A 72,089-nucleotide genomic window follows, 5' to 3' on the forward strand; every position below is an offset into this window, starting at 1 on the left:
TCATTGGGGACCCGAGTCACCCCAACCACAATCTAGTCCAACTGCTACCATCTGGGAAATGGTACCACAGCATTAAAGCGAGGACCAACAGGCTCTGGGACAGCTTCTTCCACCAGGCTTTCAGACTAATTAATTCACACTGACACAATTGTATTTCTAAGCTACATTGATTGTTCTGTTGTATATCTTACTGTACATATTATTTATTACAAATTACTATAATTTGCACATTTCACATTCAGACGGAGATGTGACGTAAAGATTTTTACTCCTCGCTTATGTGAAGGATGTAAGAAATAAAATCAATTCGATATCTTTTGATGGTGAGCGCTCGGTAAGCAAACACCATACACACGCACATGTACACAGACACAAAATTGCCTTGTCATTCACAAAATGCTGGAGGAACTCAGCAGGATAGGCAGCACCTATGGAAAAGGGTAAGCAGTAGATGTTTCTGGCCCAGACCCTTCATCGAGACTGGAAGGAAAGAAGAGAGGTCAGAGTAAGAATGTTGGGCGGGGCAGGGGGAGTGAGGAAGAAGTACAAGATGGTAGGTGGTAGGTGAAACCAAGAGAGGGGGAAGAGATGAAGTAAAGAGCTGGGAAGCTGAGAGATAAAAGACATAAGGGGAGGGGAGGGAACATCGACTCAGACCATGAGAGGCCTGCGTCGGGCATTTTCATGCCTTGCAAGGTGCAGATTGGAAGTCTGTGTGGGGCGCCACTCCTCGCACAGACACTAGAGCAATGTGTGGTGAAGTGCCTTGCTCAAGGGCACAAACACGCTGCCACAGCTGAGGCTCAAACTAGCGACCTTCAGATCACTAGATGAACACCTTAACCACTTGGCCACATGCCCAACACAAAGGACTGGAGAAGGGGGGGACCTATCAGATTTCCCCTCCTCCATCTCTTTATCTCTTTCACTAATCAACTTCTCAGCTTTTTTTTGTGCCACAGACCAATACCATTAACCGAGGGGTCTGTGGACTCCGGGTTGGAAACTCCTGCTTTAGAGGAATTTGGACCAAACATGGGTAAATGGGACTAACTTAAATGGGCGCCTTTGTAGGTATGGACAAGGTGAGCTGAGAGCCCTGCTCAGAATCAGAACCAGGTTTAATATCATTGGCCTACGTCATGAAATTTGTTGTTATGCAGCAGCAGTACAGTGTAATGTATAATAATAATGTATTGCAATATATATTTTAAAAGTTAAATTAAATAAGTGGTGCAAAATAAAGAGGGATAAAAAGTGGTGGTGGTCTTCATGGGTTCAATGTCCGTTCAGGGATTGGATATCAGGGGGGGGATGAAGTTGCTCCTGAATCATTGAGTGTCTGCCTTCAGGCTCCTGTACCTCCTCCCTGATGGTAGCAGTGAGGAGAGGACATGTCCTGGGTGATGGGAACCCTTATTGATGGAGGGCCTCTTTTTGAGTCATCGCTCCTTGAAGATGTCCTGGGTGCTGGTGGGGCCAGTGCCCATGGTGGAGCCGACAGGTTTACAACTTTCTGCTGCTCATTTTGACCCCATCCCCCATAATACCTAATGACTCTACCTGTGTGGTTTCAAAGATTCGATTACCTCTCAAAGGAACTTGGGCCTCAACAGTGAATTTAATTGCATATTTTAAGTAAATATGATGGATGGCATTGATGTAAACATCTAAAAGGACACAAACATTGAAAAAAAAGATTTTACTCGCATTACTTACACGTGGCCAAGTGGTTAAGGCATTCGACTAGTGACCTAAAGGTCGTGAGTTCAAGCCCCAGGTGAGGGAACGTGTTGTGTCCTTGAGCAAGGCACTTAACCACACATTGCTCTGCGACAACACTGGTGCCAAGCTGTATTGGCCCTTGGACAACATCGGTGTCGTGGAGAGGGGACACTTGCAGTATGGGCAACTGCCGGTCTTCCATACAACCTTGCCCAGGCCTGCGCCGTGGAGGGTGAAGACTTTCCAGGCGCAGATCCATGGTCTCGCAAGACTATCGGATGCCTTTTTACTTACACTTAACCTTTACTCACTTGCACAGAAACAATTTATAAACTACTTGAGTGAAACATCTTGCAGGACATCTCATAAGAGGAAACTTTTAGCTAGATTAACTAATTATTAATTTTTGAGAATAATAAACATACAAGAAATACTCAGCAAGTTAGGTGCCATCTGTGGAAAGTTTGATTACCCAGAGCACAGCTAAACATTGTGGAAGCCAGGTATTAGGTGAGTATGGGACTTAGTGCAGGAATAATCTCACTACAAAATATAGTATTTGGAATTTAACCAGTAGATTCTTTTACAGTGTTACTCCAAAGTAAATAAACTGCCTGCTTTTCAGTAACTGTAGCATGGGATTTTGATGGTGAGGTGCAAGTGAATAATACTTCAATATGTGTGGCATTTGAACATCATCCGGTGCTTAATGTAAGTGAGGCTGCTTCAGTTAAAGCTTATGAAATACTAATATTTAGATAAAAGTAGAAGAGACTATCTAACAGATTTTTGCAATCGGCCATAAACCGTTGACATAATATAAGTAGAAACTTAAGCAAATTTTTTAAAGATCAAGATTTGATAGGAATAGCAAGGTGGGAAATTTGTAATCTGTTCTCCTCAGCCGAAGGAAATCATTGTGGTGGTTCCTTACTGAGACATCACTAACTGTACTCCCTTCATCAATTCAAAGTGGGAATGAATGCACATTGCTCAATGTCTTTTCCAGTCAAGACAAGTTCATTGTCATTTAACTATATACCGTCAAACGAGACAATTTCCCCGGACCAGGGTGTAAAGCACAGTAGTACACATAACACACAATAACTAAGGAAAGTAAGAATTAAATCTACAGATGAATTACACATAGGTAAACAAAGTGCATAAATTAAATATTAAAAATAAAAGAAAATCTGCTGATGCTGGGAATCCAAGCAACATATTCAAAATGCTGGAGGAACTCAGCAGGCCAGGCAGCATCTATGGAAAAAAGTACAATCGAAGCCTCGGCCCGGCAGGGAGTTCAGAAGCCGAATGGCCTGAGGGAAGAAACTGTTTCCCATCCTGACCGGTCTTATCTCTACGCATCGGAGTCTTCTGCCTGATGGTAGAAGGTCAAAGAGGATGCTGGATGGATGGGTGGGGTCCTTGATAATACTAAGGGCCCTGTGTGCAGAGTGCTCTTGACAAATGTCCCCAATGGATGGTAGCAGACCCCTATGATCCTCTCAGCTGTTCTCACAGTTCATTGTAGACCCTTCCATAGCTTTAGTGAATGAAGTTCTCCGATGACTGACTGCAGCGAACCAAGACAACGTTCTGACATGGGCTGCTGACCAGGGCAGTTGCTCCACAGACGGTAACAGTGTGTTTGAGGAGCAGTGAGAGAGAGAGCAACTTTCTCTTGACATGCCAGAGTTTCATCCTTGCTGCGATCTCCACTGCCAGCATCCTGCAGATCACCCTTGACCAGAGGCGTAACTGAGCTAGCCGCATAAATATTGCCGGTGAGAGAGAGCCTGTCTGAGATACCGATGATCTGGTGCTGGACTGTAGTTTCCGATGGACACCAGATCAAGGTCCCTTAGGGGGCTTTTGTTATTGCTTGCATGGTGGGGAGAGGGGTCAGTGCTCCTGCTGGCACAAGAGGTGGGGGGCAGAGGGGGAGAGTTGATGTTTCTGCTGCTGCTTGTGCATGGGGGGGGAAGAGGTTTCTGATGTTTCTATTATTCGGTCTATGGGGTTTCTTGTTTTGTCGATGTCTATGAAGAGTAAGAATTTCAGGTTGTATACTATATACATTCTCTGATCTTAAATTGAACCATTTAATAGAAGAGCAAGTTAGATCTGAAGAAAATGTGATTCTTGTCACCCCAAAGTCTTTTCAGCGTGAACAGGAAACTAATCAGGAATACGATTAAGCACTGTCCACTTCTCGAATGCGCGCTGCTCCAGCAACGGTGAAGGGTGCTGCATTGGCACAGCATGCAGAGTTGCTGCTGCACGGCTCCAGAGACTCTGGTTCAAGCCTGACCACAAGCCTTGTTTGTGTGGAGTTTGTACCATCTCCCTGGAGCTTTTCACCAGACATCCTGTTTCCTTCGACAAGCCGATGTGCTGTTACGTTCTCCAATTATGAAGCGAGTGGTAGGAAAGGAAGCGGGTTACGGCTGGGAGTGTGAGACAGGGACTGTTCTGGTGGGTTATGACTGGGAGTGTGAGACAGGGACTGCTCTGGTGGGTTATGACTGGGAGTGTGAGGCAGCGACTGCTCTGGTGGGTTATAGCTGGGAGTGTGAGACAGGGACTGCTCTGGTGGGTTATGACCGGGACTGTGAGGCAGCGACTGTTCTGGTGGGTTATGACTGGGAGTGTGAGACAGGGACTGTTCTGGTGGGTTATGACCGGGAGTGTGAGACAGGGACTGCTCTGGTGGGTTATGACCGGGAGTGTGAGACAGGGACTGCTCTGGTGGGTTATGACTGGGAGTGTGAGACAGGGACTGCTCTGGTGGGTTATGACCGGGAGTGTGAGACAGGGACTGCTCTGGTGGGTTATGACTGGGAGTGTGAGGCAGCGACTGCTCTGGTGGGTTATAGCTGGGAGTGTGAGACAGGGACTGCTCTGGTGGGTTATGACCGGGACTGTGAGGCAGCGACTGTTCTGGTGGGTTATGACTGGGAGTGTGAGACAGGGACTGTTCTGGTGGGTTATGACCGGGAGTGTGAGACAGGGACTGCTCTGGTGGGTTATGACCGGGAGTGTGAGACCGGGACTGCTCTGGTGGGTTATGACCGGGAGTGTGAGACAGGGACTGCTCTGGTGGGTTATAGCTGGGAGTGTGAGACAGGGACTGCTCTGGTGGGTTATGACCGGGAGTGTGAGACAGGGACTGCTCTGGTGGGTTAGGACTGGGAGTGTGAGACAGGGACTGCTCTGGTGGGTCATGTCTGGGACTGTGAGACAGGGACTGTTCTGGTGGGTTATGACTGGGAGTGTGAGACAGGGACTGTTCTGGTGGGTTATGACTGGGAGTGTGAGACAGGGACTGTTCTGGTGGGTTATGTCTGGGACTGTGAGGCAGGGACTGCTCTGGTGGGTTATAGCTGGGAGTGTGAGACAGGGACTGCTCTGGTGGTTTATGACCGGGAGTGTGAGACAGGGACTGCTCTGGTGGGTTATAGCTGGGAGTGTGAGACAGGGACTGCTCTGGTGGGTTATGACCGGGAGTGTGAGACAGGGACTGCTCTGGTGGGTTATGACCGGGAGTGTGAGACAGGGACTGCTCTGGTGGGTCATCGCTGGGAGTGTGAGACAGGGACTGCTCTGGTGGGTTATAGCTGGGAGTGTGAGACAGGGACTGCTCTGGTGGGTTATTGCTGGGAGTGTGAGTCAGGGACTGCTCTGGTGGGTTATGACTGGGAGTGTGAGACAGGGACTGTTCTGGTGGGTTATGACTGGGAGTGTGAGACAGGGACTGCTCTGGTGGGTCATCGCTGGGAGTGTGAGACAGGGACTGCTCTGGTGGGTCATCGCTGGGAGTGTGAGACAGGGACTGCTCTGGTGGGTTATGACTGGGAGTGTGAGACAGGGACTGCTCTGGTGGGTCATCGCTGGGAGTGTGAGACAGGGACTGCTCTGGTGGGTTATGACTGGGAGTGTGAGACAGGGACTGCTCTGGTGGGTTATGACTGGGAGTGTGAGACAGGGACTGTTATGCTGGGTTAGGACTGGGAGTGTGAGACTGAGGGACTGTTCTGGTGGGTTATGACTGGGAGTGTGAGACAGGGACCGTTCTGGTGGGTTATGACTGGGAGTGTGAGACAGCGACTGCTCTGGTGGGTTATAGCTGGGAGTGTGAGACAGGGACTGCTCTGGTGGGTTATTGCTGGGAGTGTGAGTCAGGGACTGCTCTGGTGGGTTATAGCTGGGAGTGTGAGACAGGGACTGCTCTGGTGGGTTATTGCTGGGAGTGTGAGTCAGGGACTGCTCTGGTGGGTTATTGCTGGGAGTGTGAGTCAGGGACTGCTCTGGTGGGTTATGACTGGGAGTGTGAGACAGGGACTGTTATGCTGGGTTAGGACTGGGAGTGTGAGACTGAGGGACTGGGAGTGTGAGACTGAGGGACTGTTCTGGTGGGTTATGAGTGGGCGTGTGAGACAGGGACTGTTCTGGTGGGTTATAACTGGGAGTGTGAGACAGGGACTGTTATGCTGGGTTTAGGACTGGGAGTGTGAGACAGGGACTGCTCTGGTGGGTTATGACCGGGAGTGTGAGACGGGGAATGCTCCGGTGGGTTATGGCTGAGAACGTGAGATTGAGGGACTGCTCTGAGAGTTGGCGTTAACATGAAAGGACACATGTCCACTTCGGTGTCTGTAACATGGAAGGCCAGTTTATTTGCTAGTGAAAAGCCACTTTTACCGTGCCAGTCATCAATTGGCCCTTTTGAAGGATGCCCCTGCTCTTTCCCTTTGGGTGTCTTGTGGGCCACGGCACCAGTGTCAGGTTTCAGGCACCGCAGGTACTCCGGGATCTTCACAGGAGTTCACGGTCAGTGCTGAAGAACCACTGGGAAAGTATGCTGCAGGTATAGAAGGCCACACATGCACACTTAGCTAAAAGTATCTTGCTTTGTTGAACGTTTAGTGCTATATTTGTGTCGCTTGGGGAAACTTACTGAGTTATCAATTGAGTTTGAAGTGTTACTGCATGTTTAGTATCATAATTTGAGCAACTTAGGGTAGCTTAGGTGTTTGGTCAAATGTTTCTCTGCCTGTAAATAGATGGTTAATGTATTATGTAATCAGTGTCTTCTGTCAGACCTACCCAACTTGTGAACCTGCTTCCTCGTAAATAGTAGAGCGTGATATGGCCTGATAAAAATTGTGCTAGATTGGCATCACATCGACTCTCCCGAACGTTCACATTCTGCCCGTGGGTACTCTGTCACCCATAAGCAACACACACAGCGTGCCGAAGGAACTCAGCAGGTCAGGCAGCACCTATGGAAATAAACAAGCAGCCGACGTTTCAGGCCGAGACCCTTCTGCAGGACAGAGAGGGAAGGGGGGAGACACCAAAATAAAAAGGTTGCGGGAAGGGAGGGAGACCAGCTGGAAGGTGATGGGTGAAGCCTGGTGGGTGGGGAAGGTCAAGAACTGGAGAAGTAGGAATCTGATTGGAGTGGAGAGTGGACCGTAGGAGAAAGAGGGGGAGAAAGGGACCCAGTGGGGGAGGTGGTAGGCAGGTGGGAAGAGGTCACAGCTCAGAGTAGGGAATACAGGAAGCGGGAAGGGGAAGGATTTTTTTTTACCAGAAGGGGAAATCGATATTCATGCCATCAGATTGGAGGCTCCCCAGATGGAATGTAAAGTGTTGCTCCTCCACCCTGAGGGTGGCCTCAACTTGGCACAAGAGGAGGCCGTGGAGCGGCATGTTGGAAAGGGAATGGGAATCAGAATTAAAATGTTTGGTCACCGGGAAGTTCCACATGTGGTGGATGGAGCGGAGGTGCTCGATGAAGCATCGCTCAGTTACGACGGGTCTCACCAGTGGAGAGGTGGCTGCATCGGGAGCACTGGAGTAGGCGACCCCAGCTGAAGTGACAGATCCGTAAGTAAGATGTCTTGGCGGGGGGAGAGGGGGCTCTGCCAGCAACTCCCAAATCTGCAAACTCTACGACTAAGCTAAGGACAAGGATGTCAAAAATTTGTCATCAGCAGTTTGTTTCATGCCCTGGCACTCCCTCCTCAACGGCTTTCTACAAGAACCTTTACCAAAGGGAGATGGCTCACATCGAATCTGGAGATCACCACTTCAGAGATCTCAGCTGGAAGCATCCTTATTTTCCAGGGGCAAGTCTGATCTGAGTCTTTTTCCCCACTGACATCAGGTTCTTGAACCAGACTGTAAAACCATAACGGCCAAACAGTATCTAAAGAAAGAGTACAATCGAAGTTTCAGGTCGAAACCCTTCGGAGGACCGGAGGAAAGAAGCTGGAAGTAGATTTAAAAGGTGGGAGAGGGAAGAGAGAAGCACCAGGTGATGGGTGAAACCTGGAGGGGGAGGGATGAAAGTAAAGGGTTGCAGACATCCCACCCTGCAAAAACTCATTTCAGGGAGGTAGCACCGCCACCCCTGCCTCCCGCAACCCCATATTCCACCCCACCATCGACCTCCAAGGGTGTATGTAGACAGGACATTTGATTATGAAAGAACACAACAATTTATTTGATCACATTTTGAAACTATTTACACACACACACACACACACATACACACACACATATATATATATATTCATTCCTTGTTGAGTATTTTGTTGGCAGTCTCAATGCTAATAGCTAAATGCTAATGCAAATAGCTTTTCCCTGTGCTTAGCCTCCCTGATATGTTGTGGTCCCTAAAAGAAATAAAAGCATAAAGTGTATCCTTATTATATTGTCTTATGCAGAAAATGTGACATTAAAATATGTACTTATATTATATTATCATGGAGTCCTTTTTTAATTCTATTACAACTTTAAGCAAGTCTACAGGGAGTTCGGCCTCATCACGTGGGACATCAATAGAGTAGCTCCTTAGCAGCTAGACAGCTAGTTTAAATAACGTTGGCTATGCTAATGAACGAATGACACCTGTTAAACTCACCTCAACATGTCTTTTACAGTCTTAACCCACCATGGACAATAGAAAAGTCAATGTTGCAAACAGCGCAGCGAGCAACACTGTCATTACCTTTGACCCCTATTAGGCAGGGGTACACTTTAGTGTAGTCTGGGGTGAAGTACATTTTATATTTTCTTTTTTTGGAACACTCTGCCATGCCACTGATGGACAATGAAAGAGAGAGAGAGAGAGGTCGACTGTAAAGCCCACCCACAGAGAAAACTGATAGGTCTACTTAGCACAAAGACAGACCAATCAGGATGCTCTCTCTGTCACCCTCTCGCTACATCTGTCACTCACTCTCTCTGTCTCTGTCTCTCTCTCTCCTCCTCTCGCTCACTCATTCTCAAAAAAATCAATTTCCGGGATATTGTATATAATTTGCAGGCGTCAGGGAGCCGCTATCAATATGCCGGAGACTCCTGGAACTTCTGGGAGAGGTGGGATGTCTGGAGTTGGGAACTTGATTAGTGAAAGAGGCAGAGGCCATGGAAGAAAGAAAAGGGGGGAGGAGCACCAGAGGGAGGCAATAGGCAGACAAGGAGAGAGGGAAAAGGGGATGGGAAATTGTGAAGGAGAGAGGTGTGGGGACATTACTGGAAGTTTGAAAAATTGATGTTCATGCCATCAGGTTGGAGGCTACCCAAATGGAACATAGGGTGTTGTTCCTCCAACCTAAATGTGGCCTCATCACGACTGTGGAGGAGGCTATGGATGGACATATCAGAATGGGAATAGGAAGTGGAACTCAAATGGGTGGCCACTGGGAGATCCCACTTTTTCTGGCATTTTGTGTGTGTTGCACGGATTTCCTGCATCTGCATATCTTTTCATTTGTAAAACCATAATACTGCGTTGGTCCATATATCATTAGGTTCCCCAACATGCATTTTTAAAATAATGTTTCTGCAGAGAATGGAAGGATATCTGAAGGAAGAAGGGGGATTGGAATTAATTTATTATTGTCACATGTACAGTGGAAAGATTGTCTTCCATACTGTTCATACAGATCAAATCATTACACAGTGCATTGAGCTAGAATAAGGTAAAGCAATAACTATGCAGAATAAAGTGTAAAAGGTACCGAGAAAGTGCAGGGCTGGTGACTGATAAAGTGCATAATCATAATGAGGTGGATTGTGAGATCAAGTGTCCATCTTATTGTACAGGAGGTCGGTACAAGAGTCTGGTAACAGTGGATAGAAGCTGTCCTTGAGCCTGTTAGTATGTGCTTTTAAGCTTTTGTATCTCCTTCCTGATGGAGATGGGGGAAGAGAGAATGTCCAGGGTGGATAGGGTCATTGATTATGCTGGCGAGAAGTGTGGACAGAATCCTTGAAATAGGCTGGTTCCCGTGATGTGCTGAGCTGTGTCCGCAACTTTCTGCAGTTTTCCGTGGTCACGTGCAGAGCAGTTGCCGTGCCGAGCTGTGATGCATGCAGACAGAATGCTTTCTGTGGTGCCTCGATAAAAATTGGTTGCCGGGGACGTGCTGAATTTCTTTAGCCTGCTGAGAAAGTTGGAGTGGGTTGGGGCTAAGCTCAATTAGTTTGGCACAAGGGTCTGTTCTAGGTGTACTCTGTCCCAAGTTATGTGCAATTTGTGTTGATTTGCATTTACTAACTTAAGTTTATATCAATTTTGATTTAGCCATTTTTTGCAGTGCATTGTGCTGTTGAGGTAAAAACAGACATCCCACCTCTCTCGGAAGTTCCGGGAGTCTCCCGCATATTAATAGTGGCTCCCTGATGCCCGCAAATTATATGCAATATCACGGAAATCAATTTTTTGAGAGCGAGAGAGAAAGCAAGCGAGAGCGACGAGAGAGAGAGCACGCGAGAGCGAGAGCAAGTAAGCAAGAGTGACCACGAGAGAGAGAGAGAGAGAGAGCGAGGAAGTGAGAGAACACGCCATGGGAGAGTATTCCAAAAAAAAGAAAATATAAAACGTATGTAACCCCAGACTACCCTAAAGTGTAACCCTGCCTAATAGGGGTCAAAATAATGACAATGTTGCTCGCTGCACTGTTTGCAACAGTGACTTTTCTATTGCCCATGGTGGGTAAAAATGTAAAAGACATGTTGAGGTGAGTTTAACAGGTGTCATTCATTCATTAGCATAGCTAACGTTATTTAAACTAGCTGGCTAGCTGCTAAGGAGCTGCTCTATTGCAGACATCCCATGTCTCCTGGAAGTTCCAGGAGTCTCCCACAAATTGATGGTGCTATCTCCCTGAAATGAGTTTTTGCAGGTTGGGATGTCTGTAAAAAGCAAATTTTCATTAAGTTCCCACAACTAGAATGTACACCCATTACAATAAACTTGATCTATTTCTCAAGCACAGTTGCACACACAAATGCTAGAGAAACTCCTCAAATCAGGCTGCATGTATGGAGGGAAATCAAGAAGCGATGTTTCAGGCCGAGAGCTTTCATTAGCTGTATTTCTCTCCATGGGTGTTGCCTGACCTGCTGAGTTCTTTCGCCATTTTGTGTGTGTTATTCTGGAGTTCAAAGTTCAAAGTAAATGTATCATTAAAGTACATACATGTCACCATTTACAACCCTGAGATCCCTCTTCTTGTGGACCTACTCAATAAATCCAATAAGGTAATAGAATCAGTGAAAGTTCACACCCAACAGGGCGGACAAAAAGTGTTCAAAAGACAACAAACTGTGCAAATAAAAAATAATAATACATAAATACGCAATAAATATCGAGAACATAAGATGAAGAGTACTTTAAAGTGAGTCCATAGGTTGTGGGAACAATTCAGAGAAGTTGAGTGAAGTTATCTTCACTGGTTCAAGAGCCTGATAGTTGGTCAACTCTTGGATGTGATTAGGAACTTTGTTAATACTTAAGCTGAATGAAATATTGCCAGCCGTAAACTGTCAGCATTGTGAACGAATGGGGCTGTGGAAAACAGTAAGTGCGCGTCTGACTTTGTACTTTTGTCCCGGCGGAACCTTCGCACCGGGTCCACGCCGCCGCCGGAAGAGAACACCGTCGGGGATATCCCGGCGTTCTCCGCACAGCACCTTCCTTTTCCGGTGGTGGGGCTGGCTGTGGAGTTGCTGGCGGGAGGTGAGTGAGTGAAATCCGCTTCCATCGGTCGCGATCGAGGCACCGGGCTCAGCGGCGAGGCGATGGGTGGCGGGGAGAAACCAGCAGGAATGAGTGACTTGGTGTCTTTCTCTGGTCCTGGGCCTGGGTAGCGAAAAGGTGGGGTTTAGAATCCGGCTGGTGAGTCGTTGGGCCTTCACTCAGGGATGGATACGGGGGCGAGAACCGGTGGGGTAGGTTGATTTTATGGGGATGGGGTTGAGAACCGGTGGGGTAGGTTGATTTTATGGGGATGGGGTTGAGAACCGGTGGGGTAGGTTGATTTTATGGGGGTATGGGGAGAGAACTGGTGGCATGGGTTGATTTTATGGGGAAAGAGAGTGAGAATGGAGGGAGTGGGTTGATTTTACGGGGAGGGGGTGAGATCTGGATGGGGTGGTTGATTTTTATGGGGATAAAAAGTAGAATGGGTTAATTTGGACATGAACATGTGAGGTTGGGATCATCTATCTACTCCCTCAGTCCTGGAGTGAAAACAATGTTGGTTGGTGGGGGTATTGCTGTTGGGTATGCTGATGTTCCTCCTCACTCTTGCAGGTCATTTGAGCCATGGCCAAGTCCAAGAATCACACCAATCACAATCAGTGTAAGTCCCATCTCTCTGCCTGTTGATCATCAGTTACTTTTCAGTCTGCTAAATCTTGTTTCCTAAACAAACAACTCTTCTGAATCTTGCAGCCCGCAAGTGGCACAGAAATGGGATCAAGAAGCCCAAGTCTTATCGATTTGAACCCCTAAAAGGAGTAAGTCTTTCTGTTCACGTGCTTGATATGTGTGGAGTAAAACTCTGGAGAGCCATAAGATAAAGATTGCAACCATATGACCATTGAGTCTCTGTGTCATTTTCACTACCATTCCTTAACCCAATGGTGCAATCCAGAGCCTCGAAAACCTTGTCTTTGTTGCATGTCACCCCTGTCTTAATGAATAATAATCTTGCCTCCAGCAAATCTGGAGTGTGTGGTTTCGAATCTTGAGATTCAAAAGTCCTGGGGTGCAGTAAAGGAGTGTGGCCTTAAGCCTATTGGTTTAGAGCAGGGGTTCCCAGCCTACTTTATGCCACGGACTCCCTACCATTAACTGAGGGGTCCTTGGACCCCTGGTTTAGAGGAAAGAGGTGGACCTGTTTGTCTTCTGAGGTGCTTTGAAAAAGAGCAGCAAAGATTTATTTGTAGCGTATGGGCTGCTATTTACCAGCACTGAAACACTATCTACTGAAACCAATTATCTGGTGATTATCACTGGTATTTGTGATTTGCAGGTTAGCCTTTTACAGCAGTACAGACTTCCTGAAATTTTTCAGTGGCATGAGGGTTTTAGGGATGCCATTATAAATGCAGACTAACCCTGTTACAAACGTTTTTAATAAGCCTACATGTTTGGGTAGCTACTCATATTGCCCTCACTGTTGTTGTACCTAGTTACCAATTACTTAGTGTTGTATGAAGGGAGTAAAAGGGTAGGATGTACCTGCATTCGAAAGTGATTTTGGTACTGACCGTTACCAGATCATTGATACTGCAGGGAAATTAAATCAAAAGAACTTCCCCGTGTTTATTGGGGCTGCAATCTCCATTAAACCTCGTAGATTTTGAACACTTTATTTTGAGTTGATTATTGGATTTTGCTTATTTTATGATGGTCTATTGTCATCATGTTAAATTTTATAGATTGTAAGCTTTGAATAATTTATTAATGTGTGCAAATATATGCTTCATGATTCCCTAAGATATTTTTCAGACTAGAATGTCTTTGGTATAGATATTTTCTTTGCTTTGCAACCTTTTAGTTAGAATACCTTCACTTGCACCACTTGAGTGTGTCTGGTATGATCTATCCAGTGTTTGACCCACCATAATGGACCCTTCTAACTCAATAGCATCTTTTCCACTTTTTCAACCCATTCTGTCTCTTAATAAACTACGCACATATATCCCCAATCTCATTTGTGTATCTCCTAGGGTTGTGCCCTCAATGTGGTCTCATTGTATTCTTGCCACAGTTACTATTTAACATACTACCTTACATACTCTTCCACTAGCCTAATAGTGTATTGGTCAAGTACTGTACTTAAGCATCACACAAAGTGCTGGAGGAACCCACCCTGCCGGTTCTCACCCCTGTTCCCCCAAAATCAGCCCACCCCACCCAGGAAGGGAGAAGAGGCCAGAATAAGAAGGTGGAGGAAGAGGAAGGAGTACAAGCTGACAGGTGAGAGGGAAGCTAGGTTGGTAGGGGAGAGAGTGAAGCTGGGAGGTGATAAGTGGAAGAGGCATTGGCTCAGGAAAGTGAGATATGGTAAAAGAAAATTTCCCTTTCGGCTCATAGCCTCTGCCAGCTTCCCTCAAATTTTTCTGTCTTCTCCCTTTCCTTCCAGTTCTGAAGTACCTCGGCCCAAACATCAACTGCTTATTTCCAGTCCCTCGATGCTGCCTAACCACCTGAGTTCCTCCAGCACTTGATGTATGTCACTCAAGATTTCCGGCTTCTGCAGAACCCCTTGTGTAGAATGTGCTCCTTGCTGTTCGTTGGCCTATCTAATTTTATCATTTGCGTTCAGAAGTTATACAGTACACCCAAGTGCAAGTAATTACTATCTTGAGGAAAGCTGGGAGGCTCTGTACCCTTAGCTTAAACCTGGCAAACACTGCTGCTTTCTGTTATTTTGCCACTTCTCTGTTAGTGTTTCAATCTTGGTTAAGTACTTGACCACCAAATAACTTGGAATCCATATGCATCATATCAGCTTCATTTCCCATATCTTTCTTTCCTGTTTTTTGTTAGAAAATTTAAGTCATGTAAGTTGGACACAATTGAACATTATTATGAACATTTGGAGAGGTAGATACGATAGGGTCTTTTAAGAGACCCCTGGATAGGTACATGGAGCTTGGAAAAATAGAGGACTATGTGTAACCCTGGGTAATTTCTAAAGTAAGTACATGTTCGGCACAGCATTGTGGGCCGAAGGGCCTGTGTTGTGCTGTATGTTTTCTGTTTTTAATTCATTTTTCACAAATCATGCCTTGACTGCTAATTTTGTCTCTTGTTTCCAGTGTTACCCAGGGTTAAGGTTATAAGCTGTGGTTATTGTGTTTATCCATACACCTTTTTTCCTTGTTCAGTAAAGGTGTAACATTTTCCATGCCTTGTGTCTGTCCCATTCGGAATCTTGAAGATGTTTGGAGGACTGTGGCCAAGCCTTCACACTTCCTTCAGAAACCTAGGTTTAATCCCATCAAGACCAGGCAGCTATCCCCTTTCAGAAAAGCCTTTCAATTCCTCCTCTCAATCAGTTTTCTTTGAGACTTCAGCAATTTTACGTTGTTAACAACTGATGTAAAGTACTCATTAATCGGAATCTGGTTTAGAATCACTGGCATATGTCGGTGTTGTATCTCAGCCATCCCCTCTGCTCTGAATAGGTTGTCTTTTAGATCTCTAGCCTCAAGTCTCCTTTTAAACTAAGCCATTTAAACTGCTTACTCCCATCAGCCTGCGTTATGACCATAGCCCTCCATGCCCACCATCCACATACCTATCCAAACTTCTGGTACATGTTGAAATTGAGGTCGCAACCACCACTTGCGCTGGTATCTTGTTCCACACTTTCACAACGCTCTGAATGAAGATGTTTTCCCTCATTTTCACTTTTCACCCTTAACCCATGATCTCTAGTTGTAGTCACACCCAGCCTTGGTGGAGTTTTCTGAACTCCCTGCATTCAGCTCAGTTCAGTCATGTCAACAACCAGGCATTGAAAAGCAGTTTTCTATGGTTATCTGTGGTGGTCTTGCTTTTAATATGTCTACCATGACCTTCATAGGGATGTATCTAGACCAGGTATTCCCAATCTATGGTCCATGGACTCCTGCTTAATGGTATTTGTCCAAGCAAAAAAAGGGCTGGGAATCCCTGATCTCGGCCAGACTTTATTTCTTATATCTTTCTTTCTTACATGAGGAGTAAAAATCTTAAGTCTCGGTCTGAATGTGCAATGTGAGAAATTAGAGTAATTTGCAATAAGTATTATGTACAGTAAGATGTGCAACAGAACAGCCTCCACCTTATCCTGCAATTGTAGAGTTTTGCTGACAAACTTTCTTTTCAGTTTATCTATTCTCATCCCATTGAAATTGGTCCTTCTCCAGTACCTATTCACCCTTTGGAGATTTCCATGGTTGTAGTGAATTGAAACAAGAATATAGTTTCAGGGCCTGAAGTTAACGGTTGTGAAAGGAAGACGCCAATGGATATCAAACTATTTTAAGGTGAACGGTTGGAATTTGTGGTGATTACTGGAGAACAGCACAGTTCAGTTTGGGGAAAAAGAGGCTTGAACCGGAGGATCTTTGCATGTCTGCTGGTTTCTGGGTTGATGTCTTTCATAGTTTAGAAAAGTCCAGCACACCAGAGCCATTTATATGAAGCTGTTATTCTTCATGGTCCTATTGACAATTAAATATGTTCAATCTTGAGGGAAAGCAAAACAGATCAGCTAAGATTAATACATTTTGATTGCATTTTTTTTTCAGGTTGATCCCAAGTTCCTAAGGAATATGCGGTTTGCCAAGAAGCACAACAAGAAAGGACACAAGAAAATAGAGGGCAAAAAATAAATTGGAAATCCCTGAGAACAGGACCAGCAGTTCACAAGCCAACATCTGCGGCCCTGAGATGGCAGCCAAGTGAAATGTGTAGTTTGAATTGTTCATTTTTAATAAAATCAAAGTGTCGAGAACTCCAATCTCTTCGCCTTTTCACTAAGATCTTTACAAAGGCCCTTAGCGTGATGAAAATTCATTCACTTGTGAAATTTGTCCCCTTGACTAGAGAGCTCATCTTCAATGTTTGTACACATTTACTATCACGTTGGGGTGCATTACTTCTCCATCTTCAAGGCTGTGCGGGTATGAAAAGAGAGTCCAATGCAAAGTCACTCTTGTGTACCCGGTCAAACATTTCTGAAGTGCTTTGGTGAAGGACAACAATGTAAATTGTTAAAACAAGCCAAAATCAGGATTTTTGTTTCAATTTGAGTTGTCTTACAACTTGATTTAATATTAAAGCATGTGTGTTGACTAATGACAATGTGGCAATATTTAGTGATTTGCATTCCTTAAATGTTCTTTTAAAGAAATTATTAAGCAGTGAGATCTATGTTACAAATTTGTGAAGAATTGAAAGCTGGGATGCTTCTAGTTCTATAACAACTTATGCACACTATCTTGGTGTTCATTAACTCAAGTTTTTAAATGGCTCTGAAAATTTGTGGCTAGTATTTCATAATTGATTTTGGGGAATCAGTGAATTTTGGCCATCTTTATATTTTTTAATATTCTTGGCACAAGAAACACTAAGGATTTTGTGTATTAAACAGAGCATAGCTCTTGCTACTGAAGAATAAGATGCAGATTCTTAGTGATTTGTTTATGGGATATGGCTTGATTAAAATACATAAGTTTACAGTTGTTTCTTTGTATTATTTTTGATGCTAATCTTGCGTATTGAAACACTACGGACAATTATTGGTGTGATCTTTTAAAGGCGTATGTGGCCAAACCATGAAAGAGGCATAGCGATGAAATAGTGCTAAGGCTCCAGGTCTTACCTGCCGTTTACAGAGTTTGAATATTCTCTTGTCAGCATCAATTCCCTCCCACCTATCATTTGCAAGTTTAAATGAACACCAGAGATAATGATTCAACACCAAGCACCTATATTAAAATATTTTAATTCCAGTGGTGATAGAACTTACCATTCTGACCTTGGTATAGATCACCCATTTTCCCCTGTGACGAGGTTTCCTCCAGGAACTGGGTTACAGTTCAGCTGTTACTGGTGCCTCATTGTTCTCTGAGTCGATAACACGTTTACGTCAGAGGCAGTGCCAAACAAGATGGAAGGTGTACTTGTGTTAATCTGAGAATTTGTAAAATGATGTGATGTTAATTCTACTGATGCCATTTCAGATGGGTAGATTGGTGAGAATTGTGAGCAAGTAGATTTTCACCTGTATCTTTGTTTACCACGTGCCTAACTCCCATTCAAAACCTGGAGATCTTGGTTGGCAATTCAGCACCACACAACTCCTGGTGGGAGTCTAATGTATTTTTTTAAATTTGAGAATACAGCACAGAAACAAGCCCCTTGGACCAAATTACATCTGTGACTATAACCTACCAACTCTTGGAAAGTGGAAGGAAACTGGAGTGGCCACAGGGAGAACATACAAATACCCTACAGACAGCGGCAACAATAAACAAGGGAAGCTATGTTATGGTAATGAATATGTTTTAGGTCTTTGCTGCTCTGTGTTCTTCCAAATGATACTTAACATGGAGCAGCACTGATACCTTGTGACTTAATGTGTTCAGTGCTGAATACTCCCCAACCATTCAGTGGCAGTTTTTATTTCACTGCCCTGCTCTCTATTGCACCAAAATAAACCAAGAGGTGACATGGGCTGGAAGGCACGATAAGCAACTGTGCCTACTGTATGTCAGGATGTTTCTTAATCAGTCTGGAAATTCTCCAAATATTGCCTCCAGGCCTCTGGTTGTGAGACATGCTTTATAAAAATGTATTGGGCTGATTATTCATTTTACTTGAGTTCCATGCTGAGTGGGTTGTTCAGTTTTATTTTTTTTCTCTCTGCCAAGTTAACACAGCTAATGCCCCAGATCACTTCTGCCAAGTTTTCCCCATTATATGTCCATTTAGTGAATTATATTTCATGTTTTTTTTAAAGATTCAGTGCACAATAGCCCTTTAAGCTGCACTGCCCAGCCACCCCCATTAACCCTACCCTAATCACGGGACAGTTTATAAACAAATGACCAATTATAAACAGGACCCAGGCTGTAAAAATAGGGGACAAGCTCTCCTCTGCAATCACTCTGAGCACCAATGCCCCACAAGGCTGTGTACCCAGCCCCACGCTGTACTCACTGTACACCCATGATTGATAGATAGACATACTTTATTGATCCCGAGGGAAATTAGGTTTTGTTACAGTTGCACCAACCAAGAATAGAGTATAAATATAGCAATATAAAACCATAAATAATTATGCCATATGGAAATAAGTCCAGGACCAGCCTATTGGCTCAGGATGTCTGACCCTCCAAGGGAAGAGTTGTAAAGTTTGATGGCCACAGGCAGGAATGACTTCCTATGATGCTCTGTGTTGCATCTCGGTGGAATGAGTCTCTGGCTGAATGTACTCCTGTGCCCAACCAGTACATTATGTAGTGGATGGGAGACATTGTCCAAGATGGCATGCAACTTGAACAGCATCCTCTTATCAGACACCACCGTCAGAGAGTCCAGTTCCATCCCCACAACATCACTGGCCTTATGAATGAGTTTGTTGATTCTGTTGGTGTCTGCTACTCTCAGCCTGCTGCCCCAGTACACAACAGCAAACATGATAGCACTGGCCACCACAGACCCGTAGAACATCTTCAGCATCGTCCGACAGATAAAGGACCTCAGTCTCCTCAGGAAATAGAGATGGCACTGACCCTTCTTGTAGACAGCCTGTTCTTTGACCAGTCCAGTTTATTGTCAATTCGTATCCCCAATTTGTGTAGTGAAGTTTCCATCGAACTCAATATATAAGTTTGCTGATGACACAACAATTGTAGGCCGTATCTCGGGTAATGATGAGTACAGAGAGGAAATTAAGAACCTGGTGGCATGGTGCGAAGACAATAATCTATCCCTCAATGTCAGCAAGACGAAGGAATTGGTTGTTGACTTCAGAAGCAGTAGTGGACCGCATGACCCCATTTACATCGGTGATGCGCAAGTGGAACAGGTCAAAAGCTTTAAGTTCCTCGGGGTCAATATCACAAATGTCCACTGCCAAGAAGGCCCAACAGCGCCTTTACTTCCTGAGGAAGCTAAGGAAATTTGGCCTGTCCCCTAAAACACTCACTAATTTTTATAGAAAAACCATAGAAAGCATTCTTCTGGGGTGCATCACAAACTGGTATGGAAGTTGTCCTGTCCAAGAGTGGAAGAAATTGCAGAAGATCGTGAACACAGCCCAGCACATCACACAAACCAATCTTCCATCCTTAGACTCACTTTACACAGCACACTGTTGGAGCAGTGCTGCCAGGATAATCAAGGACACGACCCACCCAGCCAACATACTTTTCGTCCCTCTTCCCTCCGGGAGAAGGCTCAGGAGCTTGAAGACTCATACGGCCAGATTTGGGAACAGCTTCTTTCCAACTGTGATAAGACTGCTGAACGGATCCTGACCCGGATCTGGGCCGTACCCTCCAAATATCCAGACCTGCATCTCGGGTTTTTTGCACTACTTTACTTTCCCTTTTCTACTTTTTATTTATGATTTATAATTTAAATTTTTAATCTTTACTATCGATTTGTACTCCAGGGAGCACGAAGAGCAGAATCAAATATCACTGTGATGATTGTACGCTCTAGTATCAATTGTTTGGCGACAATAAAGTATAAAGTATATTAAAGTAAAGTATTAACCTACTAACTGGACTGTGGGAGAAAACCGGAGCATCGGGAGAAAAATCCACGCATTCCGCAGGGAGGATGTGCAAGTCCTTACAGATGACGTATCCTTATGGATCAACTTCCATGATGCGTTTTCTTGGTGGGTGTGGGGAGCTTACATTTAGTTCCCCATGAACTTTCTGGCCTGTGTTTTAGTTGGTAATTGCTTTGGTTTGTAACAAAGGAGGAAGGGCCATTTAGAGAAAGTTTGTTTTTTATCTAGATGGTTTAATGTGATTGATTAATCGCCTGCTAATTACATGAAAGCATTCCAGTCTCAACACTGCAAATCCAGTGGACAAACATAATAAAGGAAGTTTAGTGCTTGAAAGCCATTATCTCCAACAAATTTTATGAAACACATAAGGGGATGTTTGGTTTTTTTTCTTACCATGTGACTAGTTCCTTCCTGCCTGCACGCTCTCAAGATACTGAGAAAGTTTTGTTCTTGAACAAGTTGAAATGATTGCAGAAATATTTCTCCTGTGAGTGCTAACTTCTTTGTTAGCCAGGCCAATATTCATTTTGTATGCTATGAAGACCATTCAGAAAGAGAAATTCATAATCGAGAGGTTGGCTTGTTCAAGTTTGTTACTAGAAACTCTCCGCGATTCATTTTACTGCAGGCATTCACAGGACCAAAGAAATACTACAGAATGTTATAAAAATCTACACATAAAGACTGTCAACCAATGTGCAAAAGAACAACTGCAATAAAAATATTGACAATGTAATTTGTAAAGAGTCTTTGAAACTGAGTCTGTAGGTCGAATAAACAGTTCAGAGTAGTGGTGAATGAAATTATCCTCGTTGGTTCAGGATTGTAACTTCTTGAACTTTTTGGTGAGGGACCTAATGCTTCTGCAATAAGAATTAGTCCAGAAATGAAGGGGTTAATGTATGAGGAGCACTTGGTGGCTCTGGGCCTGTACTTGCTGGAGTTTAGAAGAATTAAGGGGGAATCTCATTGAAACCATAAGACTATAAGAGATTGGAGCAGAGTTTGGCAATTGTATTATTGAGTCTGCCCTGCCATTTCATCATGGCTGGCCACTTTCCCTCTCAATTCCTTCTCCCTATAACCTTTCACACCCTGATTAATCAAGAACATATCAACCTCCACATTAAATATGCCCAATGACCTGGCCTCCACAGCCACTTGTGGTAACAATTTCCATAGATTAATTACCTTCTGGCTACAGGAATAACTCCTCATCTCAGTTCTAAATGGACGCTCCTCTGTTCAGAGATTGTGCCCCCTGGTCCTGGACACCCCCATCATAGGAAACATCCTCTCCAATCTATTCTATTTAGGCATTTCAATGAGATTTTACTGCACCACACCCGCCCCATTTTTCCAAATTCAAGTGATTACAGGCACAGAGCAATCAAACACTCCTCATACATTAACCCTTTCATTTCTGGAATCATTTTTGTGAACTGAACCCTCTCCAATATCGGTGCATCCTTCCTAAGATAAGGGGCCCAGTACTCCAAGTGAAGCTTCACCAATGCCTTTTAAAGTCTCAACATTACACCCTTGCTTTTGTATTCTAGTCCTCTTGAAATGAATGCTAACATTGCATTTGCCTTCCTCACCACCGATTCAATCTGCAAATTAACCTTTAGGGAATCCTGCACGAAGACTCCTAAGTCCCTTTGCACCTCAGATTTTTGAATTCTCTACCCATTTAGAAAACCATTGCGTCTTCTACCAAAGTCCATGACCACACACTTCCCAACACTGTATTCCATCTGTCACTTCTTTGTCCATTCACTTAGTCTGTCCAAGTCCTCCTGCAGCCTTTCTGCTCTCTCAACACTCCTTGTCCTAACTTCATATCGTCCACAAACTTGGCCACAAAGCTATCGATTCCATTATCCAAATCATTGACATATAGTGTAAAACGAAGCGATCCCAACACTGACCCTGCAAAACACCACTAGTCACTAGCAGCCAACCAGAAAAGGCTCCCTTTATTCCCACTTTTTGCCTCTTGCCTGTCAGCCACTGCTTTATCCATGCTAGTATCTTTCCAGTAATAACATGGGCTCTTCTGTAAATCCGACATACACAACATCCACCAATTCTGCTGTGTCTATCCTGTATGTTATTTCCTTGAAGAATTCCAATAAATTTGTAAAGCAAGATTTCCCTTTAAGGAAATTTTATCACATACCTTCAAGTACCCTGAGACCTCATCCTTAATCGAATCCAACATCTTCCCAACCACCGAGGTCAGGCTAACTCACCTATAATTTCCTTTCTTCTCCCTCCCTCCCTTCTTGAAGAGTGGAATGACACTTGCAATTTTCCATTCCTCCGGAACCATGGCAGAATCTGGTGATTCCTGAAAGATCATTATTAATGCCTCCACAAACTCCCCAGCCACCTCTTTCAGAACCCTGCGGTGTAGTCCATCTGATCCAGTTGACTTACACCTTCGGGCCTTTCTGCCTCCCAAACACCTACTCCCTATTAATAGCTAGATGGGGAGGTACAGGTGCCTGAAGGCACACTCTCAATGTTTCATGAACAGTTTCTTCCCCAGATTTGTGAATGGATTATGAACTCATTGTAATTTAGAATCACAGACACTACAGCACTGAAACAGGCCCTTTGGCCCATCTAGTCCATGCTGAGCTATTTAATCTGCCTAGTCCCATCGACCTGCACCAGGACCATCGCCCTCCATAGCCCTACCATCTATGTACCTCTCCAAACTTCTCTTAAACATTGAAATCGAGCGTGCATGCGCCACTTGTGCTGGCAGCTCATTCCACACTCTCACGGCCCTCTGAGTAAAGAAGTTTCCCTTCATGTTCCCCTTGAACTTTTCACCTTTCACTCTTAACCCATGACCTCCAGCTGTAGTTCCACCCAACCTCAGTGGAAAAAAGCCTGCTTGCATTTGCCGCATCGATACCCCTCGTAATATCGTATACCTCCAGTGATAATAAACCTGATTCTGATTATATTTAAAGTTTAGGTTTTTAGGTCGGTCATTAGTAAGTGTGTGTGGGCACGTGGCCAAATGGTTAAGGCATTCGATTAGCGATCTGAAGGTTGTGAGTTCGAGCCTTGGCTGAGGCAGCGTGTTGTGTCCTTGAGCAAGGCACTTAACCACACATTGCTCTGTGACGACACTGGTGCCAAGCTGTATGGGTCCTAATGTCCTTCCCTTGGACAACATTGGTGTCGTGGAGAGGGGAGACTTGCAGCATGGGCAACTGCTGGTCTTCCACACAACCTTGCCCAGGCCTGCGCCCTGGAGAGTGAAGACTTTCCAGGCGCAGATCCATGGTCTCGCAAGACTAACGGATGCCTTTACTAGTAAGTGTGTCAAGGGTTGCAGGTGAAGACTGAAGAATGAGATTGAAAGGAATAATAAATCAGCCATGATCAAATGATAGAGCAGACTTGATAAGCAAAGTAGCCTAATTCTGCTCCTATATCTTAGCTATTCTGTACTTTCTGTCCGAAGTTAGTTGTCAGAAGAGGCCAAGGTGGGGATCTTCAATGATGGATGCTGTTTTCTTGCGTCAGCATTCCATGTAAATGTACTCAATAGTAGGGAGAACTTTGCCTGTGATGGACTGGCCCATAGAACCACTTTCTCTATTCTGTTCCATTCCTGGGCATTGGTGCTTCCTTTCCAAGCCAGGAAACTCTCAACTGGCAGTCAGATTAGACAACACCTATTACCCTGTAGGTAGTTAGGCTGTTGGCAACTCCAGCTTATTTCGTGCCTATGAAGTGGGAAAAGATTCCACACTGTGTCACATGGGCATATTCAGACAAAGTTTGACATCAAGCACGAAAAGAGCATCCTGACTGGCTGCATCACTGCCTGGTATGGGAACTGTACCTCCCTCAATCGCAGGACCCTGCAGAAATGGTGCAGACAGCCCAGTGCATCTGTAGGTGTGAACTTCTCACTATTCAGGACATTTACAGAGGCAGGTGCGTAAAAAGGACCCGAAGGATCATTGGGGACCCGAGTCACCCCAACCACAATCTGTTCCAACTGCTGCTATTTGGGGAATGGTACCGCAGCATAAAAGCCAGGGCCGACAGGTTCTGGGACAGCTCCTTCCACCAGCCCATCCCAGACTGATGAATTAATGCTGACACTGTTGTATTTCTATGTTATATTGACTGTCCTGTTGTACATACTATTTATTACAAATTACTATAAGTTGCACATTGCACACTTAGACAGAGACGTAACGTAAAGATTTTTACTCCTCACGTATGTGAAAGATGTAAGAAGTAAAGTCAAGTCAATTCAAAACAGGGCTCATAACCAACAGGTTAATCTGGAAAGGAAATGCTGCATGGATCTATGCCACAAAGATCATGTCTAAGATACCAAGGTTGCCAAGAGTAAAGAAAATTAAATATACATATATATTAAAGTTAGATAATCTGGGAAAAAAGACACAAGGGTGAAACTAGCTGCCTTTATCTCATATAGTAACTTTTTGAGGAAATATTTTCAAACAATATGGTTTGAATCTTGAACTCACTGCCTGAATGGACAGAAACAGAGGTTACCACAGCAACTAAAACCCTTCTGAGGAAGCACCTGAATACTGTAGTCCTGAAGAAGGGCCTGCCGTCTGAAACGTCGACTGTTTATTCATTTCCATCGATGCTGCCTGACCTGCTGAGTTCCTCTAGCATTTTGTGTTTGTTGCTCTGGATTTCCAACACCTGCAAAATTTCTGGTGTTTATGAATAAATTAAAAAATAGATTATTTACCAAGTGCTGGTAAGTAAGATTCACCCAACTGAGAAGTTGATGGTAGTCATCGACATAATGGGCCAAGGCCCTGCATTCTTAAATTATTTGTAAGGTCATTGTCCTATTCACGTGATTCACATGAAAGAAAATCGTCTTTTGTACTTATGCAAATATAATTTTAATTACATCACTCTAGCAGTCTGCTTCTGTGCTGTATGTCTTTATGACTGTATCTAGCACAGATATGATGTGACAAATGCACCACCACCCCCTGCAGTATTATATTGCACTTAGTGGCCATTTTATTAGGCACATCAATAGAACTGCTCATTAAGGCTAACCGGTCAATCATTGACAGCAGCTCAAAGCGTAAAAGCACGCAGACAGAGGTTCAGTTATTGTTCAGACCAAACATCAGAATTGGGGACGAAATGTGATCGAAGTGACTTTGACTGTGGAATGATTGTTGGTGCCAAACGGGGTGGTGTGAGTTTCACGCACATCAGTTTCTAGAGTTTACAGAAATAGTGCGGAAAAACAAACAATGACATCCAGTGACTGGTAGTTCTGAGGGCGAAAACGCCTTGTTAGTGAGAGAGGTCAGAGGAGAACAGCCACACTGGTTCAAGCAGACAGGAAGCGGCAATAAATCAAATAACCACACAACAGTGGTTTGCAGAAGAACCACTCTAAACGCAGAACAGGTCCAACTGTGAAGGACTACAGCAGCAGCAGAAGACCATTAATGTACACTCAGTGACCATTTTATTGGGTAAAGTGGTCACAGAGAGTATATGCACGGTTCTAGTTGGTTTCAAAAGGACAACCTCTGTTCTGAGCCTTTTGAAAACCAGGTGCTAAACTGACCTAGCCTTGCTTTAGCAGTGACTTAGGTTAGGGCGCTTTGCACAAAACTCTGTTGAGGGCTTGATCTTGGTCCCGGTCCGGGTCCGAGTCCGAGCCAGTTTCTGCGGCGGACCCTGGGGGGCGCTGTCCGGCTGCAGCTCAATAGCCGGTAGCGAGGACCACGCGTTACGGAGGGAGATGAGTTTCGTTTTACTGAAACTGGAAGTTATATACCTTTACTTTCCATTTCATCATAACAGTGGGCGCTGGCCTCATAACTATGCATGTTAAAAAAAATACAGGCCCTTAAGTGACTCACGGAAACAAGAAAAATAACCAGAGGGTTGACACAAATCGTTGATTCAGGAGTGTGAGAGTATTAATATGCCCTGAACCCCCCCCCCCAAAAAAAATCTTAAGAGTTGGCCAGGCTTGTTGAGGGGGAAAAAGGGGTAACCTGCTGCGCTGTGCTGTCCCCGTTCAAAATCGGCACCACTCACACTCTGAGCCGCGGTTGTCCCGCACTCCCCGACACTGCGTGCCTCAGGAATGAGGAGAGCGGGGAGGTTGCCGGAGTGAATGGGAAAGGCAGAAAAGGTTGTGACCATTTAATCCCTCAAATCCATCCACCAACTTCACGGGTACAATGAAGAGAATGTTCATACAATTCATTACAACAGTGAGCAAGGTAGAACGAAGTAAAATAGCAACACTTGAACACAGAGGTTCCCAAATTTCTGCGACTCTGTAAGTAGAAATGCTGCCTACCTCCGCCCCTGAAGCGCGGGAAAATAACAAATAGGACAGTAATGCACAGGGACAGGCCATTCGGCCCACAATGTTGTGCCGACCTAGCTAAAAAGCAAATCAAAAACTCTCAAATACTAACCTCTCCGAGCAACACACACAAAATGATGGAGGAACTCAGCAGGCCAAGCAGTATCTATGGAAAAGAGTAAACAGTTGACATTTCGGGTTCATTTTAGGTCTCGGCCACCATACCATCCACCAACCTCTGAGTGAAAAACTTACCCCTCACACTCCGCTTGGACCTACCCCCTCTCACCTTAAATGCATGTCCTCTGGTATTAGACATTTCAACTCTGGGAAACAGATTCTTTCTGCCCACTCTATCTATGCCTGTCATAATCTTGTAAACCTCAATCAGCTCTCCCCTCAGCCTCTGACGGTCCATGGAAAACAATGAGGAAGGGATGGTCTGTGGGCAAAGAATATGGGCGTCCTTTGAGGAGGGTATGAAGAAATTTGAAGTGTAGATAAGGAGGTGCATGGATGATGCTGTGGAAATGGAAATTAGATAATCTTGGTGTAGAGTTGAAAGCTGAATTCTAGACATGTGACTTACCTCAGGCTATGTCCACACTAGACCGGTTATTTTGAAAACGTTGGTTTCGTGTAAAAATGATAGGTGTCCACACCAGATGTTTTTGAAAATACCTCCATCTACATTAAAATGGATATTTGGGTGAATCTCCTCCTACTGGGCACACGACATGTTTGGTGTCGAAGCTCGCTGTGAAAGTGCGCGTTTGTGTAGTTACAGACTAGAAAAACTTAAAAGGAAATTGCCAAACGACGGGCAGCTGTTGGCTCTCGCGCAGGAGGACTTAAGACTGAAAAAATACTGGAGCGTATGGAGGCAACCGACAGGGAGTTCACGGACAGTATGACCCGACTGACGACGAACATTGAAAAACTGACTAACTCTGTTGCATTAATAAAGCACCTTGTTAAATGTATAAAACATGTCTGCATCAGCGTTATCTTGTATTTCCATACAATGTTACATTAGGCTGTTACACGTCTATTGTCAGAGAAGTATTTGCCTGGCAGCTTCAGGAAGTGTGCCGGGAGCAACTTCAGGACCTGTTTATGGCCTTTGTCGACCTCTCCAAAGCATCTGACACTGTACAAAGAGAGCTCTTATGGGATGTCCTTCTCAGGTTTGGCTGTCCCAATAAATTTGTTAACATCTTCTGCCAGTTCCACAATGGAATGACTGCTCAGGTGACCATAGGAGGACAAGAGTCCGAGCCCTTCCTTGTACGCACAGAGGTGAGGAAGGGGTGTGTGCTAGCACCAATGCTCTTTAACACCTTCTTGTGTGTTACCAAGCTTCTCCACAACGAGATTGAAGACAGCAGCGGTGTGGCAGTGGACGTCAGATTAGATGGCAACCTCTTTGACATCAGGAGGCTCCACGCAGCCACCAAACTTTGTAGAGAGCGGGTCCTGGAGCTGCAGTATGCAGACGACTGTGCTCTTGTGGCCCATACTCCGGAGGATCTTCAGACTGTCCTTGCTGTGGCGGTGAGAGCGTACAGCAGGATGGGGCTGACTGTCAGTACCACCAAGACAGAAGTGGTTTGCCAATGGAGTACCAGTGTCCCACCCACTCTACCTGCCTTCACTGTTGGTGACGAAAAGCTGTCAGTAGTGCCATCTTTCAAATATCTGGGGAGCATTCTCTCTGAGGATGGCGGCACTGACAACGACATCCAGAGCCGCATTAAACAGGCATCAGCTGCCTTTGGGAGACTTCGGCGTAGAGTCTTTCAGAACAGGAGCCTTCATCCCTCCACAAAGGTCACCGTATACCAAGCGGTCTGTGTCACCACCCTCCTTTATAGCTGTGAAGCTTGGGTAACCTATAGCCGTCACATCAAGTCCTTGGAGCACTTCCACATAAGCTGCCTCCAGCACATCCTGGGAATTACCTGGTGTGAGCGGGTGCCTCGCTCTGAAATACTTGTAAAGACCAACTGCAGGAGTATTGAGGTCATGATCACCCAGCGGCAGCTGCAGTGGCTGGGGCACGTGATAAGGATGCCCCCATGTCGGCTACCCCGCAGAGTGTTATACGGCCAGCTACATCATGGTCGACGCTCAGCTGGAGGGCTGAAGAAGTGCTATAAGGATCAGATGAAGAATGCTTTAAGGAAGTGCAAGATCAGACCCGAGGACCTGGAGGAGGTTACTGCTGACCGTACCACGTGGCAACAGCTGTGTAGGGACGGGGTTTGTATTCTGGAGATGGAAAGAACAGCCAGAAGACAGCAGAAGAGAGCCAGGAGAAATGCAGCCATGTTTGCCACCACCACCACATATACATGTCCCACCTGCAATAGAGCTTGTGGGTCCAGGATAGGACTGTATAGTCATCAAAGATCTCACCGTTAAAGGCGTGGACGTCGTCATTGGATTTCGATGGACAACCGAAGAGAAGAAGATACACCTAAGACATGTGCACTGAATTGTACTTGAGTTATACAGCTCTCGTTACATGCATGTGCAGTTCAACTCTTTGAGTGATTATGCAGAAAGTTTGAAGTTAATAACTCATCTCCTTCTACCTTAGGCTACGAACTTATCAATCACCCCTGCTGTGGACCACTTTCTGGAGGACCAAGATGCCGACTTCTACAGAGAAGGGATCCGTATGCTCCATGACCACTGGACTAAGTGTGTAAATGTAGGAGGGGACTATATTGAAAAATAAATGTGCTAGGTTTTCTAAAATTAACTCCTTCTACCTTAGGCCATGAAGTTATCAATCACCCCTCGTGTATATATGTATTTTTTGGTACTGTAATTCATGATTTTTTTACTCTGTTAGTATGTACTGCCAGCACAAAGTCAACAAATTTCACGGCATGCGGAAACGATAGGGTCTTTTAAGAGACTCCTGGATGGATACATGGAGCTTAGAAAAATAGAGGGCTATGGATAAGCCTAGGTAGTTCTAAAGTAAGGACATGTTAGGCATAACTTTGTGGGCCGAAGGGCCTGTATTGTGCTGTAGGGTTTCTATGTTTCTATATGCTGGAGATATTAAACCTGATTCTGATACTAATTTTGCTGGCTTGACGTGAGTTTGCTAAGATTTACATATCTGATTCTCTGATATATCACCAATGGCTTCAATGCACAAAGCACGTTGCTTATTAAGCCTTCAGCACAAAGCAGAAGGAGAATGAATCAGAGAGGAAGTTGGCCCAAGAAAAATGAAACCCACTCTGAGTGGCTCAGCACCAGTATATGGTTGCAGTGATGAAATTATGCTCTTTGTTTTTATACGGTTGCCCTGTTGGCTTCCTGCTGAGTGCTGCTTCTACCTGATCTGCTCATGCACCACTTAAAGCGCCCGAAAGCAATATTCGCAACACAGAGCACAGCAATTAGCTTTAACGCTTTGCAGTGACAGCGATCATGATAAGGTAAAATTTTATTTATCCCGAAGGAAATTATTGTTGCAAGGTTGATCAGTCAGAAATGTATACTTTAAAATACAAAATGTAAGCATTGATGTGCGAGAAAAATACAAAATGTGCATTAAAAAGTAATAGGGCAAAATACAGATGAGGAATGAAACCATATACTTATATACTTAAGGAGGAGTTTTAGAGTCTTATAGCCACAGGGAGGAAGGATTGCCATTCTATTCCCATCACTGTCTGTAAGGAGCTTCTATATTCTCCCCATGATTATCTGGCTTTTTCTGCTTCCTCTCTGATTCATCCTGTTTCTGCGTTGTGCTGAAGGCTAGCTAAGCAATGTGCTTTGTGCCCTGAAGCCACTAGTGATAGATCAGACAATCAGACCTGCAAGCCTGAGCAAGGCGGGTGGATTAGGGTTAGTGAGTTGTTGGCGTGCTATATTGGCGCCAAACGCATCCAGTGCAATCCTTGGACTGTGTTGGTGGTTGATGCAAACGGCCCATTTCACTGTATGTTCAATGTACATGTGACAAATAAAGCAAATCTTTAGTTTTTATTTCCCTGCATCAAATAAAGCTGTTTGCTGAAATAATAGCACTAAACAAAAATGCCCTTTCTCCAGGCAGTGAACAAACAGTACATCCTTTATTGAAGGTTGCAAGTATCAACCAGAACCATGGTCTAGGCTCCTTCTTCCACTGGGCCTGGAGGAGTAGGGTCAGCTGGAGAAGTCCCTCAACCCTGCAGACTACGTCAATGGCAATTGTTGTACCGGTGCCCAAGAAGAATGTGGAGAAATTTCTCCATGACTACCGTCTGGTAACACATATGTCAAACATAACGAAGTGCTTTGAGAGCTTGGATATGGCGCAAAGCAATTCCCGCCTCGGAGATTCCCTGGATCCGCTCCAATTTGTCTACCACCGCAACGAGTCAAGAACAGACACAATTTCTCTGCCTCTTCACTCTGCTCTGGATCATCTGGGCAATAGAAACTCGTACTTCCAGCTGCTGTTCATCACCTAGAGCTCAGTGTTCAACTCAATCATTCTATCCAAACTCATTGTAAGACTGTTGGATATAGGAAGTGAATTAGGCCATTTGGCCCATCGAGGCTGCTCTGCCATTTCATCATGGCCCATCCATTTTCCCTTTCAGTCCCAATCTTCTGCCTTCTCCCCGTATCCCTTCATGCCCAGACTAATCAAGAATTTATCAACCTCTGCCTGAAAGAAACCAAAAGGCTTGGCCTCCACAGCTGCCGGTGGCTACAAATTCCACAGATTCATCACTCTGTAGCTAAAGAAATTCCTCCTCATCTCCATTCTAAATAGAGGCCCTCATTACTCTCTGGGGAAAAATCTATCTTCAAGATCTGTGCCTCTGTACCCTCCCCTGCAATAAGATACTCAACTTCCTCATCAGCAGACTTCAGTCAGCGAGGCATGATATTAACAGCCCACACCACCAGGTTCAAGCACAACTACTTCTCTTCAACCATTCAGTTCTTGAAACAACTGGCCAAACCCTAGTCACTACAATTTAGCCAAGCTATGACCACTTCGCACAGAATTGACTTTTTTAGGTTCTAATTGTGTTTTCTTGTAAAAGTGATGTATAATTTATGTCCAATATAAGTTTAACTCGTTATTGCTGCTTCTTTGATGCTATGTACCTGTAAATCAGTGAGCACTGACTTTTAATTGTTCCTTTTTTAGCACCAAAAACAATTATTTCAGTCTTCTCAAACACAAGGAAATCTGCAGATGCTGGAATTTCAAGCAACACACATAAAAGTTGCTGAAGATCGCAGCAGGCCAGGCAGCATCTCTAGGACGAGGTACAGTCAACGTTTTGGGCCGAGGCCCTTCGTCAGGACTAACTGAAAGAAGAGCTAGTAAGAGATTTGGAAGTGGGAGGGGGAGGGGGAGATCCGAAATGATAGGAGAAGACAGGAGGGGGAGGGATGGAGCCAAGAGCTGGACAGGTGATTGGCAAAGGGGATATGAGAGGATGGGCCTCCTGTCCACTGGTTCAAGAGCTTGATGGTTGAGGGGCAGTAACTGTTCCTGAACTTGGTGGTGTGAGTCCTGAGGCTCCTGTACTTTCTTCCTGATGGCAGCAGCAAGAAGAGTGCACGACCTGCGTGGTCATGCTCTACGACACCTGTGGACACTGATTGGGGTTCGATTCCTGCCACTGTCGTTAAAGAGTTGCTACATGACCGCATGAGTTTCCTCCAGGTGCTGTGATTTCCTTCCACATTCTAACAATGTACGGTTAGAGTTAAGGTTCGTGAGTCGTGGGCATGATAAGTTGGCGGCAGAAGCACAGTGATACTACATGCTTGCCCCCAGCATAAATTTCAGACTGTGTTGGTTATTGGTGCAAAACAATGCATTTCACTGTATGTTTTAGTGTACATGTGCCAAATAAAGCCAATCTTTATATGAATGTATAATCTTTATATGAGTATGCCACTCCTTGAGCTTGGGATCCTGATCTCTGGGCATCCCGTTCAAAAGGAGATAAAGTTAATCTCTTTATCAGTCTCTTCTTGGGCCTGGTTTGCAGTCCGAATTTAAATTTTTGACAGGTGGGGGATTCAGCAATTTCTCCAAGTGGGAGAGTCTTGAATGACGAGACATATCTTATGATGAAAGTTTGAGCAAGCTCAGGTTTTTCTCTTTGGAGTGAAGGAGGGTGAGAGGCAAATTGATAGAGATGTATAATATTATGAGAGGTATAGACAGAATGGACAGCCGGTGCCTTTTCTCCCCCCCCCCCCCGCCTCACCCAGGGCAGCGACAGCCAATACCAGAGGGTATCCTTTAAAGGTGAGTGGAGAGAAGTTTAGGGAAGATGCCAGAGGAAGGTTTTTTACACTGAGAGTGGCAGGTGCCTGGATCACACTGCTGTTGTGTGGGGGGAGGCAGATACATTAAGGACATCCAGTGCAAAAAGAGTTATATTACAACCGATCCATTATTACAGAGAGGACAATCCATAATGACCGTCTCGATATAATAATACAGGATAAACAAGCAAGAGCAATTTACTTAATATTATAGATATCGCCATTCCAAACACACATAACATACAGAAATTAGTAAGTGTAAACACCGGAAATATGCTGAATTAAAAGAGGAAATTGAAAGACTTTGGAACACGAACAGGGTATACTTTGTCCCGATAGTAATATCTACAACTGATATCATCCCAAAGGCACTACATAACAGCATTAATCAATTTGGGTTAAACAGCAATATCTATGCAAATCTTCAGAAAGCCACAATACTAAATACCACTAGAATAGTCCAAAAGTTCTAAGCAATTGAGAAAAGAGGGTACTTGTCTGTGTTCATACCTCAGGTTTTGCCAGCTGGAGTTGAGAAAAAAATAAAATTTATAATAATAATAATAATGAAAATAATAACATTATTAACAACAATAATAATAATACTGTAATAATAGCAGAGGAGAAGATGGTGGCGCGACAGCAGCGTGCGTGGCCTTTCCGGTGATGAATATCTGTTATCTGTCAAGTAGGGGACCGTGCACAATCCTGATTTGATGGAGACAGACGTGAGAGTACGGAGGAACATCTGGAAAACTTCTGAAATGCCCACTTCGCTGCCGCTGCTACTGTGTGGTAACCGGAATCTCCGGAGCTGAAGGCCCTGAAATCCTCGGCGTTGCGTGTTTCAGCAGCCGGGGTGGGGTCAAAGGCGCTCGGCAGAGGATGGCGCTCGGGAGGCTGTATCGGAGGGGCTGGTCGGAGGCTCAAAGTTTTCGGACGGATGAACTCAGTGTCGGCTGTGGTCGGCTGCTTCCAAGGCATCGGAAAGTTGACGGTGCCTGGAGGTTTATGGCAGGGAGTTTCTCCCTTTTGCCGCCTGCTATCGGGGACCCAGGAGTCGATAGACTCGGGGACTTTTGAGACTTTATTTACTGTGCCCATGGTTTGTTCTTCATCAAATTATGGTACTGCTTTGCACTGCTGTAACTATATGTTATAATTATGTGGTTCTGTCAGTGTTAGTCTTTGGTTTGTCCTGTTTTCTGTGATATCACTCTGGAGAAACATTGTATCATTTCTTAATGCATGTATGCATTTCTAAATGACAATAAAAGAGGACTGAGTGTCCTCATTAATCTAATCTAATAATAATAATTATTATTATCATTAGATTAGATTAATGAGAACACTATTATTGAAATAATAGTGTTATTAATGAGAACATTATTATTATTACTACTATCAGGGCAGGAAATTTGCAATACAGACACCCCATCAATATTTAAAAAACTGTGTTGATTAACATTCTAAAGGCTTAATGCAGAAAATGTGAAAATATAAGTTCTTTATAGTTGATGTTGTGCTCTCACATAGTTTTATTGCTCAATAAACAGATTTTCAAGTATGCTTTTAGACCATTTTACATCTGTTGAAAATTTCAAGCCTTAACAATAAAGTAGTTAGTTCTTAACTTATTAAAAATATATCATATCCTTACAAAGAAACAACTTTGACAATTTTCGCAATGGCTATGACAAATCATGTGGGGCAGACTCATTTTTCAACATGTGTTCTCTTGTTTAAAATGAAATATGATGACCTTTCTGAGGCAAACAATGTACTTCTTGTATGGAATCAAGTGGCCACTGAGTCATAGTTTTCTGCTGCTGTAGCCCAGCCACTCCAATTTTCACTATGTTATGCATTCAGAGATGCTCTTCTGCACACAACTGCTGTGGAGCATGGTTATTTGAGCTACTGGCACATTCTTACCAGCTTGAACCAGTCTGGGCAATCTCCTATGACCTCTCTCATAGACAAGATGTTCTTGCCCACAGAACTGCCACTCACTGGATGTTTTTAGTTTGTACACCATTCTCTGTAAACTCTAGAGACTGTTGTGTGTGAAAATCCAGGAGATCAGCAGGTTATGAGATATGCAAACCATCCCATCTGGCACCAACAATCAATCGACAGCCAAAGTCACTTGGATCACATTTCTTCCCCATTCTGATGTTTGGTCTGAACAACAACTGAGCCCCTTGACCATCTCTGCATGCTTTTATGCATTGAGTTGCTACTACATGATTGGCTGATCAGATATTTGCATTGACAAGCCGGTGTACAGGTGTACCTAACAAAGTGGCCACTGAGTGTCTGTGTGCACATCTGTATGTTTCTGTTGCCTTTCATGTTAAGCCATCCAGATGCATGCAGTCTTCTTTAAACCCGTACAATCTCCACCCCTAATTTACCAGTACCGCTGTTTAAAGTAAACAGATTAATTGCTCACAAATTTCTGATGACAATTGGTATAACCTTACAAGTGTTTGAAAGTAACAAGTTACCCTAATTAAAGTTACCTACAAAGGTTTAGCAACTCCTGTGGTGTTGGTTATTGTCTGACATCAATTAAAAAGTATCCCAGAGATACAGCAATGGCGATATATGAAACTAACAAAGCAAAAATATTATGGAAGAATTTTGCACATTGGTTGTTTGTCCGTCTATGTTTTTGTGTCGTTTTTCATTGATTCCATTGTGTGTGTATGTGTGTTTTTTTGTTTCTAATGTAAATGCCTGCAAGAAAATGACTCAGGGTTGAATATGTGGCTGTGGCTGGCTTCGTGTCTGAGGACTCACTTTCGTGAACTTCAGTTCTGACTGCTATTTGCTTACTTTTATTGTTTGCATGATTTGATTTTTTTCAGCCAATTGGGTGTCTTACATCACCTATTTTTAACAAGTTCTGTAGTACTTCTTTACTTTGTGGCTGCCCATAAGGAGACGAATCTCAAGGTTCTGTATAGTATATATACCTTGACAATAAATATACTTTGAACTTTGATGACATAAATGTATTTTGATCATGAATTTACTTTGAACTTTGAACTCGTGCTGTTGCCCACTGTTGCACTTTTCCCTATAGACTGATCAGAATGAGCTTCTTGCTTTACAGAAGGAAGAAGCAGGAAAACTAGAATAAAGGGAAGGGAGGGATGGGTAGGACAGGTGGGAGGATGGGGAAGATGAGCTGAGCTTGCTTATGCCCATTTGTAGCCCTGGAAAGTAGAAGAGGCAATCTGAAGAGAGGAAGTTACATTGCTACCATCACCTTTAATCAGATAGCCCTCCCACTAACAACCTTAGATTCAGATAGTAGGCCTCCATAGGTCAGGGTCGACCATGGATGTTGTGACCTAGTGGCCTAACTGTCTAGATAAGCAAGCTATTGCCTACCCTCCCCACATGTATCTGAAGACCCCAAAGCAACGACAGATACTGATGCAGTTTGGCACCAGTCTCGTCACAGAAGTTGCCAGTCAGTGTTAAACTCAAGGCAGGACTGCCCTAGGAATTCCAGCTCTAATTTTTCCCCTGGGGTTTACTCCTGAAGCCTTCCCCGTGGGTGAGCATAGCCGCAAGGCAGCGGACGCTTGAGATCAGAGTTGCCCTCCTGGATGAGCTGCCAACCACAGCTGACGAGCCCCATCAGATACTGATTTACTTATCACATGAACATTGAAACATACAGTCAAATGCGTTGCTTGCATTTACAACCAGCACATGCACAGAATGCACCGGGGGGGGGGAGGGGAGCCCACAAGCGTCACTAAACGTTCCACCACCAACCATGCCAGTAGTGCTGGTGTCAGCAATTTCCTCTCCGGAAGTAGTGAGGGTGGGAACTCCGGCTAAATCTGTCCCCCTGTGTTAACTTCTGCTTCCTCTGCTTGTGCACGTGCTGCCTGGCACCAGAGATGGAAATGTGCAAGCTGTTGTGAGGTGTTCAGGGAGGGGACTTCTGAGGTCGGGAGAGGGGAACTGCCCCAGTGCAGTCTGGGAGCAATGAGGCTTTCTACGGCCTTCTTATTGTGAGGGCATTGTAAGCCTGATGTTCTACTGTGGCAAGTAGCATTGGGAAGGAGCCACGGATCGTCTAATATTTATTATGTAGGTAGGGGTGCCAACTTTCTCACACCCAAATAAGGGACAAACGTAGCAGTCAAATACGGGACACTTGTGTTTACCCCGAGAAAGACTACCATGACCATGAAGCCTTGCGTGGGGCACCTGTGTGTGCATGCGTGACGTGCGCATGCGTGTACATGCCGATTTTTTTCTACAAATCGGTTTTGGCTTAATCTTCCTGATTCTGCTTTTACTATATGTTAGTGTTTTTTTAAAGTTTTATGTGTTATTTATTATGATTTGGTAGGTTGTTTTTTGGGTCTGGGAACGCTCAGAAAATTTTCCCATATAAATGAATGGTAATTGCTTCTTCGCTTTACACCATTTCGGCTTACGAATGGTTTCATAGGAACGTTCTAGTTTAGCGGGGGAAATACGGGACAAGGGCAGTCGCATATGGGACAGACTAACTTAGCCCAATATACAGGATCTCCCGGCTAATACGGGACAGTTGGCGACCCTGTATGTAGGGTGTAGGGTGTATGAGGAGTCCAGGGAGGGGTGGCACCTCTTGCTCTCCATAACAGAACAGCTGACACCCAGCTCTCACCTGTGGTTCCAAGTAGCTCTTCGCATGCAACAGAGGCCACCACCCCGGTACACTGCTTCGACAGGCAGGCTCCACCAGGTGAGGGTAGCCGGTGGGCCTCATACCCCAGCGAGATAGGGACATGTCTGTCCCGGCATGTCAAGTCAGGTCCGGCGGACTGCACAGATCAGATCTACTCTGGGGCCCAGCAGCCGGGAAGGCGGTCCTGCAATGCTGCATGGAGAGAGAAGGGCACGACAAGGCACCGAAGGCGTCGTGGTCATCCACTGCCACCAAGGAGGACTGCAGTTAGTGACATTTGTTCGTACTACTGGACCCGGACTTCTGAGGTTGAAAGAGTGCAATGGCTTTTCCATATTAAAAACTCTCCCACACAGGTTTCCTGTCATCGTTGGACATGACAGACAACAACCATGACCATTATTATTTATTATGTGGTATTGTTTATTTACTTATGTATCATTACTATTATTTGTCTTCTTTTGCACATTGGTTGCTTGTCAGTCTTTGTGTGCAGTTTTCCACTGATTTTATTGTACTCCATTGTTCAACTGTGAATGCCTGCAAGAAAATAACTCTGAGAGAAGTACACAGCGACATACCATACAATAGGTTCTTTGATAATAAATTTATATTGAACTTGATTGCTACTGGGATAATGATGAGGATGTGGTGTATTCTGCAATTTCTGTGTCTGATGGTGAATTCTGTAGGACCTGGCATTGGGCCTGCCCTTGATCATGCATGTGATAACGTCAAACTTCTTCAGATTCAGTTTCCAAAGTTTTGAAATCTATATTATGAAGTGTTTTTTTTTTGTGAAACTATCTTCCTTTCCTTTACTTTGAGCCAGAAACACAATATTTCTCCCATAGGCTTGCAAATCTTTCATCTATGAGCTAACGATTGAGAGATTGGAGAGAATTTCCTCAGTTAATCTTCGACAACATAAAAAAACATGAGATAGCAGATCCTGGAAATCTGAAATAAAACTAAAAGAATGTTGGTCAGGCAGTGTCTATGGAGGGAGAAACAGAATGACCTTTCATCAGAACAGATACATGAGGAGATCATTGGTTATGGACCAACCCCTCCACCTCCCCCCATTATTTGTTTCCTCACTCAGATCTCAGAACCACAAAGGACACCATCTCTCCTTCAGCAAAGTTCAAAGTAAATTTATTATCAAGGTACATACAACCCTGAGATTCATTTTCTTTTGGGCATACTCGATAAATCCAATAACCACTGTAGAATCAAAGAAAGACCGCACCAACAGGATGTATAACCAGCATGCAAAAGACAGCAAACTGTCCTGTTGAAGGGTCTTGAGCCAAAACGTCAACTGTTTATTCCTCTCTATAGATGCTGCCTGACCTGCTGAGTTCCTCCAGCATTTTATTTGTGTTGTTCTGGATTTCCAGCATCTGCAGAATCTCTTCCGTTTATTATTCACCCTAATTATTAATGTGAATGTCATGGGTTAACATTAAACATTAGGCCGTACCTGAAGAACAGGTAGAAGCTGGCAAACAAAATGTTTTGCAGACTGGTTGAGGACGGTTCAGTTTTTAAGCAAGTAACTGGCTGATACAGTTACACACACATGCCGACCTTTAACAGATGAAGCTGTTACGATTATATCTCATGTTTAGGCTTGTCTGCATTTGGAGTCATAGAGTCATTGAACATTACAGCACAGAAGTTGGCCCTTTGGCCCATCTTGCCTGTGCCAAACCATTAATCGGCCTAGTCACATAGATCTGCCTCCTGGAGCATAGCCTTCCATACCCTTCCCATCCATGTACCTATCCAAATTTCTCTTGAATGTTGCAATCGAACCCCCATCAACCACCTCCACTGACAGCTCGTTCCGCTTGCTCATCACCTTCTGAGTGAAAGAGTTCCCACTCAATTTTCCCCTTAAACATTTCACCTTTCACACTTAACCCATGACCTTTAGGACACTTCTTATCACTCCCATCAGACTGCACATATGATCCAACTAAACATCTTCAGGACCCTTGTCCAGTGCTGCCTGAGACCATTCGAGTTTCACAAATGGGTTGGAAGTTGCACTTGAAGTTTGCTCCAATTGTACTTACTTCCTAGAGTAGTCTGAAATAAATGAGGCAGAAAGATCTGAAGATGGGCTATGAAGGATGTGGATATTTGTTTATTTATTGAGATACACACGGAATAGGCCCTCTCAGTCCAACAATCCACAATTTATGCCTAGCCTAACCGCAGGGCGATTTACACTGACCAACTGGTACATCTTTGGGCCATGGGTAAGGAAGCTGGAGCGCTCAGAGAAAACCCACACAGTCACAGGGAGGAAGTACGAACTCCTTACGGACAGTGGCAGGAATTGAACCCCGGTCACTGGCATTGTTCAGTGTTGTTCCAATCACTACGCTACCATCGCGCCCCCATTTGCTCTCACTTTGAATTTGTTCTGCAGAAGGTGCATATTGCTGGTTCTTTCTTTGATTCATGATTCAAGATTGTTCATTGTCATTTTTCAGTACGACTGCAAAGTAGAATGAAATCATTGTACGCCAGGTCTGATGCAGCATAAAAGGGGAATAGAATATAAAAACAAGGAGGTAATGCTGAAGCTTTATAAGACACTAGCCAGGCCGCACTTGGAGTACTGTCAGCAGTTTTGGGCCCTTATCTCAGAAAGGATGGATTATCATTGGAACGAGTCCAGAGGAAGCTCACAAGGATGATTCCGGGAATGAAGGGATTAACATATGAGGAGCATTTGGCAGCTTTGCACCTGTACTCACTTGAATTTAGAATGGCGTGGGGATCTTTTAGAAACCTACTGAATGTTGAAAGGACAGGTAGAGTGGATGTGGAGAGGATGTTTTCTGTGGCTCAGAAGGGTAGGGAAAGGAAGAGGATGGCAGCAGTGACAGGGGACTCTATAGTTAGGGGGTCAGACAGGCGATTCTGTGGACGCAGGCAAGAAGGATGGATGGTAGTCTGCCTCCCAGGTGCCAGGGTCCGGAATGTTTCTGATCGTGTCCACGATATCCTGAAATGGGAAGAACAGCTAGAAGTCGTGGTATATATTGGTACCAACGACATAGGTAGGAAAAGGGAGGAGGTCCTGAAAACAGGCTACAGGGAGTTAGTAAGGAAGTTGAGAAGCAGGACCACAAAGGTAGTCACCTCGGGACGGTGAGTATAGGAATAGAGTGAGGTGGAGGACAAATACGTGGCTGAGGGATTGGAGCAGGGAGCAGGGATTCAAATTTCTGGATCATTGGGACCACCTTTGGGGCAGGGTGACCTGTGCAAAAAGGATGGGTTGCACTCGAATCTCAGGGGGACCAATATCCTGGCGGGGAGGTTTGCTAAGGCTATTGGGGAGAGCTTAATCTAGGATTGCTGGGGGGGTGGGAACCAAATTGAAGAGATGGAGGAAGAGGCGGTTGGCTCACAAATAGAGAAAGCTTGGCGACAGTGCGAGAGGGAGGATAGGCAGGTGATGGAGAAGGGACGCGCTCAGACCGATGGTTTGAGATGTGTCCATTTTAATGCAAGGAGTATTATGAACAAAAGGAGAAAAGGAGGAAGTCATGGAGGGGTTGTCTACGGAGTCTCAGTGGGTGGAAGCCAGGAACAGGAAGGGGTCAATAACTCTACTGGGTGTTTTTTATAGACCACCCAATAGTAACAGGGACATCAAGGAGCAGCTAGGGAGACAGATTCTGGAAAGGTGTAATAATAATAGGGTTGTCATGGTGGGAGATTTTGATTTCCCAAATATCGGTTGTTATTTCCCTGGAGTGAGGCTATTGTAGATCTAGTCAAGAAGTAAAGAAGAGCTTACGAAAGGTTCAAAAAACTAGGTAATGATAGAGATCTAGAAGATTATAAGGCTAGCAGGAAGGAGCTTTGGCAGACAGGATTAAGGAAAATCCCAAGGAATTCTGCAAGTATGTAAAGAGCAAGAGGATAAGATGTGCGAGAATAGGACCGATCAAGTGTGACAGTGGAAAAGTGTGTATGAAACCAGAGGAGAGAGCAGAGGTACTTAATGAGAACTTCGCTTCAGTATTCACTGCGGAAAAGGATCTTGGCGATTGTAAGGATGACTTACAGTGGACTGAAATGCTTGGGCATGTAGATATTAAGAAAGAGGATGTGCTGGAGCTTTTGGAAAGCATCAAGTTGGATAAGTCACCGGGACTGGACGAGATGTACCCCAGGCTACTGCGGGAGGTGAGGGAGGAGATTGCTGAGCCTCTGGCAATGATCTTTGCATCATCAATGGGGACGGGAGAGGTTCTAGAGGATTGGAGGGTTGCAGATATTGTTCCATTATTCAAGAAAGTGAGTAGAGATAGCCCAGGAAATTATAGACCAATGAGTCTTACTTCAGTGGTTGGTAAGTTGATGGAAAAAATCCTGAGAAGCAGGATTTATGAACATTTGGAGAGGCATAATATGATTAGGAATAGTCAGCATGGCTTTGTCAAGGCTGGTTGTGCCTCATGAGCCTGATTGAATTTTTTGAGGATGTGTCTAAACACATTGATGAAGGTAGAGCAGTAGATTAGTGTATATGGATTTCAGCAAGGCATTTGATAAGATACCCCATGCAAGGCTTATTAAGAAAGTAAAGAGGCATGGGATCCAAGGGGACATTGCTTTGTGGATCCAGAACTGGCTTGCCCACAGAAGGCAAAGAGTGGTTGTAGACGGTCATATTCTGCATGGAGGTCGGCCACCAGTGGTGTGCCTCAGGGATCTGTTCTGGAACCCTTACTCTTCATGATTTTTATAAATGACCTGGATGAGGAAATGGAGGGATGGGTTAGTAAATCTGCTGATGACACAAAGATTGGAGGTGTTGTGGATCGTGTGGAGGACTGTCAGAGGTTACAGTGGGACATTGATGCAAAACTGGGCTGAGAAGTGGCAGATGGCGTTCAACCCAGCTATGTGCGAGGTGCTTCATTTTGGTAGGTCAAATATGATGACAGAATATAGCATTAATGGTAAGACTCTTGGCAGTGTGGAGGATCAGAGGAATCTTGGGGTCTGAGTCCATAGGACACTCAAAGCTGCTACGCAGGTTGACTCTGTGGTTAAGAAAGCATATGGTACATTGGCATTCATCAACCGTGTGATTTAGTTTAGGAGCCGAGAGGTAATGTTGCAGCTATATAGGACCCTGGTCAGACCACACTTGGAGTACTGTGCTCAGTTCTGGTCACCTCACTACAGGAAGGATGCGGAAGCCATAGAAAGGGTGCAGAGGAGATTTACAAGGATGTTGCCTGGATTGGAGAGCGTGCCTTATGAGAATAGGTTGAGTGAACGCGGCCTTTTCTCCTTGGAGTGACAGAGGATGAGAGGTGACCTGATAGAAGTGTATAAAATGATGAGAGGTATTGATCGTGTGGATAGTCAGAGGCTTTTTCCTAGGGTTGAAGTGGCTGGTATGAGAGGGCACAGTTTTAAGTTGCTTGGTAGTAGGTACAGAGGTGATATCAGTGGTAAGTTTTTTATGTAGGGAGTGCCGAGTGCTTGGAGTGGGCTGCCAATGACGATGGTGGAGGCGGATACGATAGGGTCTTTTAAGAGACTCCTGGACAGGTACATGGAGCTTAGAAAAATAGAGGGCTATGGGTAACCCTAGGTAATTTCTAAGGTAAGGACATGTTTGGCACAACTTTGTGAGCCGAAGGGCCTGTATTGTGCTGTGGGTATTCTATGTTTCTCTAGTGGGAGTATCCAGAATTGGAGGGCACAGCCTCAAAATTGAGCAGTGGCCTTTTAGGACAGAATAAAGAGGATTTTTTTTAGTCAAAGAGTGCTGGATCTGTGGAATGCACTGCCACAGATTGCGGTGGAGGCCAAGTCCGTGGGTATATTTAAAATGGACGTTGATAGTTTCCTGATTGGTCGGGGCATCAAGGGATATGGTGAGAGGGCAGGTGTATGGGATTGAATGGGATCCGAGATCAGCCATGATGAAATGGATTTGATGGGCTGAATGGCCTAATTCTGCTCCTATCTGTTATGGCCTTATGGGCTAACACCACATCTTATGATAGCGTGTACAATTTGCATAGCTGCCTTTCACTATTTCTAACTCTTTGCTGACTTGGCTTGTAACAGAGTGCATACTTGAATTCTCGGTTCACAGATTGTTTATCCAGTCCTGGTTGATTTAATAAGAGAAAACACATGCTTGCAATAACAGAATTATCAGTGTGCTATTGTTTCTAAAGATTGATTTCCTTTGGTGTCTTCTATTGTAAATAAAAAGCCATCATCTATCATTTCCAACCTGAAGGTCATGCAGAAGCAGGGAGAGTCAAGTCAGAAGCAGCTGATTGGTCACCCTCACATTTCAGGTTCAAAGTTCAAAGTAAGTTTATTATCAAAGTAAGAGACGAGGAGAGATTGAGTTGCCTGGGACTGTACTCACTGGAATTCAGAAGGGTGAGAGGAGATCTTATAGAAACATATAAAATGATGAAAGGGACAGATAAGATAGAGACAGGAAAGTTACTTCCACTGGTAGGTGAGATGAGAACTAGGGGACATAGCTTCAAGATTTGTGGGAGATTTGGGACGGAGATGAGGAGGAACTGCTTTTCCCGGAGAGTAGTGAGTCTGTGGAATTCTCTGCCCAATGAAGCAGTGGAGGCTAACTCAGTAAATATATTTAAGACAAGATTTTTGCAAAGTAGGGGAATTAAGGGTTATGGGAAAAGGTAGGTGGGTGGAGATGAGTCCATGGCCAGATCAGCCATGATCTTATTGAATGGCAGAGCAGGCTCAAAAGGCCAGACGGCCTATTCCTGCTCCTATTTCTTATGTAAGTATAATGTTACCATTCATTTTCTTGCTGGCGTTCACAGGAAAAGTAAGGAAATACAATAGTAAAAAAATGGTTGGTTTAAAGGGGATAACTGAACTGTGGTAAAACTTTGAAGTTATTGCACCCTAAATCCAGATGTCCTTAAAATCGTCATATTTAGTACAATTGGGGTGAGTGTATGGTCTACACCATGCAGATGAATAGGTCCCTCTCCCCCCGCAGGGGAAGAATCAATTGAATAAATATGTTACTGCTTAATCAGCTAAAGGCAGCTAGAAATTTGCTGATGACACCACTGTTGTTGACAGAATCATGGATGGAGGAAAGGAAGGAAGTGAGCAGGCCAGCTGCTTGAGTGATATCACAATAACCTTGCACTCAATGTCAGAAAAGGCATTGACAATGTACCTCATGAAGGGAAATTCAGACAAAGGTGCACCGGTCCTCACTGAGAGGTCAACAGTGGAAAGGGAGAGCAGCTTCAATTCCTGGCCATCAACATCTCAGGGATCTACCCTGGGCGTAGCATCTAGATGCAACCATGAGGAAGGCACGCCAATGTCTCCGATTTCTTGGAAGTTTAAAGACTCCACACGAAGGTCTCTGACAGACTTCTACGTATGTCCAGTGGCTGCATCACTGCAATGCACAGGGATGCAGGAGGCTCTGGAAGGTATGGAGCTCAGCCTGGTCCATAACGGGTACAGCTCTTCCTACCGTTAGGGCATCTATAAGACATGATATCTCAGAAGGCAAAATCCATCAGAACGTCCAGCATCCAGGGCATGCCCCCCTCTTCTCGATGCTCTCAACAGGCAGGACGTACAGGACCCCACAGACCCAACACTCAAGGTTCAACAACGGCCTCTTCCCCACTGCCGTCAGATTCTCGATCCGACCTGAAAAATCCTAAACAACCTCAGAATATATTCATCTTCTTCTCTCACTAACGTCTCTGTGTTTATTTTGCCAAGTATGTTCTTTACATTGGAACAACGTTAACTCATGTTTGTCTTTGTAATGTGCTGTGCTGCTCCTGCAGAAAGCTGAGTTCTGTGACACTTGTACCTTTGGCATATACAGAACACCAACTAAAATAAATAAACTTGTGAGTGAATCTCCTACTTTGCATTACATAGGGTACAGTGCAGTACAGTACCCGAACAGGCCCTTTGTCCCACAATGCTGCGCCCAAACGGCTGAAAACTAAATCTAAATTCCGCCCCCCCAAACACTAATCCTTCCTACCTACACAACGTCTATATCCCTTCATCTTCCTCACATTCATGTGCCTCTCTAAACGTCTTTTCAAAGCCTCTAATGTATATCCTCTAACACAGTGGTCCCCAACCACCGGGCCGCAAAGCATGTGCTACCGGGCCGCGAGGAAACGATATGAGTTGGCGATATGAAACGATGTAGCTGCACCTTTCCTCATTCCCTGTCACGCCCACTGTTGAGCTTTAACGCACGCGAGGTCATTACGCAAGCAAGGTCATCAGTGACCCAAGACATGCGAAGGAATGGGTCCGTGATCCATTTGTGAATATTTCTGGTGAATCTCCCATGTCAGCATGGGAAAAATATCAACTCCTTGAGTTTGCAAATGATGGTGGGCTGAAAAGTATGTTTGACATAACATCTCTGCCGGCATTCTGGATCAAAGTCAAGGCTGAATATCCTGAGATAGCCACGAAAGCACTGAAAACATTGCTTCCATTTCTAACATCATATCGCTGCGAAGCGGAGTTTTCTGCAATGAATGCAACGAAAACTAAATCGCGGAATAGACTGGACATAAGGAACCCCCTTCGAGTATCGCTGTCTCCCATCACTCCTCAATAGGACCGTCTTGTTGCAGGGAAACAAGCCCAGGGCTCCCAGTGATTCAGCGATATTGGTGTGTTGCAATGATTTTATATGTTCATACGAGGAAAATATGTGCTGTGTGTTTAATATCCAAACATTACTTAAAATGTTATGATGCTATTGACTTATAAGTGACTTATAATTCAGTGGTCCCGAACCTCTGGGCCGCAATGCATGCAGCGGTACAGCAGTAGCCAGAACGTACCCAGCACATCTTTAAGAAAAAAGCCGAAATAAACAAGCTAATTAATTAGGTGCCACCCGGCATGTAAAGGTCGGCCCGGATCAGAGGTGATTGCCGATTGTGTTGCCTCTGATCTGGGCCGACCTTTACGTACCGGGCAGCACCTAATCAATTAGCTTGTTTATTTCGGCTTTTTCTTAAAGATGTGCTGGGTGCGTTCCGACCACCGCTGTACCGCTGCATGCATCGCGGCAACGTATCGGTCCGCGGCCCGGAGGTTTGGGACCACTGCTATGATTCACTTATCACTATATTCATGCAAGGAAAATATGCGCTGTGTGTTTAATATTAAATTCGTTAGATGAACCCCTTTAGAAACGAAATTGAGTGTATTAGCCACTTATAAGTGACTTATAGTTGACTTATCACCTATATTCCAGTCGTGATTAACACCCATCACCCCCCACTCCGGTTGGCCAGTCGGCAAGAATATTGTCAATATTAAACCGGTCTGCGGTGCAAAAAAGGTTGGGGACCCCTGTTCTAACACCATACCAGGCAGTACATTCCATGCATCCACCACGCTCTGAGTAAAAAATTTACCCCTTGAACCTATCCACTCTCACCTTCAAAGCATGCCTTTTGGAAGGAGACATTTCTACCCTGGGAAAAAGATACTCCCTGCTACTCTATCTGTGCCTCTCATAATCCTGTAAACCTCTGTCAGATCTCCTCTCAGCCTCTGCCGCTCCAAAGAAGTCAACCCAAGTTTGTCCAGCCTCTCATGACAGCGTATGGTGTCAAGAAAACAACCTCTCCCTCAATGTTGCAAAAACAAAGGAGCTGGTTGTGGACTACAGGAGGAATGGAGACAGGCTAGCCCCTATTGTCATCAATGGACCTGGGGTTGAGAGGGTGAACAGCTTCAGGTTCCTCGGTATACGCATCACCAAGGACCGTACTTGGTCTATACATACCGGCTCTGCGGTGAAAAAAACACAACAGCGCCTCTTTCACCTCAGACGGTTGAAGAAGTTTGGCATGAGTCCCCAAATCCTAAAGACTTTCTACACGGGCACAATTGAGAGCATCCTGACTGGCTGCATCACTGTCTGGTATGGGGACTGTACTTCCCTCAATCACAGGACTCTGCAGAGAGTGGTGCAGACAGCCCAGTACATCTGTAGATATGAATTTCCCACTATTCAGGACATTTACAAAGGCAGCTGTGTAAAAAGGGCCCGAAGGATCATTGGGGACCCAAGTCACCTCAACCACAAATTGTTTCATCTGCTACCATCAGGGAAATGGTACCACAGCATTAAAGCCAGGACCAACAGGCTCCGGGGCAGCTGCTTCCACTAGGCCATCAGACTGATTAATTTACGCTGACACAATTGTATTGCTAAGCTATATTGACTGTTCTATTGTATACCTTACTGTACGTACTATTTATTACAAATTACTATAATTTGCATATTGCACATTCCCACGGAGACATAACGTAAAGATTTTTACTCCTCACATATCTGAAGGATGTAAGAAATAAATTAAATTCAATTCAATTCAGATCAATGCCCTCTAAACCAGTCAGCATCCTGGTAAACCTCTTGTGCACTCTCTTCAAAGCCCTCAATATCCTTTCTATAGTCAGACGACCAGAACTCTATGCAATGCTCCCAGAGTACAGTGATATTTATTGTTCTTGTTTTAAAATATGCTCACGGAATTATGGTGATATGTTCAAGTCCATTTATTGTTACGTTTAGCTCGGGTTATATAGTTGTTCGCTTGTGTATTTGTGGGTCACTCTGAGTGTAACTGAGGTGCACAATAATCACGTCCCCCATCTGCAAATGACGGAGAAGTTCACTCCCTGGGTCATTGTGCTCAGTGTGTTATTGTGCTTGTCTCAATAAAAAAACAAGCTTTTCTTGTCTGTTGTCATGGACTGAATGCTACCCTCACTGCCCCCAATTTAATCCTAGTCTCATCACGGGACAATTTACGATGACCAGTTCTCTAACCTGACTAATCTGTGCATCTTTGGACGGTGGGAGGGAACCGATGTGGTCGCAGGAAGAATGTAAGCTCCTTGCAGACAGCAGCAGGTACTGACACGAGTTGCTGATACTGTAAAGCATTGTGCTAACCACAATGCTTCCATGCCGCCCCAGTTATACAACTGTACAATGCAACAAAGGCTTGTTCTTCTGACCCTTGTATCTGATTATCACTATCAATTACTTAGCAATATTTGCTATAGTCTTAAGCTAATTCTTGCTCAAGATTACATTGTAAGAGGCTCAATCACAAACAAGAGAAAATCTGCAGATGCTGGAAATCTGAGGGACACACACAAAATGCTGGAGGAACTCAGCAGGCCAGACAACATCTATGGAAAAAAGTGCAGTCGACGTTTCGGGCCGCCCTTTGGCAGGACACTACAGCAGGACTATTGTAAGTGGCTATAGGTTTCCATGATCTGAAATGGACATTCATTCTCCTCAACAGATTCCTAGGCTATGTCCACACTATGCGGGATAATTTTGAAAACGCCGGTTTCAAGTAAAAACCACAGGCATCCACACTAAATGTTTTTCAAAATATCTCTGTCCACATTAGACAGATATTTGGGTGAATCTCCTCCTACTGGGCATGCGCAGGACAAACAGAAAACAAGCGAAGAGGAAACGGTATACTTGGTGCGCGTTTGTCCAGTTACAGAGTAGAAAGACTTAAAAGGAATTGCTGTTGGCTTTCACGCAGGAAGACTTAAAACTAAAAAAAAAAACAAATACTGGAGCGTATGGAGCTCACGGACAGTATGACCCGGCTGACGACGAACATTGAAAAACTGACTAACTGTCTGGCATTAATAAAGCACCTTGTTAAATGTATAAAACATGTCTGCATCAGTGTTATCTTGTATTTCCATACAATGTTACATTAGGCTGTTACACGTCTATTACCAGAGAAGTACTTGAATAAATAGGTAAACCACCTTCATACAAGCAAGGACAGAAAACAGGGCAAAGTGAGAATACTTATTTATTCAGTAAGCTATGGGTCAAAGTATTTGGTGAGTACATTTCTAACTCTTCTGGCTTCAGTCTCGTTGCTGTCTGCTCTGAAATTGTTAGGTTCTGCGAAGCGCAGAATCAAATATTGCTGTGATGATTGTACGCTCTAATATCAATTCTTTGGCGACAATAAAGTAGTAATAATAATAAGAAGAAGAAATCAATGAAATGCCGCGCTGTCGCCATCTGTTCCGGCACGTCATGACAGCGGTTTTAAATAGCTCCGGTTACCCTGTACACACTGCAATGGATATTAGGCGTTTTCAGATTTATTCACTCTGGAGACCGTTTCTGAAAAGCTCTGTTTTCGGGGGCTAAAAACGCCATTTCAGTGTGGACGGAAGGTCAAAATGAAGAGAAAAAGCTTTGTTTTCAAAATTATCTGGTGTAGTGTGGACGTAGCTCTAGACATCACTTTTTTTTAAATCAACCTCTCTTCTCATTTAACAGTTTGTATGTGCACACAGACCTTACTTTGCTCTCAAGGGACATGGTATATAGAGAGTGTTCTGACAGGACTAAGTCACGAGAGAAACTGATGGATATTGTTAGGGTGTATTCTGGAGTTATGGAATATAGCAAATACTAATTTCTACAGGAACCAGCTTTCAGATCTGAATATGGATTGTAGATTGGATTTAAAATGCAGCTTGGAACAATGGTCTTCCTGGAGCTATTTTAGAGTAAGTTGCAGACCAGGAAAGACACAATTAACCTGAGATGTCTGCATATGCATGAATGGAATAAACACCCCATTCAACTGAGTTGTCTGCATATGCATGAATGGAATAAACACCCCATTCAGCTAAGGTGTCTGCATATGCATGAATGCAGCTCAAACAGCAGTGATCAACACTGATTTTGAGTGTGTTGGTGAGAAGACCCAGGTATTTGAAAATTATTATGTAACTCAAAGGAAGCATTATGAATGCATTGCAACTATAGATATTGATCTGGTGTTACCTTTGTTCTGTAACATATAAAAATGCATTGCACTGTTGGGTCAGGGGGCCTCTTCGACGAGTGCCTCCAGTATGATGTGCTGAATAAAGACTTCTATATCCAACAGCTTCAATGTCTTTCTGGTGACGACATCAGTCACAACAGATGTGAAAATCTTCAGTCACTACAACACACAGTCATTCTTTTGGTAACCCTCTCAATAGACTCCCTCAAAAAGAAGATTTAAAGATTTAAGGATGATCTTTATTTGTTATATATACATCAAAACATATAGTGAAATGCATCAAAGTTCAAATTTCCAAGTAAATTTATCATGGAAGTAAATATATGAGATCCAATTTCTTGAAGGATTCACAGCAGAAAAGAATAAATATAGTAGAATCAATGGTGCTGGATCCCAGGAGGGTAAATGTTTAGACTGCCTACAAGATGGCTTTTTAGAGCAGCTCATGGTTGAGCCCACGAGGAGATCAGATATTCTGGATTAGGTGTTGTACAATGAACTGGAATTGATATAATGTCTTTTTTGAGACATTGTAAGTGTTGTTACTTCAATGTACTCGTGTTATTTCTTTTGTATAATATAACAATAAAAAGATTTGAAAAGAACTGGAATTGATTAGAGAGCTTAAGGTAAAGGAATCCTTAGAGGACAGTGATAGAATTCACCCTGCAATTTGAGAAGGAGAAGCTGAAGTCAGATGTATCAATATTACAGTGGAGTATAGGGAATTACAGAAGCATGAGAGAGGAGTTGGCAAAAATTGATTGGAAAGGAACACTAGCAGGGATAACGGCAGAGCAGCAATGGCTGGAATTTCTGGAAGCAATTCGGAAGGCGCCTAAAAGCAGAAGTAGCCTAAAGGCAGGACGACACAACCATCACTGACAAGGGAAGTCAAAGCCATCATAAAACCAAAGGGAGGGCATTTATTAGAGCAAAAATTAGTGAGATGTTGGAGGACAAGGAAGTTTTTAAACACCAACAGAAGACAACTAAAACAGTCATCAAGAAGGAAAAGATCAAAGATGAAGTTAAGCTAGCCAATAATATTAAAGAATTTCGTCAGATATATAAAGTGTAAAAGAGAAGTGAAAATAAATATCGGACCACGGCAAAATGATGCTGGAGAGGTAATGATGGGGGACAAGGAAGACACTGGCAGTATGCTGCAATGTCTGGGGGCAGGAGTGTGTGAAGTTGTCATGGCTAGGGAGAAGGTTCTTGGGAAAATGAAATGTCTAAATGTGGATAAGTCACCTGGACCAGAAAGAGGTGGCTAAAGAGTTTTTGGAAACATTGGTCATGATCTTTCAAGAACTAATTGATTCTGGTAAGGTTCCAGAGACTGGAAAATTGCAAATGTCACTCCCTCTCCACTCTTCAAGAAGGGGAGAGGCAGAAGAAAGTAAATTATAGGTCACAGTCTGACCTCAGTCGTTGGGAAGATGTTGCAGTCAATTGTCAATTTTGGGTACTTGGAGGCACATGATAAAATAGGCCAAAGTCTACATAATTTCCTTATTGGAAAATCTTGCCTGACTAATCTGTTGGAATTCTTTGAAGAAATAACAAACAGGAAAGACAAAGGAGAATTGATAGGTGTTGTGTACTTGGATTTTTGGAAGGCCTCTGACGAAGTGCCACACATGAGGTAGCTTAACAAGTTAAGAGCACATGGTATTACAGAAAAGATAATAGCCTGGATAAAGCACTGGCTGGTTGACAGGAAGCAAAGAGTGGGAATAAAGGGAGCCATTTTTGGTTGGCTGCCGGTGACTAGTGGTGTTCCGGAGGGGTCTGTGTTGGGACCAATTTTTTTTATGTTATATGTCAATGATTTAGATGATGGAATTGATGGCTTTGTAGACAAGTTTGTGGATGATAGGTGGAGGGCCAGGTTGTTTTGAGAAAGCGGAGATGCTACAGAAGGTCTTAGACAGAGTGGGAGAATGGGCAAAGAAGTAGCAGGTGGAAAACAGTGTTGGGAAGTGTATAGTCATGCACTTTAGAAAATGAATGGAAGGGCTGACTATTTTCTAAATGGAGAGAAAATTCAAAAATCTGAGATGCAAAAGGACTTGGGAGTCATTGTGTAGGATTCCCTAAAGGTTAATTTGCAGGTTGTATCAGTGGTGAGGAAGGCAAATGCAATGTTAGCATTTGTTTCAAAAGGATTAGAATATAAAAGCAAAGATGAAATGTTGAGGCTTTATAAGACTCTGGTGAGGCCTCACTTGGAGTACTGTGAGCAGTTTTGGGCCCCTTATCTAAGAAAGGATGTGGGTTGGGTTCAAAAGAGGTTCACGAAAAATTTTCCAAAATTGAAGGGCCTGTCATATGAAAACCGTTTGATGGCTCTGGGCCTCTACTCACTTGAATTCAGAAGAATGAGTAATAACCTTATTGAAAGTTTTCAAATGCCACCATCTTCTCTTCTCTTCTTTAAGGTAGAGATTGATAGATTCTTGATTAGTTAGGGCATGAAGGGATACAGAGAGAAGGCAGGAGATTAGGGCTGAGAGGAAAAGTGGATCAGCCATGAAGAAATGGCAGAGTAGACTCGATGAGCCAAGTGGCCTGATTCTTTTCCTATATCTTATGATCTAAAAACTATGAACAAAGACTGACAAACAACCAATGTACAAAAGAGGACAAATAGTGCAAATACAATAATAATAAACAAATAAACAGACCAATAAATGAGAGGCACACACGAGGAAGTCTGCAGATGCTGGAATTTCAAGCAACACACATAAAAGTTGCTGGTGAACGCAGCAGGACTGTACCTCTTCCTAGAGATGCAGCCTGGCCTGCTGCATTCACCAGCAACTTTGATGTGTGTTGCTTAATAAATGAGAGGCATTGAGCATGTGGATAGTCAGTGGCTTTTTCCCAGGGCTGAAATGGCTAACATGAGAGGCCACAGTTTTAAGGTGCTGGGAAGAAGGTACAGAGGAGATGTCAGGGGTAAGTTTTTTTCACAGAGAGTGGTGAGTGCGTGGAATGGGCTGCCGGCAACGGTGGTAGAGGCAGATACGATAGGGTCTTTTAAGAGACTCCTGGATAGGTACATGGAGCTTAGAAAAATAGAGTAACCCTAGGTAATTTCTAAAGTAAGTACATGTTCAGCACAGCTTGTGGGCCAAAGGGCCGGTATTGTGCTGCAGGTTTTCTATGTTTCTAATTAATTAATTAATTAGACAGATAAATAGACAAATATATAAACAACACCTGAGAAAAAGACAACTCTGTAACAATGTTCCCTCTAAGGTGTGCGTGCGTTTGCACCCGCACACATCTTTTGCAATTAGCGCACAGAAGGTTGTCACCCTCTACCTCATTAAGTATATTTCAAGATCGTATACAGTCACATTTCCTGTCCTGGTTTCTGATGCGGACAGTATTGACAACATGGAGCTTGCGATAATTCATCTGCAGATTTTAGAGCTGGCTTATGTTTACTGTTTTTATGGAAGAAATTATTCAGTGCGCACATGTTGTCACTGGGCAAAAAATTACACAGCACAAGATTTTCGTGCACGCTGGTCTTTACAGTTGAGGAGGAACATTGCTCTGTAATAAAGCCAGAACTGCAGTTAAGAAAGAATTTAACTCAGAATAAACCAGCTTTGAGGGGTCTGAGGGGTTGTTCCTTTAGGGCTGAATGGGAAAGGAAATTTTGCTGCTTGCGCACATAAAAGCTGACTAAGCTTCAAGTCCCACTATGATCTGAGAAAGTAAGAGGATTTGAAATGAACTTTCAAGAGTCTACAACCTGAAGGAAATGCTTGTGCGATGATTCATGCAAACGGGATCAGGATTTTGCAAATCACTTGCTAACATGTGTTTGTTGCAATTTAACTATTTCCTTCACCAATCCCATGTGGTCTGGCTCTCCACAACACTTGCATTTCTACATAAAAAATGGCAATATTGATTCCCATGGTTGACATTGAAGATTTAGAAACACTGATACCATACTGCCACTGGAATGAAACCCACTCAGTTCCCTTTCAATATGTTGTTTAAACACAGAACCTTTCCCATCATAGCACCTTTGCATGGCAATGATAATGACACTAACAGGATGACATTGTCATTATTAGGCAAGTCTGGAGTTCAAGTTCAAGTTTAAATTTAATTGTTATTCAACCATACTTGAATACCCATGAATACAGTCAAATGAAACAGTCCTACTTCGGGGCCAAGGTGGTGGCATCCGTTAGTCTCGCGAGACCATGGATCTGCGCCTGGAAAGTCTTGTTTCAGTCTGTGTTAGAGCACTGTCTGTTGTGGCTGTAGAGTCCCACACGGGAGTGACAGTCTCGGCTGCATCGACTGCACTTGAAGGCGCTGTCCTCCAGTGTTGTCTTGGTGCTGTTTTTTCAGTGAGTGTGCTTTTCTTCAGCAGCAAGCCTCAGCTTCTCTTCTCCCCTTTTTAGACCTCTGCGTATTTCCAGCCTCCAGTGTGAGCGATCGCTTGCGATGTCCTCCCACCTCTCGACGTTCGTTTTCAGTGACTTCACGTCTCTCTTGCAAACGTCTTTGAAACGAAGATGGGGCCGCCCTCGTGCTCTCTTGCCGGAGGCCAGTTCCCCGTACAGCAGGTCTTTCGGGATCCTCTCGTCTGACATGCGGTGTACATGGCCCAGCCAGCGGAGTCGGCGTTGTTGGAGCAGGGTGAAGAGGCTGGGTATCTGGGCGTAGGCCAGGACCTCATTGTTGATGACTCGGTCAGTCCACGTGATGTCCAGGATGCGTCTCAGACTGCGAAGGTGGAAGGTGTTGAGACACCGCTCTTGTCTGTAGTAGAGGCTCCAAGTCTCGCTGCCGTAAAGCAGTGTGCTGAGGACGCCGGCCCTGTAGACTGCAACCTTGGTATGCGTCAGGGCCAAGGTACTAAACACAATACCAACAGTCACACACAGCACAAGGCACATATAGCATATATAAGATTGCAAGCACATCTAAGATATTCAATCACACAAAAAAAATAACCCAAGGCCTTGAGCCCATGAGTGTTGCAGCAGTGTGAGGTTGAACATAGTACAGCTTGTCTTCTACCAGACACATGCTGGGTGCGGCACCCCCTCCAACTTGGAAATCGCACCACACCGCCTCCGGTGGAGGGGGTCGACTGTAACACCTTTCTCCTGGGCGGCTGTAAATAGGCGGCACGGCAGCCTGAGGCCCAGTCCGCACTACAACCGGGTCTTGTGATCACAAGAAAATCGGCTACGGTGATCGCTCGCTGTCAGATTGCACACCGCCTTTGCGTACCGATTCCTCCGATGCCTCTCTGACCCAAGCAGAGGCACGGTCCGCACCAGTCCAGCTCCTTCAGCTTCTTACCGCCAAAAAGCAGCTCACTGATGGGGTAGGCCTGCAGTACTTTAAGTTCGTAATGATCAGCATGGTCCTGTGACCATAAAAAAATACATTTCAAAAAGACAATAACAACTTCGGTTGATCCCCGTAGAAGCCGACGGGATTGAACGTGCTGCCATCTTACGCCGGAAGTAATATTATGGTGGTCGGTCCGTCCTGGGATGGAGGCCCGGGGGTCGAATCGGATGTCTGGTAGTCGAAGCCCATTGGCTGGATCCAAATCTGCAAGACTGCTGCGGAGGTCAAGGCCCAGTGTCTGCAGGCCTGGCTCTGTCTGCTGGAGGCCTATCCTGGGGTTAAAGGACTGTGAATGTGAGTAGGAGGGAGGAAGAAACAGGGCCTGGTTTGCTGTTGTTGTTTTGTTGCTTGTTGTGTTTTGTGTGGTTTTACCAAACACTGTAGGTAGGTAATGTTGCCTCCGGAATGTGTGATGATACTCGCCCCAGCACGACTTCGGCTGTGCTGGTGGTTAACGCAAGTGAAACATTTCACTGGGTGTTTTAATGTACATGTGAAATATAAACTTGACTCTTGAATCTTGAGGCAATAGACTGGAGTGCGAAAGAACCTTTTTGTAGACTTATAGAAATAAAATGGGTTGCGGGACGGCGGTATGCTCTGTCGAAGGAGGTCTGAGGCACTCCTTCCCTGCGCTAGCATGCAGATCACCCTTGGGCAGGGTGTAGCAGCTGTTTAGCTTTCCCCCACCCCTTTCAGGGTCCCATAAAGCCATGGGAGCAGGTAGTGGTTGGTCATACGAGCAGCTGGTACATATCACAAGTGCTGGTTATGTGTTCACTGATGCCAGGCAGACAATCTCTGAAGGGTGTGTACAATAGCTGGGGTCACCCATCTTGTAAAGACACTCACAACACGCTGGAGAATCTCAGCAGGTCGGGCAGCATCCGTGGAAACGATCAGTCAACGTTTCGGGCCAGAACCCTTCGTCAGGACTGAAGAGGGAAGGGGCAGAGGCCCTATAAAGAAGGTGGGGGGAGGGTGGGAAGGAGAAGGCTGGTAAGTTCCAGGTGAAAAACCAGTAAGGGGTGGGGGAGGTGAAGCAGGGTGGTGATAGGCAGGAAAGGTGAAGAAGGAATAGGGGAAAAAAGGAATGGCGGTGCGACGCAGCGCGCGCAGCTCTCTGGTGAAATGATATCGTATTTGTAAGTAGGATGCCGTTCACAATTCTGATTTGATGGAGACAGACGTGAGAAGCATAGAGGAACATCTGGAGAAACTTCTGAAATGCCCGGTTCGCTGCCGCTGCTACTGTGCGATCGAGAATCTCCGGAGGGGAGGCTCCAAAATCCCCGGCTTTGCCTGCTGCTGGCAACCGAGGCTGAGGTCGAGTCGTTCGGATAGAGATGGTGCTCAGTACTCGGTGTCAGAGGGCTGATTGGAGCTCGAAGTTTTCGGACAACTCAGAGTCGGACTGTGGTCGGACACGGCAGGGAGAGTTTTCTTCCTTCTCCCGTCTGCGTGAGATGTGGGCCTTTCGAGAGACTTCGAACTTTTTTACTGTGCCATGGCCTGTTCTTCATCAAGTTATGGTATTGTTGCACTGTTGTAACTGTATGTTATAATTATGTGGTTTTTGTTAGTTTTTCAGTCTTGGTCTGTCCTGTGTTTCTGTGGTATCACACCGGAGGAATATTCTATAATGCATGCATTACTAAGTGACAATAAAAGAGGATTGCGTGTCCTCATAATCTAAACACAATGGGTAGTAGAGGGAGGTGGAACCATGAGGGAGGTGATAGGCAGCTGGGGGAGGGGACAGAGTGAAATAGGGATAGGGGAAGGGAGGGGGAGGGAATTACCAGAAGTTGGAGGATTCTCTCAGAAGTCGGGTGAACTACATCCCAGGATACAGAGAGAATTAAAGTCTTTGATCCACCAGTTTATGATGTTTTTCGGCTGCAGGAGGGAACATGAATGACGTTTTTATCTAACAAGGTAGAAAGGTCCATTTGTTTATTCAGCGTCATTGGTAAATCATTACTGAACAATATGTTATATAATTTGGTAAGGTACAGATTAACCAAGGCAAGTCATTGCAGATTTATGTGTAGAAGGTTTTCTAAAGAGTCCACTGAACAATTGAATTTCTTTGACAAAGTGGTCCTGTTGGGTTGGGGGGTGGGCTGTGGGCTAGTGGATAATATATGGTAAGAGGGGTCAATGCAAGTAGTGAACAATGAAGTCCCAGCAAGATTCCTGACGTGGTCTATCCACTAAGAGTGGAATCCAAGGGGAGATTGTAAAATGGATCCAAAATTAATTTACTCCCAGGAAGCAAAGTTTAATAGTAGACGAGTGTTTCAGTCACTGGAAGACTGTTATCATTGGGTATCAGCAACTGTCAGCCTGTATCCTTCGTTTGTTTGTTACAGATGGTTTGGAGATTCAAATGTATGTACAGATTAATGAACAGCTTCTTTCCAACTGTGATAAGACTGTTGAACGGATCCTGACCCGGATCTGGGCTGTACCCTCCAAATATCCGGACCTGCCTCTCGGTTTTATTGCACTACTTTACTTCCAATTTTTCTATTTTCTATTTATGATTTAAAATTTAAATTTTTTAATATTTACTAATTTTAACTATTTTTAATATCTTTAATATTTAATATTTGTAATCCAGGGAGTGTGAAGCGCAGAATCAAATATCGCTGTGATGATTGTACATTCTAGTACCAATTGTTTGGCGACAATAAGGTATAAAGTATAAAGTATGTACTATGTATAATTAAGAGTTCTTCTCAGTTGGTTAGTCATGAGCAAGAAAACTGTAGGAAGACAAAAGTTTGGCAGATAATTGGCAAAGTGAATTCTTTCCAGGTAGTTGTTCTCTTAAACAACACGCACAAAAATGCTGGAGAAACTCAGCAGGTCAGGCAGCATCAGTGGAAATGAACAAACAGTTGACGTTTCAGGTCTCGGCCTAAAACATCATCTGTATATTAATTTCCATGAATGCTGCCTGCCCTGCTGAGTTCCTTCAGCATTTTATATATGTTGCTTTGGATTTCCAGCTTCTGCAGAAACTCTCATGTATGTTTGGACAGGGCAAAACAAAGCAAGGGATTACACACTAAGTGTTATGTTTTGTAACTTCAAAACATTAAACTAATTCAAAGGAAGACACAGGGGTCTGAAATGTGTGTCTAACTTTATGTTTACTTTATCACGTGGTACTATGCTGTTGTATACAATTCATGTTTTTTACATATAATCTATAAAGAATCATTTAAACAAATAAGGAATGCTTAATCAACAATGTGTTTACAATATGATTATGAGGACACGCAGATCCCTTTTATTGTCATTTAGTAATGTATGCATTAAGAAATGATAAAAATGTTTTTCCAGAATGATATCATGAAAACACATGACAAATTGACCTAAAAACTGACAAAAACCACATAATTATAACATATAGTTACAACAGTGCAAAGCAATACCATAATTTGATAAGAACAGACCATGGCACAGTAAAAATCTCAAAGTCTCTGGAAAGTCCCATCATCTCACGCAGACGGTAAACCTCCAGCGCTGCAAACTTGCTGATGCAGCATCCCGGAAGCATCCAACCACAGTCCAACTCCAAGTCCATCTGAAAGACTCCAAGTCCATCCGAAAAACTCTGGTCCCTCCGACCAGCTCTCCGACACCAATGCACCGAACACCATCTCTGCTGAGTGTTTCGACCCCGGCCCCGGCAACAGGCGATGTGCAAAGCCGAGGATTTGGGGCCTTCGTCTCCGGAGATTCTCGATCGCACAGTAGCAGCGGCAGCGAAGCAGGCATTTCAGAAGTTTCTCCAGATGTTCCTCTGTGCTTCAAGGCTGTCCCCATCAAATCCGGATTGATGCACGGACCCAGTTACACATATCGATATTCAATCGGAACGGCCGCACACGCTGTGTCACGCTGCCATCTTCTGCTCCCAAAGGGAGGATTATTCCATTGAATAATATTATTCAAATATTACTGAAATATTAAATACACAACAATATGGTAGAACAGTGTTAGGTGTAGAAGAGAGACCGTGACGTGCATGTCCACAAGTTCTTGACGGTAAGAGGACAGATATGATAGTTAAGAAGGCAAACAGAATAATTACATTTTGTGGCCCAATCACAGCCACGACAAAGATGGAGGTTGCTAAAGTGTAAAATGCAGGTTTGACCTCTGAATGATGTTCTGGACTGCAGACGATGATGTTCTGGAGGACAGCGACAGCACTGGAGTGGGTGCAAACAGGATTTATGAGGATGTTGGCATAATGGAGAGGTTCAGTTGTGAGAGAAAAGAATGATTAGTCTAGGCTTGTTTTCTTCCTGCTGCGCTCACCCCAGTGGCTTTTACACTAATGACACTGGATAAAGTGACAGTCATATGTGATGAAAGAGGGTTACAAAAGTACACTTAGACTAAGATGTTAACTGTACTGTGCTAGCACCAGTGGGATCAACAGGTGATCTGCCGCCTGTCTTCAGGAGAGAGAGATAAGTAAGACAATGGAGCAGCATTTGGAAATGTTAATGAAGAGATGAGAGAGTTTAACGGAAGGAGACACCGGTCTGAATATTGTCAAGACTGGCTCCTTTTGAACCCTGAACTGTTTGAAGTGTGATGGACAGGCGATACCCCAGCAGGGGGATAAAAAGGGGCAGGTTCGCTAAGACACAGACACACACGACTCCACGAGGTAATGAGACCCTGAAAGCAGTGTGCCCCCCCCCCCCACAAGTTGGTGGAGTTTTGGAGGTCTTGTCGCGGAACCAGCCATAGACGCACAGGGTGGAAAGATACGGTCGGCGGGAACCTGGTGTGTGTCTGCCCTTTCCTGGGTGCCGGGTTCACCGCTGAAGAACGATCGTGTCTGGAACAGAGGGGTCACAGTCGGTGACCTCAGAAGACATTACCAAGGACTCGCCCGAAAGCTAACTGCGAGGAATATCGAAGGTCTGTTTGGAATCCGTTTTGAATATTCATTCGCTTTCGCTCTCTCTCCTTTTCCCCGTCCAATGGCACAACAGTGATTACTGCGAACTGAACTGAACTCAATTGAACTGAACTTTGAGTCACTTGAAACTGGTCATTTACCCCTAGACTGCGATAGAGCTTGATTGATCCTATTATCCTAGTTCTGTGTACATGTGTGTTTATTCATTGCTAACCTGTTGCATTTATATCCTTACTATTAGAGTACTGTGTTGCTTATTTCTTTAATAAAACTTTCTTAGTTCCAGTAATCCAGACTCCAACTGAGTGGTCCATTTCTACTGGTTTGGCAACCCAGTTACGGGGTACATAACATAAGTGGGGTTCTCGTCCGCGATTTCGAAGGCTAAATTTGGAACGGGGTAAATTGATTGGGTTAAAATTCCCGAAAGAAAGAAAAGGCAAACAGCAGAAATGGAGATTGAGGAATTTCTAAAGGCGCCGACCTTGGAGGCATTAGAGGATGCCAGGAAAGTGGAATTGGCAGCTGTGGCCAAACGGTTGAATCTTGTTAAGGGGAAGTCGACAATGAGGAGAGAGGAGATACACAGACCTATCGTAGAGCACTATGTATCTAAAGGTGTGTTTCCCCAAGGGGAGCTGGAGGTGATATCTATTGGAAAACCTGGTGGAGATGCAGTACAGGTGCAGCTTGAAAAACTGAGACTCGAGCACGAGTTCCGGGTACGGCAGCTAGAACACGTAGAGAAACAGTTAGAACGACAACGGCAAGGGAGGGAGAGACAGTTAGAATGGCAAGAGAGAGAAAGGGACAAACAGTTGGAGCGAGAAGAGAAACAGAGGGAAAGGGAATTCGAGCTGGAGAGGTTAAAGATGAGGGCAGAACAGGGGCCCATGCCGAACCAAGGTGGAGGGTTCAGGGCGACCCAGGAGGTTAGGCTGGTTCCCCCATTTGATGATACCGATGTGGATCGGTACTTTCTTCATTTCGAAAAAGATGCTGCAAGTCAGGACTGGCCGAGGGATAAGTGGGCTGTTTTGCTTCAGAGTGTACTTAAAGGGAAAGCCCAACAAGCTTACTCGGCTTTGTCTGCGGAAGGTGCCCAGAGGTATGAGGTAGTAAAAGAGGCCATCCTCAGGATTTATGAGTTGGTCCCGGAGGCATACCGGCAGAGGTTCCGGAATGCGAGGAAACAGTGGGACCGCATGTATTTAGAGTTTGCCCGTGAGATGCAGACATATTGTGAGTGTTAGTGAGCCTCGGAGAGGGTAAATGGGGATTATGACAGACTGCTACAGCTGCTCCTGATTGAGCAGTTTAAAGGTTGTGTCCCTGAAGGTATGAGACTCTACCTAGATGAGAAGGAGGCAGCCACGTTAGCCGCAACTGCTAAGTTAGCGGATGAGTATGTGTTGACGCATAAAATGACGTTTGCCCCGAGTAAAGGCTACCAGAAGGGTAGTCAGGATGGCGGGGAGAGTCCACCGGAAAAGTCAGTAAGTAAGCCGGGGACTAGTGAGAAGGATAAGGTAGACCAGGAGCAGTCTGGTAGGAAGTCTCCTGGGGTCGTCTGTTATAATTGTGGAAAAGTCGGACACTTTGCGTCCAGGTGCTTTGCCCCAAAGAAGGGGACGGGGAAAGGAAAAATGGCGATTTCGACTGGCTGTATTGAGCTGGTAAAGGAACCGCTAGGAGAGGAAAGGTCTGCCAAAGTTCAGGAAGGGCATGAGAGGTTTATCTCGGCCGGATTGGTGTCGGTGAAGGAGGGGTTAAACCCAGTTCCAGTGCGGATCTGGAGAGACACGGGTGCGTGTCAGTCATTGATATTGAAGAGTGTGTTAGAGTTTAGTTCAGAGACCCAGACTGGGGAGGTCAGGGTCAAAGGTGTTGGGGAAGGGACAGAAGCAGTACCCTTGCACCAGATACACCTACAAAGCAACTTGGTCTCTGGACTACTCACGATTTGGGTGAGGCCCGAATTACCGATGAAGGGCGTGGAAGTCTTGCTCGGTAATGACCTCGCCAGGGGAATTGTGTTCTCGGCAGTGAGATTGACAGGTCAGCCTGCCAGCATTGAGGCCCCGCCCCTGGACTCACAGGTTCATCCTGTTTGCGCAATGACTCGCTGTATGTCCAGAGAGACTGCTGAGACGTTTCTACCAGCCTTGTACGAGGAGGGGGTAGAAAGTGAAAAGAAGGAGCATAATGAAACAGGAGGAAGTGGGGAAATTAACGTAGATTTATCATTAGAAAAGAAGGACTTTATACAGGCGCAGGAGCGAGACGAGGAAACAGCTCTCTCTGAAGCAGGATTAAAAAGAGAGCCGGTAGGCTATTGCGTGGAGGAGGGTGTGCTAAGGAAGAAAGGGAGACCAAGTACCGTACCCGCAGATGAGGAATGGGGGATGGTGCCAAAAATTTATGGGGATAAGATTCTTAACCTGGCCCATAAGATACCCCTCGGTGGACATTTTGTGGGGAGGGAAACAGTCGGCGGAATCATGAAAGAGTTTTACTGGCTGCACAGGAGGAAGGATGTTATTGACTATTGCAGACGTGAGTTAACACAGTTAGATGCTATTAACATGTTAAAAGCCCACCACAGTCAGAGAACAGATCTAGCTGGTGATATCATGAAAATTAATGAGGCTAAGGTGCCACCTGATAAGGGGAGGACCCATTTTGAAAAGATAGGTGTGGTGCCGACCAGATGGAAGATGTCTATTGTGTTGACCCGTTTTGCTGATAAGGTCTCTCCCTTAATCCCCGAACAAAGCGACCCTTTAGGAGAGCTAATTAAATGGCTCGCACACGTGTGTTTGATTGTCCCGAGGCGATGCAAAGATCTGGGACGTTCTCGGTGTTTGTCACGCTAGGTCAGCCTAGTGAACAACATCCCTATAGAATGAGTAATTCAGTGACGAAAGGGCTAAAGAACACAGAAGTGTATATTGGCGATGTAATACGGCTGTCTGAAGCCAGCTTGATAGTGAACCTTGAAAAAAATTAGTTCGGCCACGCGAAGGTCACTTACCTGGGAATTGTGGTAACACAGGGGCAGCTGGCAGCGATGCAAGCTAAGGTGCGGGCTATCTCTGACATCCCAACCCCGACAGACAAGAGGGCCCTCAGAAGGCTGTTGGAGATGGTGGGGTACTGTAGGAAGTTTTGCAATAACTTTGCGGGTACTACCCCTTCCCCTCCTACTAAGCCCTTGCAAAAGAAAACTAAGTCGGGATGGGACGACCCTTGTTATCGTGGTCCGGGACGAAACCCAATGAGAGGTTACACTGATCACAATTCATCAGTGTTTTTGGCCACTGTGAAGTTTGCTAAGTTGGAGCCTGGTTTAGAGGATTATTAAAATAACATATATAAAAGGAATGGAAAGTGTGATTGCTGACTGTCTGTCCAAGTGTTGACAACTTAAAATTCTCTGTATTAGCCAAATAGCTGATGAAGATGTATATTTGTGTGTATCTAATAATGTATTCATGCTTATAATTTTTACCCCGGTAAAAATCCTTAAAGGAGAGGGGTGTGACGAAAGAAGGTTACAAAATAACACCTAGACTAAGATGTTAACTGTCCTGTGCTAGCACCAGTGGGATCAATAGTTGATCTGCCACCTGTCTTCAGGAGAGAGAGATAAGTAAGACAATGGAGCAGCATTTGGAAATGTTAATGAAGAGACGAGAGAGTTTAACGGAAGGAGACACCGGTCTGAGTATTGTCAAGACCGGCTCCTTTTGAACCCTGAACTGTTGGAAGTGTGATGGACAGGCGATACCCCAGCAGTGGGATAAAAAGGGGCAGGTTCGCTAAGACACAGACACACACGACTCCACGAGGTAATGAGACCCTGAAAGCGGTGTGCCCCCCCCCCCACAAGTCGGTGGAGTTTTGGAGGTCTGGTCGTGGAACCAGCCATAGACGCACAGGGTGGAAAGATACAGTCGGCGGGAACCTGGTGTGTGTCCACCCTTGCCTGGGTGCCGGGTTCACCGCTGAAGAACGATTGTGTCTGGAACGGAGGGGTCACAGTCAGTGACCTCAGAAGACATTACCAAGGACTCGCCCGAAAGCTAACTGCGAGGAATATCGAAGGTCTGTTTGGAATCCATTTTGAATATTCATTCGCTTTCGCTCTCTCTCCTTTTCCCCGCCCAACGGCACAACAGTGATTACTGCGAACTGAACTGAACTCAATTGAACTGAACTTTGCGTCACTTGAAACTGGTCATTTACCCCTAGAATGCGATAGAGCTTGATTGATCCTATTATCCTAGTTCTGTGTACATGTGTGTTTATTCATTGCTAACCTGTTGCATTTATATCCTTACTATTAGAGTACTGTGTTGCTTATTTCTTTATTAAAACTTTCTTAGATCCAGTAATCCAGACTCCAACTGTGTGGTCCATTTCTGCTGGTTTGGCAACCCAGTTACGGGGTACGTAACACATGATACGCTGGTGTCACTGGAACCCGTCTCAACATGTAAAGGTGACAGCACAGCAGGTTAGCATTATGCTGTTCAACACCAGTGACCGGGGTTCAATTCCCGCCGCCGTCTGTAAGAAGTTTGAACACTCTCCCCGTGACTGTGTGTGTTTCCTCAGGGTGCTCTGGTTTCTTCCCACGTTCCAAAGACGCACAGTTTAGGATTAGTGGATCGTGGGCATGGCGACACTCGTGGGCTGCCCCCAGCAATTATTTGGACTGTGTTGGTTGTTGATGCAAACGACACTCTTCACTGTATGCTTCGATGTACATGTGGCAGATAAAGTTAACTTTTAAAGAAGGACCGCATTACCACCTGACATGTGGCTGCCTAACCTTCAAAGAACATCAGAGATGAATTACAATGGAACACAGGTTGCAACAGGAGATGGGCAAGTCAAGCTGGGAGGTAACAGCTCACTCAAGGGAGGAAATGGGCTGTAATCAGGATGGATGAGTGTGTTGTGGCTGGCTGAGGAAGTGGGGAATTCTGTCTTCAATAATTCCTCTCACAATCGTTATACTGGAGAACCATTTGATGCACATGTTAGTCGGGAAGAAGCTGAGGTTTGACGCTGTCATTCGCAGGCAATTCAAGAAAATGCTTTCATTTTCAAGACAACATGAATAAACCCGCGAGTAGTATAGTAACACAGTGCATAGCACACCGCTTTACAGTGCAGGTGACCTGGGTTCAATTCCCGCCCCTGCCTGTAAAGAGTTTGTACGTTCTCCCCGTGACCGTGTGAGTTTCCTTCGGGTGCTCTGGTTTCCTCCCACAGTCCAAAGATGTACCATTAGTAGGCTAATTGGTCATTGTAAATCAACCTGTGATTAGGCTGGGATTAAATTGGTGAATTGCTGGGTGCCGTGGCCCACAGGGCCAGAAGGGCTTAATCCCTGTATCTCAATAAATGAATAAATACAACAAAAACGTGTCAGTGTGAAGAAGAGGAACCAGGGTCAAACGTAGGTGTGAAATACCTGGCTGCAGTGGCTTGACTGCCTGGTGAAAATGAAACAGCACAAAAAATGGAACAATCCACATTAAGTTCGACAGACAGGGCCATCTTCTCAGTTTCACTGTTCCTGCCAAGAGCTGGGGAAGGGAGATGATAGAAGGACAATGGCAAAAGCATTGCTGATACTATTCATACAGTGTTGACGAGCAGAGGGATCTTGGGGTCCAAGTTCCTAGTGCCCTGAAAGTGGCCACACACATTGATAGTGTGGTTAAGAAGGTATATAGCACGCTCGCCTTTATTAGTTGAGGCATTGAATTCAAATGTCAGGAAGTTATGTTGCAGCTTTATAAAACTCTAGTTAGGCTGCATCAGGAACATAACATGGAGTTCTGGTTTCCGCATCACAGGAAGGATGTCAAGGCTTTGGAGAAATTACAGATGAGGTTTACCGGGATGCTGCCTGCACTGGAGGGCAAGTGCAATAATGAGAAATTGGACAAACTGGGATTGCTCTCTCTGCCGTGGCAGAGGCTAAGGGGAGATCTGATAGAGGTTTATAAGATTATGAGAGGCATCGATAGAGGAGACAGACAGTATCTTTTTCTCAGAGTTGAAGCATCTAAAACTAGAGGACATGCATTTAAGCAAGTTCAAAGGAGATGTGAGGGTCAGGTTATTTACACAGAGCAATGGGTGCCTAGAACACGCTGCCTGGAGTGGTGGTAGAGGCAGATACATTAGGGACTTTTAAGTGATGCTTAGATAGGCATATGAATGTGTGGAAAATAGAAAAATATGGACACATATGAAAAATATTGGAGCGATTTTTGGGGTTAGTACATGTAGCAGCTAATTTTAACTGACTTTGACAACTAGCCTTCAGATCTGAATGTGCATTGAGATTAAATTGAGTTCAGAGCAGTAAAATGCAGAGCAGGCAGTCCAGGAAACAGGCACTTAATTGATTGCCTGCCTTTGCACGAATTTGAAACTGTTACATGTATTTCAAAGGAAACATTGTAAATATGGATTTGTTTGAATTGACCAGAGTTTTTTTTTAATGTTTAGCATATAAAATGTTGTGTAGTGCTGGGTAAAGCAGAACTTTGCTGGATCAATGAGACTCTCTCTCTTTCTCTCGTGACTCCAAAAGCTGTCAGCTTACTTGTGATACTTTGTCAAATAAAGAGATGGCTTCATATCTACCCATACTTCTCTCCAGTGACTTCATTCACACAACATCAATATAGAGGAATAGTTGTCCATTTGATTGCTAATTTAATTACTTCGGCACAACATTGTGGAGCAAAGTGCCCGCTCCTGTGTTGTACTGTTCCGTGTTCTATGTTCTATAACAAGGAGCGCTGCACTTAAAATCTTTGGATCCGTCACAAAGAAGTATTGACTGAGGTCAATTTGACTCTCACTTGTAAATCATTGATCTCACTGTCCAAACTTTATGAATAGGTTACCCAGTTCTATTATGAGAATTCCTTTGATAATGGTTAACTGTTGTAGCCTTCGTCACGGTGATACCAGGAATAATAGAGCCATGGAGTTGTATAACACGGGAAAAAATTCATGCATGCCCCTGCTAGTCTAGAAGTATACTCAATCTCATTTCATGTCCCAGCACTTGGCCCCCATACCTCTAAACTCTTGTCATCTACAGAGCTGTCCTCATACTTCTTAAGTGCATCTAATATCCCAGCTTCAATCATTTCCTCTGTCAGCTGATTCTATAAATATGCCACCCACTGCGTAAAGTCGTTGCTCTTTAGGTCCTTATGAAACCTTTCACCTTTAACCTTAAAGATATGACTTCTAGTTTTCAATTCCCCAACCCTGGGGGAAAGAAAAAAGACTGCTCACTCCATTATAAATACAGTACCGGAGATTCTGCAGATGTTGCAAATCCAAAGCAGCACACAAAATGCTGGAGGAACCCAGCAGGACAAGCGGCATTTAGAGAGGAATAAAGAGCTGGTGTTTCGGGCCCTGATAGAGGGTCTTGGCCCAAAACATTGACTGCTTATTCCTCTTCTTAGATGCTGCCTGGCCTGCTGAGTTCCTTCAGCGTTTTGTGTGCTGCTTATCATAAGATATTAAGACGTAGGATAAATTATCTATGTCCTCATGGTTTTATATCTCTACAAAGTCACCCTCTCTCTCTGCATATCCATAAGACCATAAGCAATGGGAGCAGAATTAGGCCATTTGGCCCATCAAGTCTTCTCTGTCCTTTCATCATGGCTGATCCATTTTCCTCTCAGCCCTAATATCCTTTCTTCCCCCCCCCCCCCATAACCCTGCATGCCCTGATCAGTCAAGAATTTATCAACCTCTGCCTTATATATATCCAAAGACTTGGCTTCCACAGCCACCTGTGGCAATGAATTCCACAGACTCACCACTCTCTGGTTAAATAAATTCCTTCTCGTCCCCATTCTAAATGGATGTCCCTCTATTCAGAGGCTATATGTTCTGGTTCGAGACTCCCTCATCATAGGAAACATCCTCTCCACATCCACTCTGGTGAGACTTTTCAATATTCAATTGGTTTCAATGAGATCTCCCCCACCCCCACACCCATTCTTCTGAATTTCAGTGAACAGAGGCCAAGAGCCATCAAACTCTTCACATGACAAGCCTTTCAAGCCCAGAATTATTTTTGTGAACTTCCTTTGAACCCTCTCCAATGTTAGCACATTCTTTCTTAGATAAGGAGGGAAAAACTGCTCACAATACTCCAAGTGAGGACTCGCCATTACCTTATAAAGCCCCAGAATCACATCTTATCTTAATATATTCACGAGTATTAGCCTGGCCTGCCTAACATTTCCCTTACTCAGTTCCTTAAACCGACATACTTGTCAATCCTGTTTGAACTCTTTGCAGCTTAGTCATATCCTTCCTATAAGAAGCTGTCCGAAACTAAACGCTGATATGTTTGTGGTGCTGGGATGCTGAGTGGCCTTGAGTAACACACGAGAGATGGGGAAACGTGAAGAAATGAAACATATGTGCAATTTATTTTACTTGTAAGCCTTCTTCCCAGAATGCCCTCTCACAATATGTCATTAAGTCAGTACATTACACACACGGGGAAGCTTGACGGCAATCCATAAAGGTCAAAATACCCACGAGTAAATAACACAGCACACCAAGTGTGGCCTCACCAGCATAATTTCCCATCTTCTATAGTCAATGACCTGACCGATGAAGGCCAGCAAGACCTTCTTCACTGCCCTGTTTACCTGTGACTCTACTTTAAGGGAACTATGCACCTGTACTCTGAGGTCCTGTTGTTCTACAATGTACCATGGGCCCGTCCATCCTTGATTTGTCCTTCAAAGTTCGCACTTCTCTGAATTACTTTCCTTTCGCCATTCCTCAGCCTGCCTGCCTACCAATCAGAATCTCACTGCAACATCTGATCCTCCTCTTCACTGTTAATGACACCATCTACTTCAGTATAATCTGCAGACACAATAGTCATTCTTGTCACCCATCGTTAATACAGAGGACAAATAACAATGGGCCCACCACTGACCCTTGGGGCACATCACTGGTCCCAAACTTCCAATCTGAGAAACATCTTTCTACCGTCACCCTCTGGCCAATTTTGTATCCAGTTTGCTACCTCTCTTCGGATGCCATGCAATCTAACCTTCCAGAGTAATCTTCCACATGGAACTTCATCAAAACCCTTATTGAAAAATATATATAATATGTCTGCTGGTCTCCCCTCATCAACCTTTCTAAACACAAGCAGGCTTTTCCCACTGAGGTTGGGTGGGACTACAACCAGAGGTCATGGGTTAAGGGTGGAAGGGGAGAAGTTTAAGGGGGACATGAGGAGAAGCTTCTTCACTCAGAGAGTCGTGAGGAGTGTGGAACAAGCTGCCAGCACAAGTGGTCCATGTGAGCTCGATTTCAATCTTTAAGAGAAGTTTGAATAGGTACATGGATGGTAGGGATATGGAGGGCTATGGTTCTGGTGCAGGTTGAAGGGAGTAGGCACTTTAAATGTTTTTGGCGTGGACTAGATAGGCCGAAGGATCTGTTTCTGTGCTGTCCTTCTCTATGACTCAACGACTGTAAATTTGTAAGATGAGTTCTCCCACATGGGCCAACCCTAGTCAACCTTTGCCCTTCCAAAATTGAGTATATCTTATTCCTCAGAATATCTTTCAGCAACCTACCTATCACAGATGGTAGACTAGTTACCAGGTTTATCCTTACAGTCCTGATTAAATAAAAGCTCATCATTTGCTACTCTCTAGTCCTCCGGTTCCTTGCCAGAGGTTAGCCCTAGTATGAATAACTCTAGCTTCTCATAGTGTTCTTAGACATACAGTACTGTGGAAAAGTCTCTGGCCATATATATGGCTAGTTGTCAATGTGGAGCAGAGAGTGAGTTTGTAAATCCGGTGGGAGCAAAGGATGGTGGGAATGGCGAGGGTAGCGCACTGCCAGAGGGATGTGGGACAGATGACAGAGAAGGAGTGCCAGGGTCAGGGAGGGTGGAGGGTGGCGTAGGTGCAGACACACCCAGCCCTGAGACACCAGGCAAGGTCATTTGATTCCAAACAATTGGTTTACTGATTACTACAGAATGCCTCTCTGGTGCTTCCTGTTCCCTCCCCTTCCCTTCCCCTTTACCCAACCACAATTCCCCTCTCCCTGCCCCCTTCCTACTCTCAGTCCACAGTGGAGACGCATATCAGAATCAGGCTTATCATCACTCACATATATCATTAAATTATTTTTTTGCAGCAGCAGTATGATGCAATACATAAAATTACTACAGTACTGTGCAAAAGACTTAGGCGCCCTAACAATATATATGTGCCTAAGACTTTTGCATAGTACTGCTCCTCATTCAGACCTGGAGATTTATCTACCTTTATACAACTTAACACATGCAGCAACTGTGAACTGCTGCCAAAACATCTCGATTAACTAAGCCAGGTTCCCAAGTGTTCACCTTTCTTCATAGTAAAAACAGAGAAGAAATAATCATTGAAAACTCTGACCATCTCCACTGGTTTCACACTTAGATTTCTATCTTGGTCTTTGAAAGACACTATCCTTGCCCCTTGTTGTTGTTAAGTGCCATCGAGTGGTTGTTGACTCATGGCAACCCTGTGGATAGTCGGGCTAAATGAGTTTCAATCCTCACAATATGCCCATTGTTGATAACATTGTATTTATAGCTGTCTTTATTGTGTCCATCGTCAACTTGGTGGCTCTCCTCTCTTCTGTTGTCCTTCCACCTTGCCGAGCTGTTTCTTCGCACGATGTGTCCAAAGTACAATAGGCAGAGTCTTGTCATTTGATCCTCCAGAAAGAGATCTGCTCTGATCTCATTGAGGACCAATTCGTTTGTTCTCTCCCTAGTCACTCTTATTTCCCTTAAGAAAATCTCTTAGGATTCTCCTTAATATTCTCTGCCAAGTCTTGGAGAAAATTATCAGGTTGGTCCCTTTCTATTGCAATTTGCCAAGCCCTGTAAGTGATTTCCTTTCTTATATTTATACAATTTGAACTTTCCATTAATCTTCTCCCACCACCCTTTCTAGTCCTT

General features: G+C 44.5%; 1 protein-coding gene, 1 long non-coding RNA gene and 1 other non-coding gene across 3 annotated transcripts; all 3 read left to right on the top strand.

Moving 5' to 3' along the window:
• The first annotated feature begins 11,689 nt into the window (after nt 1-11,689).
• Nucleotides 11,690-17,269, top strand: rpl29 (ribosomal protein L29). Its single transcript, XM_072280318.1, has 4 exons — nt 11,690-11,764; nt 12,341-12,389; nt 12,482-12,546; nt 16,339-17,269. The coding sequence occupies exons 2-4, from the start codon at nt 12,353-12,355 to the stop codon at nt 16,420-16,422; spliced, it is 186 nt and encodes a 61-aa protein (XP_072136419.1). The 5' UTR covers nt 11,690-11,764; nt 12,341-12,352; the 3' UTR covers nt 16,423-17,269.
• LOC140211321 (small nucleolar RNA SNORA71) lies at nt 13,272-13,401 on the top strand. The gene has a single exon (XR_011889422.1). It is a non-coding gene; the product is annotated as a small nucleolar RNA SNORA71 (small nucleolar RNA).
• Nucleotides 17,270-30,081: 12,812 nt separating the features above from the next.
• On the top strand, nt 30,082-35,977 carry LOC140210834 (uncharacterized). The gene is made up of 3 exons (XR_011889305.1): nt 30,082-30,176; nt 31,895-32,016; nt 33,726-35,977. It is a non-coding gene; the product is annotated as an uncharacterized lncRNA (long non-coding RNA).
• Nucleotides 35,978-72,089: the final 36,112 nt, after the last annotated feature.

Source organism: Mobula birostris, chromosome 16 (genome assembly GCF_030028105.1).
Source record: "Mobula birostris isolate sMobBir1 chromosome 16, sMobBir1.hap1, whole genome shotgun sequence".
In the NCBI taxonomy this organism is placed as follows: Eukaryota; Metazoa; Chordata; class Chondrichthyes; order Myliobatiformes; family Myliobatidae; genus Mobula; species Mobula birostris.

Bases quoted from the DNA above. Each gene is read 5' to 3' on its own strand.
- rpl29 (XM_072280318.1), top strand. From the start codon at position 12,353: ATGGCCAAGTCCAAGAATCACACCAATCACAATCAGT. The intron at 12,390-12,481 runs GTAAGTCCCATC...TGAATCTTGCAG, and splicing joins TCACACCAATCACAATCAGT to CCCGCAAGTGGCACAGAAAT. The intron at 12,547-16,338 runs GTAAGTCTTTCT...TTTTTTTTTCAG, and splicing joins GATTTGAACCCCTAAAAGGA to GTTGATCCCAAGTTCCTAAG.